Below are 72089 nucleotides of genomic sequence, written 5' to 3' on the forward strand. Positions count from 1 at the left end.
GATCCTTCACACAGCAGGTATTTTGGACACCATTGGGGTTTCATTCACTACTTTTCAACCGATCGGGGCAACCTAACAATGGTGGCAAGCTTATGAGTTGAGCAGGCTAGCCGATGCAACACCACTTACATGGCATGTGTTCTCAGTTCTTTTCTTAGAGAAGTTTGTCCCACAGACTCGTAAATAGGAGTTTCATAGGCAGTTTGAGCAACTACGCCAGGAGGGTATGATAGTGACTTAGTATGAGATAAGGTTTTCAAAGTTGGCTTATCACGCGGTATAGTTTGTTCCCACTGAGAGGGAGAGGATTAGGAGGTCTATTGATGGCTTTATCTATGGATTACATTTCATTAGGACTCAGAAGATTGCGATGGGTGCGAGGATTGGTGAGGTGGTTGATATTTCTAGACACCTAGAGGTGGTTCGTAGTCAGGAGCGTGAGCAGAGGGAAGCCAAGAGGCCTCGTAGTTCAGGTGGTTTCAACAGTGCCTCGTCTGGAGAGCAGTCCCATCACAACAGGGGTCGTCCTAATAGACCTGTTTAGGTAGCTTACGATGTTCCTCGTGGTTCTTCAGTTAGCCATAATTCCTACAATGCATACCCGGCTCAGTCATCATTCAGTGCATTGCCAGCAAAGAGTTCTTACTATGCTTCATCTACCTAGGTTTCCACAGACAGTTTTTCGGGTTATTAGGGTCAGTAGCCTGTTAGGAGGGGTGCTATAAGTGTGCAGCCTTGAGTCATCTCAAGAGAGATTGCCCCAGACAATCGAGTAGGGTTCCATAGTAGAGAATTTAGCCTTTGATTCTAGCACTAGCTGCTACACCACCCACACAGCCAGCTCGGAGTCGGGCCCAGTCAGCTCGAGGCTTTCCTATAGGGGGAGGTCGATCAAGTGGTGGTCAATCCCGTTGCTACGCATTTCTAGCCAGGCCAGATGTAGTTGCCTCTGATGGCGTGATCACATATATTATTTCAGTGTGCCAAAGAGATGCTTCCATATTATTTGACCCTGGTTCCACTTATTCCTATGTATCATCGTAGTTTCCTCGTTATTTTGATATTCCCTGTGTTTCCTTAGTTATGCATGTTCATGTATCTACGCTGGTGGGTGATTATTTGTTTGTGGGCTGTGTGTATTGGTCATATGTTGTGACTATTGGGGGATTGGAGAGGAGAGTTGATCTTTTACTTCTTAGTATGGTTGATTTTGATGTGATTCTACGCATGGACTGGTTATCACCATGTCATGCTATTCTTGATCGTCATGCTAAGACCGTGATAATGGCGACGCCGGGGTTGCCCAGGGTTGAGTGGAGGGGTTCTCTAGACTATGTTCCCAATAGAGTGATTTCATATTTGAAGGCCCAACGGATTATTGGAAAAGGATGTTTGGCATATTTGGCCTTTGTGAGGGATATTAGTGCTGATATGCTACCATTGAGTCTGTCCCAGTAGTGTGAGACATTCCAAATGTGTTTCATGCAGACCTATCGGCATGCTACCCGATAGGGACATTGATTTTGGTATTGACTTGGTGCCGGGCACTCAGCCCATCTCTATTCCAATGTATCGTATGGCACCAGTAAAGTTGAAGGAACTGAAAGAACAGCTTCAGGAGCTACTTGATAAGGGATTCATTAAGCCTAGTGTGTCGGCTTGGGATGCACCTATTATATTTGTGGAAAAAAAGGATGGTACTATGCGGATATGCATTTTTATTGGCAGTTGAATAAAATTACAATTATGAACAAGTATCCTTTACCATGCATTGATGACTTATTTTACCAGCTTCAGGGAGCTAGAGTGTTTTCAAAGATTGATTTGAGGTCTGAGCAACATTTATTCATCTGATGAATAGTGTATTCCATCCATTTTTTTGTCACAGTATTCATTGATGATATACTGGTGTACTCTTGCAGCCAGGAGGGTCATGAGGAGCATCTGAGGATTGTACTACAAACGTTGAGGGAGAAGAAGCTTTATGCTAAATTTTCCAAGTGTGTGTCTTGGCTTGACTCTATGGCGTTGTTGGGGCACATGGTGTCTAATAAGGGTATCAAGGTAGATCCAAAGAAGATTGAAGCAGTTCAGAGTTGGACCAGTCCGTCTTCAGCTACTGAGATCCGAAGTTTTCTCGGTTTGGCCAGATATTATCTCGGATTTGTGGAGGGTTTCTCGTCCATTGCTGCACCTTTGACTATATTGACCAAGAAGGGTGCTCCATTCAGGTGGTTTGACGAGTGTCAGTAGAGCTTTCAGAATCTTAAGACTGTCTTGACCATTGCTTTATTTCTAGATATACCTTCATCATCGGGTTCATATATGGTGTACTTTGATGGTTCTAGGATTGGTATTGGGTGTGTCTTGATGCAGTAGGGTAGGGTGATTGCTTATGCTTCACTCCAGTTGAATCCCCATGAGAAGAGCTACCCCATTCATGATCTAGAGCTGGTAGCCATTTTACATGCATTGAAGATTGGAGGCATTATCTTTACGACGTGTCTTGTGAGGTATTTACAGATCATCGAAGCCTACAACACTTGTTTAAGCAGAAGGATCAAAATTTGAGGTAGTGGAGATGGTTGGAGCTGTTAAAAGACTATGATATCACCAGTTTGTATCATCCCAGGAAGGCCAATGGTGGACGATGCCTTAAGTAGGAAGGCGGTGAGTATGGGTAGCCTTTCATATATTCCAGTTGGTGAGAGACCACTAGCATCAGATGTTCAGTCTTTGGCCAATCAGTTTGTGAGGATAGATGTTTTAGAGCCTAGTCGGGTTCTAGCTTGCATGGTTTCTCAGTGTTCTTTGTATGAGCGAATCCGAGAACGTCAGTATGATGACCCCCATATGCTTGTCCTTAAGGACATGGTGCAACATAGTGATTCCAAGGATGTTTCTATTGGAGATGATGGAGTGATGCGGATGCAGGGTCGGATTTGTGTGCCCAGTGTGGATGGGTTGTGTGAGTTGATTCCTGAGGAGGCCAATATTTTGCAGTATTCCATTCATCTGGGAGCCACGAAGATGTATCAAGACTTGAGGCAGCAATAGCGGTGGAGTAGAATGAAGAATGATATAGTGGAGTACGTGGCTTGGTGCTTGAACTGTCGATAGGTGATGTACGAGCATCAGAGGCCAGGTGGTTTGCTTTAGAGACTTATGATTTCTGAGTGGAAATGGGAGTGGGTTACCATGGACTTTGTTGTTGGGCTCCCTCGGATCTGAAGAAATTCGATGTTGTTTGGGTGAATGTGGACCGGTTGACTAAGTCCACATATTTCATTACGATTGTTACTGCCTCTTCTTCGGAGCGGCTGGTTGAGATCTATATCCACAAGATCGTTCGTCTTTATGGTGCACCGCTGTCAATTTTTTCTGATCAGGGCATGCAGTTACCATCGCAGTTTTGGAGAGCACTGGATCGAGAGATTGGCACCCGAGTTGAGTTGAGTACAACATTCCACCCCAAGATGGAGGGACAGTCCGAGCGCACCTTTCAGATTTTAGACGATATGCTACACATTTTTGTTATGGATTTCAGGGGTTCATCGGATCCGTTTCTACTGCTTGCTGAGTTTTCCTACAATAATAGATACCAATCGAGAGTTCAGATGGCTCCTTACGAGGCGTTTATATAGGAGGCGGTGTCATTATTCAATTTGTTGGTTTGGGCCGGGACAGCTAGGTTGTTGGGTATTGATTTGGTTTAGGATGCCTTAGAAAAGTCAAGTTGATTCAGGATCAGCTTCGTACAACACAGTCTAGACAGAAGAGCTACACTGATTGGAACGTTCATGATGTTGCCTATATGATGGGAGAGAAGGTATTGCTCAGAGTTTCACCCATGAAGGAGGTTCGGGAAGAAGGGCAAGTTGAGCCCTCGGTATATGGGCCCTTTTGAGGTACTTGAGAAGATTGTTGAGGTGGCTTGCAAGCTTGCATTGCCACCTAGTCTATCGGGTGTTCACCCCGTGATTCACGTTTCTATGCTCTGTAAGTATTATGGTGATCCATCTCATGTTTTAGACTTTAGTGCGATTCAGTTAGATGGGGACCTGACTTAGGAAATGTGAAGCCGGTGGCCATTTTGGATCGTCAGTTGTGAAAGTTAAGATCAAAGAATTAAACTTCAGTGAATGTGCAGTTAAAAGGCCAGCCAGTCGAGGAGGCTATGTGGGAGACCAAGCATGGGAAGCAAAGCAGACATCCACACCTATTTTAAACTTCGGGTATGATTCTAGACCCGTTCGAGGACGAACATTTGTTTATGATGGGGAGAATGCGACGACCCATCCGGTCGTCTTGTGTATTGTATCCCCTTTCCCCTTGTTTATTTTTTATTTTATGCTCACTTGTGGTTACGTGACTTGCTGGGGTGGCTGGATTGATTTCGAGGATGTTTTATGTTACACCCATGTTTTAATACGTGGAAGTACGCCATAAGTAAATTGATATAAGATCAGAAATGAGATGTTACATCCCGTATTTTCGTACGTTGAAGTTATCGTCGTAAGTTAATCAACGTAGGCTCGGGAATGAGATTATTTTGAGGTTATAAGCATTATGCTATTTCAAACAAGGAATGCGTAAATTCGTGAAGGTGAGAGGGTAAGCAAATCGAAGAAAATGAGTTTCGTCGAAGCTTGGCAATTTGGGATAAAATACGGTCCGAGCCATAATACCCGGTATTTATGGACTAGTGTCATACAAGGTACTACATGACCATGATCGTAAGATATAGAAGGTATGTTAAAAGTGAGTATTATTTTAAGTAATTTGAGATAATTCTTAATTATGTGGGTGGTTGGTTAATTATTAGATAATGGGATATTACCCAATTAATTAAGGAATTATGTTGGATAAGGATTAAAGGGCATAAAGTGGCAGCCCCTGGCCCCCCCCCCCCCAAATTCAAATTAAATGACTTATGATATAAAATGAAACGTGGCCATCTAAAGTGTCATACAAATGACACTTACGTAAAGACTACTAAGACATGAAAAGTTTGGTATTGTGGTCTTCACTAGGCCTTAACATAATCAAGAATCTTATAATTTCCTCCATACTACAAATGTTCAGCAACAGACGTGACCTCCATCCAACAAGTTCTCAACAAGATTTCTTGAAACAGAAAAATTCCAACGAGGTTTTAGTTGAGCATATTTAGTCTTCCAGTGTGAGGCTAGGCTGATAGGATTTAGTCTTAGACTGTTAGTGGTCAGTGCTGTGTTTACACTACTCCTCCGTTTTCATGGTGCGGGGCATTATTTACTTGTCATTATTTCTGCCTTTCATCTATTCACTGGTTCTTGTGTTACTGTTATTATTTTCATGCTGGTACTGATATATTTTCTCTTTTTGTCTTTTCGTCTTTTTGAGCTGAGGGTCTATCGGAAACAACCTCTCTACCCCATCGGGGTAGAGGTAAGGTCTGCGTACACACTACCCTCCCCAGACCCCACTTGTGAGACTATATAGGTCGTCATTGTTGTTGTTGTTGTTTCTTAGCACTTTAGCAATGTGAGATTTTGCGATTCTAAAGAAGTACGGTGCAACCTTTTCCAAGAATATCATACTGATTTTTCCCTACTCCAGGTATGTCAAGGCTATCCCTTCTTTCTTTTGGTATGATCCATACGATACAAACGAAATGAGTAAATGCACAACTTCCATAAATGACGCTATTCATAGAAATACTAGAGGTTTCTATGTTCTTGATTTCCCATGTATCATATTATTCTATCATCTGTTCATGGATCTTAGAAAATACGTAAGTTGATAAAGTTTATTTTATGATATTAATCAGAGGCATAATAGTCTTATGACGTTCCGAAAGATTTTATTAACGTACTTCTCATGCATTGCATTCATTTACATCTACATTGACCCATTACCAGATGGCATTATATATGCGTATATATATATATATATATGTATGTATGTATATGGCATATGGGAAAAGGTTACGGCGTTATATATGCACCACCACCTGATCAGCTGGTATTCGTTGATTATTTTGCCTGCAGTGGCCGAGATGATATGATGGGATGCCCTCATAGGCTTGATGATGTTATGAACACATGTACCTACGCACGACATGACATTCATACGCATATGCATGACACTATAACTATTTCATGATTTACAGAGTTTTCCAGAATTACAGGTTTAGTCATTTACTCTATATTTCTTCCATGTCTTTTATGTACTTATTTATATGCCTTACATACTCGGTAAATTATTCGTACTGATGTCCCTTTTGCCCAGGGACGCTGCATTTCATGCCCGCAGGTCCCGATAGACAGGTCGAGAGTCCTCCAAATAGGTTATCAGCTCAGCGGAAGATGTTGGTGCACTCCATTTGCTCTGGAGTTGCTTGTTTGGTCAGTATGATTTATATGCGTATTTTTTTTATGGCGGGGCCCTGTCCCGACCTTTATGTTAAGTGTGTACTCTTAGAGGCTTGTAGACAAATGTCATGTATACGAATGCTTGTATGGCCTTGCCAGCCTATGTTTCGAGCATACAAATGATCATGTTGGCCTTATAGGCTCGTATATCACATGTATAAGTTTTTATATCAGGTTTGGTCGTCCTATATTGAGTACAGAAACAAAACTATTTACCCTTGTCTACCCATAAACTAATTACATTTCCTATCCATAGTAGTTTTTGTGGGGAATTTTTTCTTTATTCTCCAATTCTTTTTTATTTCTATGCTTCTTTTCTTTCTTTTTCTTTTCTCCTTTTCTTTTTTCTCGTTTTCTCTTATTTTTTTCTTTTTTTCCTTTTCTAATTTCATTTAACTTTTTTTTTATTTTCTTTTTCTCTTCATATTCTAATTTTATTTACTGTTTTTACCATTTTTTATTATTCTTTTTTTATATATTATTACTAAAGGAAAATCAAATTGTGTACCAATTAAATGTAGCTAATACAACCAAAAAATATTAACTAACATATGATACCAGTATAGTATATAGCTATACCAACAGGGTATACAATTGTACGCAAAGAGTTTAAAATATTTTAATTTAACTATTAAACTGAAATAATATCAGTTGTCAATAAAAATTTCAAAGAATTCTAAAAGGATCTAATTGTAAGAGCTTAGATCCTCACGCTGTCAGTTGTCAATAAAAATTTCAAAGAATTCAATTTGCCCCTCACGCTGGGTAAAAGCTTAAAGAAAATTAAAAGGGAAAAGGCAAGTGAATTTACGGGTAATAAGTATACTATTATAGTATATTGTATACTATTACAACATACTGTTACAGTATATTGCATATTATTACAGTATACTAAAACAATATATTGTATACTATAATAGTATATTATTGCAGTATAACTATATACTCCTATAGTATATTATATACTATAGCGGTATACTGTTAGGTAACTGTGTTCTTCTTTGATTATTACAATATACCGTTGCAGTATATTGTAAACTATAATAGTATACTGTTGCAGTATAACTACATACTCCTACAGCATATTGTATACCGTAGCAGTATACTATTGGGTAGCTGTGTTCTTTTTCGATTTTCAGCTAAAATTTCCAACTCAATCACCTCAAATCAGCTCCAAATGCTATCAAATTTTAGTATGAACTTCCAGAAGCTATTATAAGCAATATTTAACAACACCGACTTTGAATCAAACAAGAAATCTACAAAATAAAAATTTTAAGCCAAGGCAAGAGCAAGAGCTAGGGAAAGAACAATCAAGAAAAAGTGGAGCAGAATTGAAACTAGCCAGAGGTCAACTTCTCAGATAATCAGATCTAATTTCTTTTTGAAGAAGGATATAAGGGAAATGGAAGAACAATTTTGTAAGAACAAATTACAAGTAAGTCAAGAAATAGCAAATAAGAAAATAATTCAAGGATCTGGAGTTACTAAAATTAAGACCAAGCCTTCTTTAATCTTGGGTCTTCACCAAAATTTCTCTTCTCCTATAGTGTTATCAACTACCTACTAGGGGTAACCTGAAGTTGTGCCCTCGTCCGAATTCTCAGTGTAGAAAGGTAATATAGCTTCTCATGCGGCCTTGGCTGGTGATACGAATCTCATTTGCATCAATGGGTGTTTCTACTCTTGGATTTTCCACCTTCTGGTACCGATCCATCTATTATTAATAACAACAAATCAAGTCAAAAATCCAAAGAAGAAATTACTACTAATTCAGAAGAAAGAAGACAAATTTGGATTTGTTAGGAGTGTAAAATGGAAGCTAGGGTTTGAGAGATGGGATCTGGAACCTGAAGTTGTGCCCTCTTCAAAATTCTCAATGTAGAAAGAAGAGCTACTTTAATAGAATAAATGAATAAGCGGGTAAATAGTTTGGGCTGCATGGGTAGGAGTAGTAAATAGTTTGGGCCTGGGCATTAAAGGGTAAATAGTTTGGAATTAATAGGTATAAAGTGAGATTTTCTCATGTTTATTCTGGTTAGCCCATGACGGCCCGTTTGGCCCATTTGCCAATGAAAGTACAATAAGAAAGATATGTTATGTTGGTACTCGGCTAAGTAAGGTACCGGGTGCTCGTTACGGGCCATAGGTTTGGATCGTGACAAAAGTGGTATCAGAGCAGTTCTATCATAGGGAGTCTACAAGCCGTGTCTAGTAGAGTCTTGTTTATGGGTGTGTCGTGCACCACACTTATAAGCAGAAGACTACAGGGCATTTAGGACTGTCACTCTTTCTTCTTACTCTAGATCGTGTGGTAGAGCTCAGTTGTAAGAACTCAATTTCCTAAACTCTGTCTTATTCGTAATACAACAGTGCCTACATTCAGAAAGATGGTCGGTAGGAGATATAGTTGTGGAAGATTTGAGTCAGAGGAACTCGATTTTGCATTATGCTTATGATGAGTAAATGTGAGATCTTCAGCAGACCATGCGTGTACTAAAAGGTGTAAGGTTCTTGACAAGGAGTTTTATGGCAAGAATACTTATCCACTCTTACGGTAAAAAGGAATAACAGAATCGGAAGGTAGACACAAGTATCACAAGTAAATGAAGCAAGGTGAAGAAGGGTAAGAGGTACCCAGTTAATAAAAATTATCATTATTTACCATTCAGGAAGGGAGATATAAGCATTTTGAGTTTCCTTCAACAGTGACAGATGTACGTACAAACGGCCACATCGATCTCAGTTATGCCCTATGGGAGCTAACGGATATTGTTTAGGAGAAGGACATGTTATTAGGAGCCGGTTAGGGTTAGAGTAACCCAAAATAGGGGATGGATTGGTAGAGTTAGTTGACATTTCTAAAGGATAGTGCAAACGTGGTAATGGATCTCCTTATGAGAAACCTAGATGGTGAACTCTAAAATAGTACAGCTAGATATGAGTGCTACAAAGATAGGCACTGGAAGCCTGGAATGGATAAATATTATCTTAGTATGAATCTCGTCCCTAGTTGAGAGATAATGTTAGGCCACCCGAAGAGCCAATGGATGGAGCAAAGGGGAGCTAAAAGCAAAAGAATATCTTGTTGAAGTTTTCAGAATAAAGTGAAAGACAGAAATGTTAGTAGGAAATAAGAAGAGAGCTAATGAAGCACTAAGAGTAAGATGTGATACGTGGATGACAACGGTAGGTCAAAAAGATGACAGTATTACAGAGTCTATAGTCAAGTGAAGGAAAAGACGAGATGTGACAGGCCTTGAGACAACAAAATAGTATAGGCCATAAAGTCATATCCTCACTTCGAGAAATAAGTTCGCGACTCCAACGCAACTACTGGAAGGAAAAGTTAGACCCCAAAATAATAGAAATCAGCATGGGATGGTGAACAAGATAAACTAAATGTGAATTAGGGACTGAGTGATTGGATTATAGTCGGCATCATGAGAGTTTCAGATTTTATTCCGGCGATAATAGAATGGACAACAGAAGAAGATTCATGAGAAATTCAGAGAATGGTCATTCAGGAAGACACTTCCCTAAAGCAAGCAATGTTAGCAAAGTTAAGCTTAAGGAACTATGTGTGCCAGTTACACTAAGTGCCACCCTCGCGAGTAAGGAATTTCGTTATCCTTGGTACAGAAGGATTACCGCAAGGCGAGTAAGGGTCATCGATAATGTGAGAAGACGCCAATGATGAAGAGGTAAAACATCTACTGGTAGATCGTCGTAGCGCTAAATATTAGTACATCCCAAAAGAGGGGAATGTGGAGTGAGGTTGCATTAAGTCAGAATTAAGTGGTTCTAGTAATTATGGAATGGTAAAGGAAGAATGCGATAAAATGAAAAAGGGATGAGATTGCACTTATTCAAAGCCTACAGATATGCTACGATACCAGAGCATTATGCAAATACGACGTTAAGGAGAGGAAGTAAGGGTTTCTGCTGGAGATGTTATTGATTAATAAGGAGCCAGTGCGAGAGGTAAGTTAAGACAAAGGAAATAACCCAAGAAAGATTACGCAGAATATTGATACGGGAATGGGCCAACAAGTAGTTAGTAATTGATTCAGGAAGAGCCTAGCTATGGCTAGACAAGAGGATACAGACAAATGAACAGATCGTGCAAGATAAACATAGGGTACCCCAATATGGGGAATTCATCCTCGAAATTATGACATTGTGATCCTTGAGAAATATTCGGATAGGAGTTAGGGTGGATAAATATACCATATGAGTGTTACGCAAATAAAAGAGAGTACCGGTGGGAAGTCAGTCAAAATATTAGTTTAGAATTAACCTACAAGCACAAAGGCATGGAGATAAGTAACTACGGGTAATTATAGGCGAGGAAGAACATCAAAAATTCCATCAGGCACACAATGTGATAAGCTCGCAGCCTTACAAGAGTCAAAGGATTCCCCCCCCCCCCTCCCCTAAGTACTATAATGAAAGACTACTTGAGAAAATAAGGAAAAAGGCTTCAACAAAGCACGGTGACCTGAAGAGGAAATGGTTGTGTAACAACAATCTAACTACAAAATTGTATGCACTCTAAAAGAAAGTTGCACCTACCATGGCTAATGAGCGGGGAGTAAAACCAAAAGTAATATTCGAGACCATATGAGTTGCACAAAAATATCGGCATGTGTGAGAACTTAGATAAGCTAAGTAGGCACGCAAAAAGGGGAAAAAAGACCAGGAACAGCAATTGCTTACGTTTGAAGAAATTTGAAATGGAATGAAAGGAACTATTCGATTAATGATCAGCCGTAAAAGACTCCGGTATAAGTTAAAAAAAGGAATTGGGTCCAGGTCATAGACAAAGCATTGAATCAGTAGAAGATTGTATCATGGTTTTCCATAGCGTCCATAGTAGGCTAAAGTAATAACTAAATGCCATGAGCCACATATCGGAAGATAGCTTAAGCCTACATAAAGGCTAATCAGAAGGAAGAGGAAACTAAAGAGTTACATCAACTAAGTAAATTAGGAGTCTACTTATTAGACCCAGAAAGTTATAGACATTATGATTGAGAACATTTCAGAATCACTCTTATTATCAGAGGTACAAGAGAAATAGTACAGTAGCCATATTCTATAACGGCTCTACGATAAAGCCAGTTAGAAGTGTCCCAACCTCATAAGAAGTTAGTATGAAGCTCTCACGAGATTGTGTAAAGAGGTGCATGTATTATAATAGAAGTTCAAGACATGGATGTGAATGATACCTATGTGGAGGGGAGGTCATGAAAGAGTTAGAAGATATGATGTGAGACTTTAAGGCAAGTAAGGTAAAGATGAACAACATATGAGATACTCAAAAGCAGAAGGTTGAGAATAGTCCATACTTCGGATAGAAGGCTAGAAGCGCGGTGATTCAATATCCAGGAATGATAGCGGCAGCGTCAGTGGCATATCTTCCAGCCTATGGTTTCTAGGTACCGAGAGATCTAGCCAAGATAGTAAAGAAGGTTAGAGACGATGTCATGTCTCGCTTGATTTTCTAGAATAACATAAGGGAATCAATGGTGCAAGCAAGTTGAAGGAAGGTTGTGAATAGTATAAATAGATACGTAGAGGTCGCAAGCTAAAGTATAGTAAAGCGACGAGGTTTTATGACAGGAGTAAGGATGAGAAAGGGCGAGTAAGAAGGTGATGACAATGGATAAGTTCTCGAGATTAAGACCATGAAAACAAGAGAGCCGATGGTTTCTCTAAGTTATAGAAGCCTCAGTATAGCCTGAATGAACTCAAAGCAGTCTAAGACTAGTAGCATTTAGAAAAGATGGAATGCTGCCCTGGTAGTGAAATGAAGGTGTAATTATGACAGATAAAAGATAACGTTTGGGCCTTTGACTGAATAATGATTTGAAGAAAAAAAAAAGGGAGAAGGAGAAAAGATTTCGCGGACGGCACGAGATCAGAATACCCCCATAAGGTGAATCACATCGAGATACTATGAAATACGATTACAGAAATTACTTCAAATATTCCTCGATGCAACGTAAGCCCTAGTGGCAAGGTTTTACGTAAGAAGTTTCAAATTATCAGTGATATATTGTAGATCAATATTGAGGCAAATCATAATGGATGGACAAAAGTCACAAAGTATAAGTTGAGATTAAGTCGTCATTCTTAAGATGAGCAGTAATGAGGAAGCATTAAAGGACTTAGATTTATACATATGGGATAAGCAACAAGAGTAAACTGGAATGTGGTAGCAGACCTCCGCAACGATAAATCGAAGTAAGAATTATGGTATAGTATGTCTTAAAGCTAATGACGCCCAAAGGGACATCTTGATATAATTTTGTATATATTCACAAAGTGAAGCCTAGAGATTGGCTAAAAGCTTGAGGAAAGAGAAGAGAAAAGTCGCATAGGCTCACATACAAAGTTAGAGTCGTAAAGGCTGCATGATAGAAGGTAGCAACATCTACGAGATTTGACGGACTTTGACTACCAATAGTGGTGTGAGAAAGAGGCTTAAAGGGGGGAATGCCCTGGCCTTTGGGATTCATTCACAAAACAGTCGCCTAGATGGAAAGAGGAGTACTAAAGTATTCGCAAGAGCTCTGGGTTATGAGAATGATAAGTGCATTCGTCAACATTCAAGAACGACTGTTCCAAAAGGGGGAATGATGTTACACCCCATGTTTTCATATGTAGAAGTACGTCATAAGTAAATTGATATAAGATTGGAAATGAGATGTTACGTCCCGCATTTTCGTACGTTGAAGTTTCGTCGTAAGTTAATCAACGTAAGCTCGGGAATGAGATTATTTTGTGGTTACAAGCATTATGCTATTTCAAACATGGGATAAGTAAATTCATGAAGGTGAGAGGGTAAGCATATCGAAGAAAATGAGTTTCGTCGAAGCTTGGAAATTTGGGATAAAATACGCCGGTATTTATGGACTAGTGTCATACAAGGTACTACATGACCATGATAGTAATATGTACAAGGTGTCGCGCCACCATTTTCTCGCGAAATCGGGTTTATGACATTTTGGTTGAGACAACTCGTTCCTTTTGGGAAAGGGGTTTGCATTTTGAAGAGTCGCCGCCTAACAATTTAAGGTGCGTTAGGGCACCTAGAGGGTTCATTGATAACTACGTTTGATAACCAGAGACAGGGTAAGGGCTTGAAATTATCCTAACGGGAAGGTGTTAGGCACTCCTCAGGATCCACCAGTGTGGTTCCCGGCCAAACAGATTTTGTGGATTTGTACAATTTAGCAAATAAACAAGTATGGCTCAAATAATAGGGGATTGATTTAAGTTTAAGTACACGGATGTTTGAAAAACAGTTAATGGAAAGCTAGATTTTGAAATGAATTACAATCTAAGCATATTTGTGAATGTAAAAGGGTATCCTAGGTTTGTTTATAATATGGATCACATCAATGCAATACCCGGTAAGACAGTCCTCAAAGAGGGGCTACACGTGGTATTAACACACCGGTCATCATATCCATATCTACCCTTTCCCGCCCCATGAAGGTAATTAAAGCGAGGGTTGGTTTCGACCCCTATTGCATGCTGTTACCCATCCCTTCCGATCAGTCCCGAAGGAATGTAGGACTCCTATCCTATAAAAGGGGGATTCTAGGTAGACCCTCAAGTTTAAAGGTAAAATACTAAGGCGACATATAATGAACAGATAGAACTTCAATTAAAGGGGAGCATGGAAGACAAATAAAAGGCTCGGATATACCTCCACACATAGTACACACAAACATCATGACTCATACATAATTAAGGTCTAAATTCAGATTCTAAGCATGGTAGCAGAGTCAGATTTATTACATAACTCAGAGAGGAAGTCCTAATCAGGCTTGCCTACTGATTTTAAGCTTATTAACCATTAGTCAGTAAACACATGGAACAGTTCCCAGTTTTATAGAGGTTGATTACCTAAGGCTTGCCTAGGATTAGGATAAGGCACAACAATTACAAGAATTATTAAAACAGTTTAGAAGTTATTTTTACCTAATGCATGTTATTCTAAATGTTGCAAAGATATACAGGGATTATGACCAGTTTCACTTAAACAGGATAATCAAACGTGAGACTGTTTTATGTCCTTTTCATGCATCAGTAGTTTAACTAGGTGTAACTGAGCGAGTGTGAACTAGATCCTAAAACTGGGTATTTAACATGCACATATAAAAATGCAAAATGATTTCAGGATATGCAGAATTCCTAAAGCATGATTTCTAAATGCCCAGAAAGTTACAGCATGATTTCAGGATGTGCAGGAGCAACAGTTTTATGTTAATGTTGTTATTTAGCTTAAAGCAGGATTTCTAAGTGATTAAATAATGTCAAATGAGATGCTGAAATAGTAAACCAAAGAACATGATATCTAATGCATGACATGCTTTGAATGTGTTGGTCTTAGACATGGATTCTAATGTGCATATAGGAAATGTAAACCTAAGGCATGGTTTCTGCCCATTGATGTTGATAACACATATAACTACCCTCCCCTTTTCACTAGCCAACCCCAATATTCCTTTACAACAAATTATTACAGACCAATATTGAAATGAATTACATAAGTAGAAAAAGAAAATAAGAAGTTACACTATAGAGAGCCTGAAAATGGGCCTCAGATTTCCAGAACCTCAAATGCCAAGATTGTTTCATAGCCTTTCTCATATCCGGGTGTGTCAGATTTCCCTAAGGACCTCAAGGGATCCCGGGTAGTGCTCACACCCAGATTTCATAGACAAGACAGAGTAAGTGCAGTGTGGAAAGGACAGCTTTTGTGTGTCAAAGTTCAGAGGGAGCTCAAGGGCCCCAAGGCAAGGCTCACACAAAAGGGGCAGAACTTAGTGGTCTAAGAGTAGAGTGAGAGTGCTCGACATAGTTTTGAAAAGATTTAAGCAGGAAAACAGCTTGAAAAGATACTTGTTTGAAATTGTTTTTGTAAAACAACAGGGGGAGTTATTCAATAGGACATTTTTTGAAAAGAAAGTAGAGTAACAAGCAACAGTCCAAACACAGTACCCAAAACAAGTTCGTACATAACCAAGAAACATAGGGCCAAGGCAGGTTCAACAACCACAAACAGGGGTAGTGGGATTTAGGGACACATAGGTCACATAGGTAAACAGATAGTTGCAGGAGCACTTAAGTATAGAATCAGCAATATGCTAAGGGGTTAGGGAACTTTAGAATTAACACAGAATCATGTAACTTAAGGATAGCCAACTACTTTGCACAGAGAGGTTAATGCCAGAAATCAGAGAAACATAAGTAAGGAAGGGCCACATTGGGGTATACTAGGAGGGGTATAACATTTCATAAACATGATAAGTCTAAGGGAGGGGACACATTCAGAAGCATGCCTATAAAGTGATGAAGTAAGCATATTAATTGCAAGTTGAACAACAAAACCATAAGTGAAAACATACTAGAAACAGGATGAACTGAAGCAGTAAAAGAAACATATTGTTTTTGAAACATGAATTGAAATCAGAACATACCAGTAAAGAAGATAGTAAACACAAAGAAGGGAGCAAGAGAGTAGAGTAATCAGCCTTGGCTTGCAGCCGACTGACTGAGAGAGTTTTCGAACCAATGTGTTCGTGTGTTGTGTTAATGAAAAGCAGGGTACTTATAGTTTGAAAACAGGTAGAAACTAAGGCAAGAATCAAAGTTCAGCAATAATTATGGAACTAGGTATCAATTAGTATCAAATCAGTATAGGTACTTCTTTTAATTAAGGAGTTTAAAATTCAAAGGGTAACAAGAAGTGATAAAATAAGGAAAGAGAACACATAAGACTGGAACATAGCACATAAGGAAACATTTTCTGGCATAGTAAGTATAGAACAAGTAATTAGGCTAGGTTCAGAAAATCTAATTAAGGAAAGTACTTAAGAATTGATTGATAGCATAGTCGACCAAAAATAAGGCAAGAAAATATCTTAGAGGCTGAAAATCAGTAAGCAAATCATCACAAGAAATTAGTAAAAGGTGCCAATTACAGGAAATTAGGGATTCAAACAGGGGTAGTACTGATTAAGGGAAGATTACCACAAGTCTCTATGCATACACGGAACAAACACATAATAGGCAAGAAGAGGCAAAAATCAGGATCCCTAATGAGCACAGTAGTACAAATCACCTAGAATCAGGGCTTCAACTAGAAAAAATAGCAATAATTAGAGGAATTGACAGAATAATCATAATATAAGCGGAAGAAGGAAAAATCAGAAAACCTAATGAACATAATAGGGTAAGATTACAGAAAATCAGAACGTTCATGAGAAACAAGCACACATACGAATTAAATCATCAGAGGCAGACTCGGAACCCAGGATTAGGACCAAGGGACTTAGGGTTTTAACATAATAAATCAGATAAAAAGAGGAAAAACATGAATAAACGTTTAAATATAGTAAAAATCATAGAATAATACGGAAAATCAGAAGGAAAAGCCATTTTGAAAAGGGGTTAAGAAACCCTAGTTTGAAGATGAAAAGGCGTTTTTGAAAAATCGGAGAGATTCTTAAGAAAACAGCAAAAATAACTCAAAATACACTCAGATCTATGGCGGATCTGAAGAGTCAAGAGATGAGTTAGGGTTTTAGAGAGAGATACCCCAGAGATGGAGAGATTCCGGCTTAGAGGCCATGGATCTGGCTGGAAAATAGAAAAATCTTACTCAGACGGGCCATGGGTGGCCCGAGAACGGTGAGCACAGACCCTAGGTGTGAGTCGAATGGCCATTGGTCCTTTGAGAGCCTTAGGGTAGCAATAATCCGGCATGGGGGGAGAGCCATGGAGGCGAGGGGTGGTGGTGGAAACACCATTGATACCGGTGAGCCAACGACCGGCGAGTAGAAGCTTAGGTTTTAGCAGAGAGAGCTTGAGAGAATGAGAGATGTAACGGCGGAGAGAATGAGAGGGAAAATGAGGGTTTGGGGGGGTAGTCTATTAGGTTAAATACCCAATTCAAATTAATTAAAATAATTTACAAAATAGCTAACAATTATATAAAATGAATTTCATGCACAGAAAATAATTAAAAATGATTATTTAATATTTTAAAATACAAATGATTAGTTTCTGATCAAAAAATCATATAAAATCATATGCTTGGGCTATAATTGCAAAGTTATTGCAATTGTAGCCAACCGATGCCAATTTGGCTGATTATGAAATAATTTGGTTTAAATAGGACCATAAACAATAAATTAAAATCAACAAATGCTTTTGAAATCACTTGTGTTGCAATTCTGTAATTATTTATTGGAAATAAAATGCTGGGTAAATTAATAATATATAGGAAAATTATGGAAAAATACCAATTGCTATTGATGCATGATTTTGAAGGTATATATGCAATTAAAAAATATTTTTGGGAAAAATTGGGTATCAACAGTTGCCCCTCTTTACCCGGGAAGGATGAAAGAGTTGTCGGGAAAAGATATGATGGCCAATTTTGATCGAGCGAAATGGTTGGAAGAGTTTTAGGCCGCACCCTGGTTTCTGAGTTGCCTACATATTCCTGGTTTTACAGGAATCAGCCATATATAGTTCCGGATTCATCGGCAAAGTATATCGGTGAAGTCATCTCAAGAGCGGACACAACATCTAGGGCCGGGTGAGTGAACGATTTACGGGAATGGTGAGGTTTGATATGGCTGGGAAAACTGGAGCGGGATCGCTCCTGCTGCGATAGCCGTTGCTCACCGGGTTACCTGCAAATAGAAGCAATGCAAGCGTATATTTAAACATGATGCAAATTCCTGTCGGACCATGAATGTTGTGTTTGGACGGTTAGGAATGGCGTCCTCAGACCATGATGTCCTGGGCCATGGGTTGTTTCGTGCAGGATTCGCAGGCCATGAAATGATGTTCTCGGGCTATGAGGATGGTGCCTCCGAACCATGACCCCTTTGAATAATGATATGCAAAAGATTGAAAGGGATTCTCAGGCCATGACATGGTGTTCTCGGGCCATGAAGATGGTGCCTCCGAACGATGACGCCTTTAGATGAGTTGGCGATATTTCAGCTCATGAAGGATGCAATAGTATGATGTGGACAAGACAAAGCTTAGTCTTGCGAATTGAAGGGCAGAGCTTAGCCCGTATGAAAAGCGAGATAAACAGTGCTTGAGATAGCGCTTAGTTTCGAAGAAAATTGGAGGCAGAGCTTAGCCTCGAAAGGCAGGAAAGTAGCCTTATGCAAAGGTGCGAATGCAGATGGAGGTAGAGCTTAACCTCGGAAGGCAGAATGGTAGCCCTATGCAACAATGCAGATGGAGACAGTGCTTAGTCGCGGAAGGCATAATGGTAGCCTTATGCAAGTTGGAAGGCAGAATAGTAGCCTTATGCAATGCAAATGCAGATGGAGACAGTGCTTAGTCCCGGAAGGCAGAATGGTAGCCTTATGCAAGTTGGAAGGCAGAATAGTAGCCTTATGCAATGCAAATGCAGATGGAGACAGTGCTTAGTCTCGGAAGGCATAATGGTAGCCTTATGCAAGTTGGAAGGCAGAATAGTAGCCTTATGCAATGCAAATGCAGATGGAGACAGTGCTTAGTCTCGGAAGGCAGAATGGTAGCCTTATGCAAGTTGGAAGGCAGAATAGTAGCCTTATGCAATGCAAATGCAGATGGAGACAGCGTTTAGTCTCGGAAGGCAGAATGGTAGCCTTATGCAAGTTGGAAGGCAGAATGGTAGCCTTATGCAATGCAGATGCGGATGGAGACAGCGTTTAGTCTCGGAAGGCAGAATTGTAGCCTTATGCAAGAGACAAAATAGCAAATGACAGTAGAGTTTTCTTAGCTGATAGCAGATTGCGGCATTATGATTACTGGGAGCATTGTGACTACGGAGCATTATAGTGTTTGCTGAAAGCAAATGTTGTCAAGTGCAACGGTTCTGAGAATCGTATTTTTGAACAATGTTTGTCCCTTGGGCGTACAGTATGTTTAAGGATTTTGCAATCCTAGTGCCTGTATCCAAAGAAAAATCGTGAGTTTTGTAAGGGGGAGGTTAGTTCGTATCCCTGCTGGCTTTGCTTGACTCGTTCGGCTTTGATCTGGTGATACCGTCTGTATCATTGGGGTAGCGTTGCTAAACAAAGCAGTTTCAATAATAAACATGCATGATTTTGTAAAAGTATGACATAAATGTATAATTAAAATAAGCTTTTAGATGAACCGACGACTGTGACGTAGTTCAGGACATTGCAACCTCTCCTGCTACGGAATTTTGAGGGNAAATATTTTCAGGCATAGTAAGTATAGAACAAGTAATTAGGCTAGGTTCAGAAATCTAATTAAGGAAAGTACTTAAGAATCGATTGACAGCATAGTCGACCAAAAATAAGGCAAGAAAATATCTTAGAGGCTGAAAACCAGTAAGGAAATCATCACAAGAAATCAGTGAAAGGTGCCAATTACAGGAAATTAGGGATTCAAATAGGGGTAGTACTGATTAAGGGGAGATTACCACAAGTCTCTATGCATACACGGAATAACACATAATAGGCAAGAAGAGTCAAAAATCAGGAACCCTAATGAGCACAGTAGTACAAATCACATAGAATCAGGGCTTCAACTAGAAAAAATAGCAATAATTAGAGGAATTGACAGAATAATCATAATATAAGCGGAAGAAGCAAAAATCATAAAACCTAATGAACATAATAGGGTAAAATTACAGAAACTCAGAACGTTCATGAGAAACAAGCACACATACAAATTAAATCATCAGAGACAGACTTAGAACCCAGGATTAGGACCAAGGGACTTAGGGTTTTAACATAATAAATCAGATAGAAAGAGGAAAAACATGAATAAACGTTTAAATGTAGTAAAATCATAGAATAATATGGAAAATCGGAAGGAAAATCCATTTTGAAAAGGGGTTATGAAACCCTAGTTTGAAGATGAAAAGGCGCTTTTGAAAAATCGGAGAGATTCTTAAGAAAACAGCAAAAATAACTCAAAATCCACTCAGATCTATGGCAGATCTGAAGAGTCAAGAGATGAGTTAGGGTTTCAGAGAGAGATACACCAAAGATGGAGAGATTCGGGCTTAGAGGCCATGGATCTGGCCGAAAAATAGAAAAATCTTACTCAGACGGGCCATGGGTGGCCCGAGAACGGTTAGCACAGACCCTAGGTGTGAGTCGAACGGCCATTGGTCCTTTGAGAGCCTTAGGGTAGCAATAATCTGGCATGGGGGGAGAGCCATGGAGGCGAGGGGTGGTGGTGGAACCACCATTGATACCTGTGAGCCAACGACCGGCGAGTAGAAGCTTAGGTTTTAGCAGAGAGAGCTTGAGAGAATGAGAGATGTAACGGCGGAGAGAATGAGAGGGAAAATGAGGGTTTGGGGGGGTAGTCTATTAGGTTAATTAAGGTAAGGACGGATCTGGTCCGTTGATCTAAATTGAACAACGACCAGAATTAAACAGGGATTGGGTTGGGTAGGATAGTGGATTGGGCCTTAGGTGTATTGGGCTGATTTAATCAGGTTTGGGTCTGGTTTAATTTAGGCTAGAATTGAAATGAAATTAGGCTATTTGTTAAATACCCAATTCAAATTAATTAAAATAATTTACAAAACAACTAATAATTATATAAAATTAATTTCATGCACAAAAAAAATTAAAAATAATTATTTAATATTTTAAATACAAATGATTAATTTCTGGTCAAAAAATAGTATAACATCATATGCTTGGGCTATAATTGCAAAGTTATTGCAATTGTAGCCAAACGATGCCAATTTGGCTGATTATGAAATAATTTGGTTTAAATAGGACCATAAACAATAAATTAAAATCAAGAAATGCTTTTGAAATCGCTTTTGATGCAATTCTGTAATTATTTATTGGAAATAAAATGCTGGGTAAATTTATAAAATATAGAAAAATTATTAAAAAATACCAATTGCTATTTATGCACGATTTTGAAGGTATATATGCAATTAAAAATATTTTTGGAAAAAATTAGGTATCAACACAAGGTATGATAAAAGTGAGTAGTATTTTAAGTAATTTGAGATAATTCTTAATTATGTGGGTGGTTGGTTAATTATTGGATAATGGGATAATACCCAATTAATTAAAGAATTATGTTGGATAAGGATTAAAGGGCATGAGGTGGCATCCCCCCATTCAAATTAAATGACTCATGATATAAAATGAAAGGTGGCCATCTAAAGTGTCATACAAATGACGCTTACGTAAAGGCTACTAAGACTTTAAAAGTTTGGCATTGTGGTCTTCACTTGGCCTTAACATAATCAAGAATCTTATAATTTCCTCCATACAACAAATATTCAAAAATAGACGTGACATCAATCCAACAAGATTTCTTGAAACAGAAAAATTCAAACGAGATTTCTTAGCACTTTAGCAATGTGAGATTTTGCGATTCTAAAGGAGTACGGTGCAACCTTTTCCAAGAATATCATACGGATTTTTCCCTACTCTAGATATTTCAAGGCTATCTCTTCTTTCTTTTGTCATGATCCATACGATACAAACGAAACGAGTAAATGCACAACTTTCATAAATGACTCTATTCATAGAAATACTAGAGGTTCGTATGTTCTTGATTTCCCATGTGTCATATTATTCTATCATCTGTTCATGGATCTCACAAAATACGTAAGTTGATAAAGTTTATTTCATGATATTAGTTAGAGGCATAATGGTCTTATTACGTTCCGAAAGATTTTATTACATACTTCTCATGCATTGCATTCATTTACATGTACTTTGACCTATGACCAGATGGCGTTATATACGCGTATATATGTATGTGTATATATATATATATATATATATATATATATATATATATATATATATATATATATATATATATATATATATGTATATATATATATATATATATATATATATATATATATATATATATATATATATATATATATATATATATATATGTATAACACACGCTTCGTTGTACTACTTTAACTACATATATAGCATGTTATAGTATATGTTAGTGAATTCATTATTTGTATTACAAAAGTTTNTTTGCCCACAGTGGCCGAGATGATATGATGGGATGCCCTCAAAGGCTTGATGATGTTATGAACACATGAACCTATGCACGACATGACATTCATACGCATATGCATGACACTATAAGTATTTCATGATTTACAGAGTTATCCAAACTTACAGGTTGAGTCATTTACTCTATATTTCTTCCATGTCTTTTATGTACTTATTTATGTGCCTTACATACTCGGTGCATTATTCGTACTGACGTCCCTTTTGCCTGGGGATGCTGCATTTCATGCCCACAGTCCCGATAGACAGGTCGAGAGTCCTCCGAGTAGGTTATCAGCTCAGCGGAAGATGTTGGTGCGCTCCATTTGCTTCGGAGTTGCTTGTTTGGTCAGTATGATTTAGATGCATATTGTTTGGTATGGCGGGGACCTATCCCGAACTTTATTTTAAGTGTGTACTCTTAGAGGCTTGTAAATAGATGTCATGTAAACGAATGCTTGAATGGCCTTGCCGCCTATGTTTCGAGTATACAAATGATCATGTTGACCTTATAGGCTTGTATATCACATGTATAAGTTTTTATATCAGGTCGGATCGTCCTATGTTGAGTATTCCCCTGTGTTTATTCTGGTTAGCCCATGACGGCCCGTTTGACCCATTTGCCAATGAAAGTACAATAAGAAAGATATGTTATGTTGGTACTCGGTTAAGTAAGGTACCGGGTGCTCGTTGCGGGTCTTAGGTTTGGGTCATAACATTTTAGAGTTAATTGGGACACCTAGTCCAAAGGTTAGAAGCTTACGTTTAAATAGTTGACCGAATATTGATTTTTATGTAAACGATTCTAGAATAGAGTTCTGATTGTTCTAATAGCTCTGTATGGTGATTTTGGACTTAGTCATATGTCCGGATTAGGATTTGGAGGCCTGTAGGTCGTTTTGGCTTGAATTGGCGAAAGTTGAAGGTTTGGAAGGCTGAAAAGTTTGACCGAGAGTTGACTTTGTTGATACTGATCTCGGATTGTGGTTCTGGGAGTTGGAATAAGTCTGTTGTTTCATTTATGACTTGTGTGCAAAATTTGAGGTCAATCGTTGTTTGTTTGATAGTCTTGGGCATTAGTTTTAGAAGTTGGAAGTTCATTAGTTTGAATAGGCTTGAATTGGGGGGCGATTCATGATTTCGATGTTGTTTGATATGATTTGAGGCTTCGACTAAGTTCTTCTCGTGTTTTAGGATGTGTTGGTATATTTGGTTGAGGTCCAGAGGACCTCGTTGAATTACAGATTGTTAACACATCAAAAGTTGGACTTATAGCATTGATGAAGAAATTGGGCAAGTGACTTTTAATCACTTTTGTCCATAAATATTGAATACCCATTGATAATTTCATCTATTTCTCATGAATCTAAGTTGGAATTTGGGTATTTTTGGACTAATTGGAGAGAGAAATTTGAGGATTTGAGGGGCGATTTGTGGTTGGAATTGGATGATTTTGGTATGATTGGACTCGTAATTGAATGGGTGTTGAATGGGTGTTCGGCATTTCTGAATTTTGTTGGGTTCTGAGGTGCAAGACCGGGGTTGACGTTTTGGGTTGACTTTTTGATTTTGGTTAAGATCTTATCTTTATCATTTAGAATCAATTCCTATATTTTTTATTGGTAGTATTACGTTATTTTGGCTAGATTCGGGCCTTCTAGAGGTTGATACACATGGGAAGGGCTTTTTCAGGGAGTAATTTTGTCTTCCTTGATGTAAGCATCTTATCTAAACTTGGTTGAGGCACTAGTTGCCTAATTATTTGTGATAGCTACGTGCTATGGGTTCGCACATGTGTGGGGTTTAGAGCCCGTGTGCTAACACCGGGGGTATTTATCCATTCTTAGGTTGTGCTTAGTCTATGATTTCCCTTAAATTGACTATTGAGCTTTAAGCTATGATGTTTCTTACATTTGTAACATTGTTGCGAACTATTTGAGCCATTTTTTAGGCTACATATACGTTTAATCCCTGAATGAACTTGAGAAATGCTGTTTTGTGATGAAATTTGTCGATTCAAGCTACAATAGCACACTTTGCACATGCCTACTCTAGCATGTTATTTCACCAGTCCAGGAACATGAGATTTTTTAAATATTTATCAATACATGTATTCTAGTTTATTTTCTCCTGTGAGATACAATTGAACTGTGTGCCTGTGACCACGCCAGGCGAATTGTGTTGTTGTGCCTTTGACCACACCAGACGGAATGTGTTGTTATGCATGTGATAAGGCCGAGCAGATTGTGTTGTTATGTTTGTGACCATGCCGGGCGGATTGTACTGTTATTCCTATGACCACGCCGGGCAGATTATCATATTGAGCCTGTGTTCACGCCGGTCTGGTAGCACGTTGAATTGGCCGTGCTTACGTGTGGATATGGATCCATCCCCCTTGGGTCACCCTCTCATGTTTCTCTCTTGATGGTATACATGCGGATATTGAGGAAAGCTGATCAGTGGTTTGGTGTGGATTGGAAAGGTTGAGGTAATCTGGCTAGTGGATGTTCGGATTTTGCATTTCATCGTTACTTGCAATTTTCATGGGTATTTACCTAATTTAACTGCATATCATCGCTATATGTCGACTAAGCACAGTATTTGAGAAAGTGTACACATACACACACAGATGCTTCTTCATGTGCTTTATGAGTTGATTTTATTATTTTTTTGTACTTGTTAAAATGATGAAACTGTACAGGTTATAGCTAGCATCATTTTGTAATTCCTGCTTCTTTTGCCTCGTCGAGGTTAGGTTAGCTAGTTACTTATTGAGTACATTGGGTCGATTGTACTCATACTATACTCTGCACTTTGTGTGCAGAACCGGATACATCTGGACGCGGTCATTGCTTGATTGGTGCTAGTACCTGCTCGAAGAGTTTGAGGTAGAAGTTATGATGCCCGTAGACCTTGATTCTCCTTCCTTTTATTTTCTTCAGTACTATTCTACTATTCAAACAATTGTACTAGAGTTTGTCTTATATTGAGATGTTGTAGTGCTTATGTACTCATTGACACCAGGTGCTGGGATGATGGTAGTAGAGTTTCAGTTACTTTTATCAAATATTTATGAGATTTTTCGTTGTTGAATTTAGTTATTAGGGACAAGGTAGGAGTGGCATCTGTGGAAGATAAATTGCGGGAATCGAGGCTGAGATGGTTCGGGCATGTGATGAGGAGAGAGATAGATGCTCCAGTCCGAAGGTGTTATAGGTTGTCCAGTACCGAGGATATGACCCATGATAGAAAGGTGTGGAGGTCTAGCATTAGAATCGTAGGTTGACAGATAGCAGTGTGTTCCTCCTAGTCTTACTAGTAGTACTAGGACTATTTTTATATTATCTTATTCATGGTTCTTTACTATTACATGACGTATTATTGGTGCACGTTACCATAATACCTTGTTATTACTATTGTTTGCTACTTGTTGCTTGATCTCCACTATTCCTTGAGCCGAGGGTCTATCGAAAATAGCCTCTCTATGTCACGATCCAAAATTCCCACCCTCGGGACCGTGATGGCACCTAGCATTTCATTTGCTAGGCAAGATAACACTAGAGATTCATTAAGCCAATTCTTATACATTTCAATAATTAATAGTAATTAAGCTATAACAAGTTAAAATGAAAATGGAAATTCATAACATCCTCAATATATATATTCCACTACCCGGATCTGGGGTCACAATTCACGAATATTCTAGGATTTACTACAAGTATAAGTCTGAATGAAATACAGCTATTTGAACGATAGAAGCAGTAAAACAGAAGAGATAGACGTGGACTTCAAAATCTGTGAACGCCGACAGATCTACCTTGAGTCTCCGGTGGTCCAGTCCTAACTGCTATGCCTCTCAATCAACTGGGACCAATACCAAAATCTGCACAGAAGTGCACTGTAGTATCGGTACAACCGACCCCATGTACTGGTAAGTGTCGAGCCTAACCTCGATGAAGTAGTGACGAGGCTAAGACAAGACACCCACAAATAAAACTTGTGTAGTTGAACAGTATATATACTACTAGCAGCAATAAAAGAACGAGATAAGTAATATCGGGGAGGGGACATGCTGAGGGGATCACAAGATAAAGAATCACAACAGTAAGAAGAACTTGATCAACCGATATACCTTGAACAGATAGGAACAAGTAAACACAGTATAGAAAAAATGCACGGCATCACCCTTCGTACTTTTACTCTCAACCTCACCATATGAATCAATAGAAACGGCACGGCATCACCCTTCGTGCATTACCTCCCTCATAACATGGCATGACATCACCCTTCGTGCATTAACACTCACAATATGGAACGACATCACCCTTCGTGCATTAACACTCATAAAACATGGTACGACATCACCCTTCGTGCATTAACACTCTCCCTCACCAAAACAATGAACAATAACAACAGGGAGACAGAAATAAAAAGAACCTGCCTTACCTCAACATTTGGTTTCACAATATCAACCTCAATATTGAGTCAATACTCAATCAATACAAAAATCCATAAACATGATAAGAATGATCAATGTAACGATTAACTAGTCTAAGCATGGCTCACATGATCAAGGAAAGCAACAATTACGAGAATCGGACCCACCCGATAACAACGCACAGCTACTCGTCACCTCACCTATATGTTGTACCCAACATTCAAACACGTAGCAGATAGGCATAGAAGACCTAATACCTCAAGCCAAGGTTAACCACAATACTTACCTCGCTCCAACGGCCAAACTCAAAGCTCAACTACGGCCTTTCCCTTCAAACAAGCCTCCGGACCAATAGAATCTAGCAAATTACCAACCAAACGATTCAAAAAAGGCCTTAGGAACTACCCAAATTCAATTTAGGCCATTTTTGAAAAAGTTAACAAAAGTCAGCACCCGGGCCTGCTTGGTCCAAACCCGAAATTCGGACCAAAATTCGATTATCCATTCACCTCGAGCCCGGTTACATAATTGGTTTTGGAATCCGACCTCAATTTGAGGTCTAAATCCCCAATTTATCAAATCCCTAGTTTCTGCCCAAAAATCCCCAATTCCACCATGAATACCTTAGATTTTGGGTTAAAGATTTGTGAAATGTAATGAGAGATTGAAAGAAAATGAGTTAGAATCACTTACCAATGTTTTGGGAAAGAAATGGTCTTTGGAAATCGCCTAGAGGGTTTCTTGTTTTGAATGTTTTGAAAAATGAGAAAAAATCTCATCTAAGTCAAGTTTTACCAGCTGCAGATGTCACAAATGCGAATCCCTTCACACTTCTGCTGCCTTCGCATATGCGAAGATTATTTCGCAAATGCAAACTTGAGCCTTCGCAAATGCGACTCAATGATTGCATTTGCGATCATTGCCCTCCCAAACTCACTTCGCAAATGCGAAGTATTTCTCGCAATTGTGATGACTGTATGGCCCAGCTACTCTTCGCATCTGTGATGAGTAGCTCGCAAATGTAAACCCCTCAGAGGTCGCAATTGCAATGCCTGGTCTCGCAAATGCGAGATCAGAGGCCTGCAACAATATCAGATACACTAGCAATTCCTCCAAGTCTAATTTCACTCCTTAGCCTATCTGAAACTCACCCGAAACTCGAGGCTCTAAACCAAAAGTGCACACTAGTCTAAATACATCATACAAACTTACTCGCGCGATCAAATCACCAGAATAACACCTAGAACTACGAATTTAGCACCAAATCAACTGAAATTTTCACGAACACTTTGAAGCTTCTAATTTCTCAACTCGACGTCCGAATCATGTCAAACCAACTCCGTTTCTCACCAAATTTCATAGATAAGTCATAAAAATGGTATTGGACCAATACCGGATTCCGGAACCAAAATACGGACCCGTTATCCAAAAAGTCAAACTTTGTTGAACACTTGAAAGTCATTAAGCCTTTAACACTTAAATTTCGACAAAGTCTGATATCTTGGGCTAGGGACTTCTGATTTCAATTTCGGGCATACACCCAAGTTTCAAATCACGATACGGACCCACCAGAACCGTCAAACTACGAATCTTGGCCCGTTTACCAAAAATATTGACCGAAGTCAACTCAAATAAAAATTTTTGGCAAAATTTCTTATTTTTATCAACTTTCAACATAAAAGCTTTTCGGAAACATGCTCGGACTGTGCACGCAAATTGAGGAGGGTAAAAATGAGATTTTTAAGGCTTAAAAGCGCAGAATTGAGTTCTAAAACATAAGATGGCCTTTCGGGTCATCACACTCTATCTTTATTAGGCAGGGGCAAGGTCTGCGTATACACTACCCTCCCCGGACCTCATTTATGAGAATATGCTGGGTTTGTTGTTATTTAATTGCTTGGTAATAAAGAAAATCCAATTGGAGAATAGTGACACAATGGTATTGGTAGTCAAACAGGTGCATAATAATTCAAACTCTTGACCACTAAATTATAATGGGGGCTTAACTGTAATTACAGGAGAGCTGGGAATAGTGGGAAGCCATGCCGAAATCAAGTCATGGGGAGCACTAATAACCTTTATTAACGAGTCAATAGTCTTCTTGTACCGACCATCTTCCGAAAATAAACCACCTTCCCTTAAACACGTAGTAATAGGAAAACAAAAAAAGCATCTTCAATCTGAAACAAATTTCCTCTAACAAAATTCCATGAAAATGTCCCATTTTACTACTTGATTCATTTTTCCGCTGTTGCATGCATACATTCTTCAGATCCCTTCTCTTTTGCTCCTCCATATCCGTTTAGAAAGAGCAAATGGAGAAGAATAATGACAGTGGCTGTCCAACATCAGATATTGATCCATTGAAAAATACCTTTTCTACATCTGATGAAAACTCGGAAGCCCCTGAAAATATTGAAACCTTCTCCAAAATCATAGAGTCCAGGATTGCAAAATATAATTCTGGTGAAATACCGACCAGATTGGGTAAGATGACAGAGGAAGAGTCATTTTTCCTTGAAGCTGTGATGCATTTATCCAAATTGACAAATGTCATCGACAAATCATCTACGTCAGGGTCAACGTTGCTGAATCGGACCAATTTGGTCTTGCAACGAGCCATGACTTTCATGGAAGAAGAATTCCGAACCTTATTAGAAGATTTCGGAGGTTGTTCCAATTCAAAAGTGGATAAAAATTCGGATTATCCATCGTATCCGCCCGAGGTGGTGACAAGAATGAATCGAATTGCCACTGCCATGATCTCAGCCGGGTTTGAAACAGAATGTTGTCAAGTATATTCAATTTCACGAAGAAACGCATTCTATGAGCAACTGAAAATGCTCGAATTCGAGAAGATAAATGGAGATGATGTGCAGAGAATGCCATGGGATTCTCTACAAGGAGAAATCACCGAATGGATCAATGTTGCGAAGATCTGCTCAAGCACTCTGTTCCCTGGCGAAAAGAGACTCGGGGAATCAGTTTTCTTCGATTCTCCAATGATCTCTCAAAGCTTATTTAGCAACCTGGCACGTTCGATTGTAATTCAGATTCTTGACTTCGCTGAGGCGATCTCCAGGACAAAATGCTCCGCCGAGAAACTATTCAAATTTCTAGACATATATGAAGCCATTCGCGATCTAGTTTCTGCCATAAGTGAATCTTTCTCCAATGATGGTGAGCACGAACTGAAATCAGAGATCTTAGCCACGAGAGATAGGTTCGGGGAGGTAGCCGTCAACGTATTCTGTGATCTCGAAAGTTCCATCAAGAACGATGCAGCTAGAACACCGGTCCCTGGTGGTGCAGTGCACCCGCTCACACGTTATGTCATGAACTATCTAAAATACGCCTGTGAATACAGAGACGCCCTTGAACATATTTTCCAAGAACACGCAAAGTTGGAGGCATATTCCTCCTCCACGACACTGGATGATCATGTTGAGAGCGAAAGCCCACACGATGACGTAGCTGCCACGACGCCGTTTTCATCACAGCTCATGAAAATAATGGAATTGTTGGATTCAAATCTAGAAGCTAAGTCAAACTTATATAGAGACCCTTCTTTGCGTGACATATTCTTAATGAACAACGGCAGATACATCTTACAAAAAGCCAAAGGATCCACGGATGTCCGCCAAGTGATGGGCGACACGTGGTGTCGAAGAAGATCAACGACCGTGAGGCAATACCACAAGAATTACCAAAGAGAAACATGGGGAAGAGTGTTACAAATACTAAGTCACGACGGGATGCAAGTGAATGGGAAAGTGACAAAGCCAGTAGTTAAAGAGAGGTTCAAGAATTTCAGCACAATGCTTGACGAAATCCATCGTACGCAGAGCACTTGGGTGGTGAGCGACGAGCAGCTTCGGTCGGAGCTAAGAGTTTCTATATCGGCGGTGTTGATTCCGGCGTACAGGTCCTTCTTTGGGAGATTTAGGCAGTATTTAGACAATACAAAGCATGCAGAGAAGTATATAAAGTACCAGCCTGAAGACATTGAAACGTTAATTGAGGGCCTTTTTGACGGCAATCCTACATCTATGGTACGGAGAAAGACGTAAGCCCATATTCATGCTGCACAATCACTCCTCAAATAATTATAATCACATTTATCAGATTTTTGTATGATATTTATTACTACTAATAGTTTCTTTGAATTTCGTTTCAGTTTTCTATTTCTAATCTTTCGATGCTACATTTAAATGAATCAACATCATGCAGAAATTTTTGTTGCACAATGAGTACTTGTGATTGTATTAAAATCTATAGGGGTTTCGACAATATTTGGCTGAAGACGATAGAAATGAGTATTTGAAAATGAATTTTAATTTACTTGAAGAAAAAAAGAAGTTGAAGACTTTAAATACTTATCAAAGAAAATATCCGTTAATACTGATTACCAGAATTCGAATTTTGAAGTTCATGATCAAATCATTATTTGCATATTGATGTTTTATACTTCAATGCCACACAAGAGGGGTGATTTGTATGGTGTCTAATTTTCGCGTGCACAGACTATAGAAGGACCTGGTTATTCTATGTGTTCCTTATACTACTATTGCGGGATAAATGCAGAAAGTGAAAACACAAGTATTTTTACGTGGAAAACACGCGGCTCAAAGGTGAAAAAATCACGACCTACTACTCAGTAGGATTTTCCCCAACACTTCACTAAATCACTAAGCCAAAACAACATTACCCCTAATCTCGTTGTGGCAACCAGCCTCTAACTGTTGCGACAACTTCAAGTTAACTCTAACTTGAATACTCAGAATACCTAATACAGTTGCTTCTAGATAAAGCTGAAAGGTACAATTCCACCTACTACAATGAAACTAGAATGAAAGACAAACACTTGGAACTGGTCTTCGATCTGGTTCATGTAGCTTCAGGTTTGCACACTTGCATTACACACGAATTGCTTGCAAAATGCCTTCTTATTTTGCTCTCAACTCACGTTTAAGTATAGCGTTTGTGCTTACCTGTAAATTGAGAACATCCTGAAATATATATATATTTAGTAGAATAGGAAATAACTAGAGTTCTAATGCTATACTCTTCCTTGGTGGAAGAGTTGTAGTTAACTTCAATTTCTAACTCCTTCCTTATCTTGGATAGTGTTCTCTTTGAGTAAGGAGTCCTTCTCCTTATCAATTAGGCAACCTTTTCGATCAGGAGATATGAGATATAACAAGTTAATCTTATCTCCCTCACGTGCATCCCTTATGCTTGAATTTGCCCGTGTCTGTGTACACTGTGGATGGACCTGGTTCATGTTTGAGTTCCTTTGTTAATCATCAAAATAAACTTCGCTTGGGCCAAAAAATTCTCCCTTTTTGATAATGAAAAACTCTGTGCTATTCATAGGCATAGGCCCCATTTCAACTCAGCTCAACATCAATACAAAGTTAGAACACTTTACCTTTTTAAAGTTACTAATGATCAAGGACCAGGTTCATTAGGTTATTAACATCACGGTCCAAAATAAAAGCACAATATAATTCCCCTTTTGGCATCATCGAAAAGTTGCATAATTTTGTTAGATAACCTGATTTTAATAGAAGCTACTCATGGCTACTGGGGCTGCTTCAAATGCAATCATGGATTCAATCTCCTCTTTATCAATCTAAGGATATTAGCCATCTAAGAAATATAAATAAACAATTAGACCAAAAGTAGTGAATTTTATTGATTGATAAGATCCTACCACAAAGCATAAGAAGAAATAAAAATACTAGACCATGAGCAAAAGAAAAAAAAATTCCATCTGGGTCACTGGTTGGTCTAACAAGACTTGGAGGCTTAAGGCTGGGAAAAACCAGGTTCTTGGTTTTTGGCTTGAAGCAGTTTCAACATATCCTGAAGAATGCCATCATTAATCTCCTTCTCCTTTGCCAGCTCAGCTCTGAGAGCATCTCTCTCAGTATCCACTTTTTCCAACCTCTTCTTCAGCCTTTCAATTTCAGCATTCTTATCCCTAGCCCCACTTTTCTTGCACTAAAGCTCGCACTATGCTGTTCATAGGTACCTTTTTGGATGAGTCAGGTTCTTTGGGAGTGGTTTGGACTTCATAGTCACAAGAAGTTAGAGTGTTTGCCCCGAAATGATCCTTGCTTGTACCAACTTCCCATTTCTTGAAGAGTACCTTGAAGTGTGCAAGTACAACCGTGAGAATAAAACCATAGGGTATGACATGAGTTTTAGTCCCATATAGAACCATGTCAAGAAGCTGGATGATAAATCCATGCCGATTGATTGGCCTCCCATTGTCTAAACATTCCATAAGGAACGGGTCCATGAATGTTGCAATGTGCCTCCTTTCCTGCCTAGGCAGCATAGCTTTGTTAACAAATTCAAACAGCACATTGTGGGGTGGCTTCATCTCAGTTTTGTAAATAGCATTGGGCTCAAGCTCCTCTTCACTGTCACCAAACTTCCTAGCAATGGCAAGGGCAGTAACGAGATTCTAAAGACTTGGCCTTTTGAGCTTCTTATAATCATTGTACCCTTCAGCAGGTACACCTAAGATCTCTCCTAGTTCTTTATCATCAAAACTCACTGTTATTGGTACCCAATTTTTTCCTATATATATTTAATATGCAAAACACCTTCAAAATAGCATATGTATGCATATATGAGCATGTCCAATGGTTTTATTATTTTTCCATATTTTTAAAGGGTTTTTTTAATTGATTTATTTCCTTTTTTTTATCCATAAAATCCCAATAATTATTCCCAAAATTATTATTTTTGATAATCCATCTATTGTATTTCTATATTTATGCCAAATATGGCTAAGGTAATTTTTAAAAAAATTTTACAAGTTCATTCAGTATTTTTAAAGCTAAATTGCACATAATTGCAATATTAGCCATTTTAAAGTTTAATTATATTTTAGATGCATAAAATTAGATCCTGTATTTTTAAATTGTTAATTACATGTTATAAATCACTTTAGCACTTTCAATTTATTTTTCAGAAGCCATTTACTATTTCTTATAAATTAAAAAGGGAAAACTGGCTATTTAAATAATAGCCCCCTTTGTATTTCAAATCTAGCCCAAATCAAACCCCCAATTCCCCGGCCCAATTTCTAATTAAACCCGACCCTAACCGTTTTTAACCCTACCCAGACCCGGATCCCCACCTACCCTATTTAATCTGGGCAGTTGATCATTCAGATCAACAGCTACCATTCCACCTGCCTAAAATAAACCCAAATGACCCCCTTAACCTAGTTCATTTCCACCAACCCACCGCCCTTGAATCCCCTTCCTCTCCAATTCCCTCTGCCACCTCACTCAAACCCTAACCGCTGCCGCCCAAACCAACCCTAATCCCCTTTGATTCTCACTCAATCCATGGACTCCCATGGCTGTTTGAGACGTGTACCGGTCTCCTATGTCTGCTGGTTGCTTGTTTTCGTGATTTCATGGAATGATCTCAAAGAGATCTAGTCCAGTCTTTGCTCAACTTCTATCTATGGTCTTTTCCCGGCCATCCATGGCTTTTCCGGCTAGATCGGTAACTTTTCGAAGTCTTTCTCATTTTTTCTGGGTTCTTTGAAACCCTAACTTTAAAGGCTTTCTGATTTTCTTTCAGATCTGTCTTAGATCTGTGTATGTTATGAACCTTTAAAGTGTTTTCCTTAAAGGTTTCCGATTTTTTCAAAGCGACTCTTCGTCTTCAACGATTAGGGTTTTCTTAACCTCTTTTAAAAGATCTCTTCTCCGATTTCTCAGTGTTGTTTTTTGATTTTACTATGTTTAAACGATTAGTTTATGTTTTTCTTTTACCTGGTTCATCATGTTATAACCCTAAGTATCTTTGGTTTTATCCGGGGTTCTGAAACTGTCTTTTTGTACGTATGCCTGTTTCGATTGAGTTCTTCATGGTTAAACCCTTTTCTTTGTTTGTCTTGACTGAGTCCGAGTTCTTACCGTTTTTGTTAAAACCCTAATCTCCTAAAACTTTTCTCACTTGTTACTGTGAGTTTTTAAAGACGTCCTTTACTTATTTCCGTGTGTTGGTCTGATCTCTTTTACATGTTGCTATGTGTTAGACTGGTTTCTTCATTTTGGTTCTATGTGTGAGCCATGACTGCTTGACCTTGTTGATTACCATGCTTTGAGTAGTCCTTAGCCTATTCATTTCACTTCTGTACGTTTATGTTCATCAAGTTTGCTCCTTTTTGTCAATATGTTTGACCTTGCATGTCTGATACGCCTGTTCATTCTTTTCTATTTATATGTTGAATTGCAGAATCATGATTCCTTCTTGATTGATCTTGATTTCCTCAAGTTACAATTGATTGCAAAGGTTTTCTTATAAACCCCTAATTTTACTGGTTTGATTAAGTTGATTGATTCCCATTCCTTTATTTGTTGTGATGTTTCACCCCCGCTGAATCCTTTCCCCAAATTAAATATATTATGTACTTAGACTCAATTGTATACTCTATATTCTTACCATCCCTTATATGGTCAGAAATCAATCTTCCTCAAATTGATTTTCTTTCCTTAATTATCCCTGTTAGTATCTGTTAAGGAGTAATTCCTTGATTAAAGGGAAGTACTTGTATTAATGGGATTCTGATTGTGATTATTTCCATATTTGTGTTAAAGCTTTACTTGTTACCTTATTTTCTACTCGTTTTCAAATAAAGACCCTATCCTCTCTTCTCTAGACACACGAACAACTGAGTTCAAAACACACACTTACACATTCAAACTCTCTTTCTTTCTCTACTACTTGTGCTACCGCCTTGTCTAGTCGGCTGAAAGCCAAGGCTAGACTGTGGAATTTTGATTGCTTTACTTTTCTTTTCCTGCACTTTGCTTCTTCAACTGATATGTCCCTAGTTTAAATTTTGAAACTCAAACCTATGTGTTCCCTTGTATTCAATCACTGTCTCTTTCTGCACTGACTTAATGGCTCATGATGTTGCACTTTTTGTTTACTGCTTTACTCAGCATGCTTAAAATTCTGCCCTCTTTTGTTTGAATGTAATTAGTATGTTTACTTGTTCCTGTTTATGTCCCTTAACTAGCATGTCTTCTAATGTACTTGATTCATGACTAATTATGTGTTTCTGTTTTGGGTCCTCTGTGTCCGCAACCCCTACTCCCCTGTTTGTAACTGCTGAAGCATGTACTCCTCCCTGAACTTGTTCTGTGGTTTTGCTGCTCCTATCCCTTGATCCCTTTCAAAACTCATCTGCTGATCTACAAAATTATTTCAAACATGCTGTTTTTAAAACTATTTCAAGCACTCTCACATGCACTCTTAGATCATTTGGTTTTGCCCCTCTTGTTTGAGCCTTGCTTTGGGACCCTTGAGCTGCCTCTGAACCTGGACACATAAGGGCTGGCCCTTCCACACTGCACCTACTCTTGGTTATGCAATCTGGGTGCGAGCACTACCCGGGATCCCTTGAGGTCCTTAGGGAACTCGGACACACCTAGGTATGAGGGAAAGCTATGGAACAATATTAGCATTTGAGGTGGTTTATCACATAACTCAGAGAGGAAGTCAGAATCAGACTTCCTGTAGTTGTAACTTCTTAAGTTTTAGTTCTTATGTAATTCTATCGCATGGTCTGTAATAATTTGTAAACAAGTATTGGGGTTGCTAGTGAAAAGGGATGGAAAATATGCATGCTATAGATGTCAAAGGGTAAAAAGCATGTTATTAGGTTTATATTCCTAATTGTGCAATAGAAACCATATTTAGGATTCATTATGCATTGGAAATCATGCTCTTAGGACCTTTGTTTCTTGCTTTAGCACTTCATTCATTAGTCCATGCTTTATGTCTATCACTTAGAAATCCTGCTCCTAGGGCAATAACAACATTGGTATAAAAAGCTGTTATTTCAAAAATCCTGCAACTATTATGTACACTTAGAAATCATGCCTTAGGGACTCTGCCATTTGCATGTGCATATTAGAAATCATGTCCTACGATTCTATTTGCATTTCGTTTAAAACACCTATTTGATTACTGATTCATGAAAAGGTAGTAAAGTAATAATTTTTCACATTGTGATGCTTCTAGTAAAATTGGTAACCACCTCTGTAACTAGAACAACATGTTTTAGGTAAATAGAAATAATCTCCAAATTGTCTTAATGACTTGGAACAACTGCCGCGTCTCGCTTTGCGCCTAGGAAAGCCTTAGGTAATAACTTTAATAAAACTGGAATTGCTTTTGTTTAATTATCAACTGTTAAAATCAGTAGGAAAAACTTGATTCGGACTTCTTTTCTGAGTCATGTGATAAATCTGGTTCTGTTGTTATCGCTCAAACACCTTGCTTTAAGATTTTAAATTCAGACCTTAACTGCGTATAAGTCATGCTGTCTATGTGCATTATCTGCGGAGGTATACATGAGCCTTCTACTTGCTTACATGTTTCTCCCTCTAAATGCAGTCTTATATATTTTGTATGTCGCTTTAGTATTTTTGCCTTTGAACCTGAAGGTCTGCCTAGAACCTCCATCTTATAGGAATAGGAGTCCTAAATTCCTCCGGGACTGATAGGAAGGGACGGGTAACAGCATGCAATAAGAATCGAGACCAACCCTTGCTTTAATTACCTTCACGAGGCAGGAAAGGGTAGATATGGATATGATAACCGGTGTGCTAATACCACATATATCCCCTCTTTTGAGGAGTGTCATACCGGGTATTGCATTGATGTGACCCATATTACAAACAAACCCAGGAACCCTTTACATTCATAAGCATGCTTAGATTATAACTCTTTTCAAAACCTTGCGTTTATTAATCGTTTTTCAAACGCTTGTGTATTTTAACCTAAATCCCTTGCTATGTGAGCCTTACTTATCTACATGCTAATTGCACAATCTCACAAAAACTGTCTGGCCAGGAACAACACTAGTGGATCCTGAGGGGTTCCTAATACCTTCCCCTTAGGATAATTTCAAGCCCTTACCTTATCTCTGGTTATCAAACATAGTTGTAGATAAACCCTGTAGGTGCCCTAACGCACATTAAAAATCGTTAGGTGGCGACTCTTCAAAAAATGCAATACCCAATTCCCAAAAGGAAATGAGTCATTACACCTCCATGAATGTCGAAACCCGGACTCCTCTCCGCGAAGGGAAAAAGGGGGTGCGACAGCATGGCGACTCTACTGGGGATTCTTAGGCTTTTACCATTTCATACCGTTTTTGTGAATTCGTACCCCTATGTGCAATTGCTTGTTTAATTTCTTTAAGCATTTAATTTCTTCTTCAAAAGCACAACTGACATATTTTTCTTGTTTCATTCCTTTATTGCTGCTTTAAATTATTAAAAACTGTTGGGTTTATTGCTTTCTTAACGTGCAAATACATGTCAACATGCTTTAATTATTGCATAATCATGCTCAACATCATACTCCACTCGTTCCGAACAAATACTATAGCAACGCTTGATGAGTGGTTGCACACTTCCTATATCATTACCCCCTAAATTCGGAAAGGCATATTTGCGGTAAAACTAGTCGATAGCGGTGCAGTCGACAGTTCCGTGCCTTCCCCCTTCAGTTGTCCGCTCAAGGGTACCAGTCTAAAACCCCATAGAAACCTTACTCTATTAAATTGTGCATGCATCATGGTCAAACCTAGTCGGGTCAGTTATGTTGTCCACATAATGATCCTTTAAGATAGCCTTGTCCAAAGTCCACTAGGTTTCCCTAAAACCCAAACGGACGTCATCACGTTCTGTGCATTTATTTGGAGAATTAAATGCTTCATGCCAATTGTTGATGTTAAATAGTTGAGTCTGGTGAGGGTAAGGGCCTAACCTTGTTTGCCTTGCAGAAAGATGAGGTACGAAGTCTCCAGATTCGGCATGGTAACCAACATCCACCCAAGATTGCTAAGCTGGTGGAGAGATTTACATTCTAGTGACCACACCCTCGTCAGAAAATATCTGGGCAATCTACCATCCCTCCTGGAGATTCAACCTAACAACATGATCATAGAAGCTGCTATATTGTTTTGGGATTATGAAAGGGCCGTGTTCCGCTTTGGGGACATCGAGATGACACATTTGCTAGAGGAGATAGGAGGACTGGCTGGTCTAGTATGGGAAACTCCGGGTCTGCTAATGCCTGAGAACCGCACAGGCAATGGTTTCCTTAAAATGATGGGTTTGAAGAAGAATGCAGAATTGACATGCCTAAAGGAATCATATATCCCTTTTGACTACCTGTATGAAAGGTACGGTCATAGAAAATCCTACCATACCTACCCTGACGAGTTTGCCATCACGTCCTTGGGACACATCCATCGTAGGGTTTTCGTCTTAATGTTTTGCTTCCTGGGTCTGATCGTGTTTTCGATGAAGAAAGGGAGAATTCATACCAGGCTGGCTATGGTAACAAAGACCCCAATGGAGGGGATTGGTGGGAAGCCATTCAGTATTGTACCCATGATCATCGCAGACATATACCGAGCCTTAGAGAAGTGTCAACGAGGAGCAAAACACTTCGAAGGCTACAATTTACTACTTCAACTCTAGCTCATGGAACATCTCCAAAAGGGCGAATACCGACAAGAAATTCAGCGAAGGGACTGGGATGATCACATCGCTTTCCACCATCCAAAGTGAATGAATTACATCCCCGACATGTTCGCTCAGCCTGAAAATGCCAAAGGATAGGTTGAGCTATTTGATAATCTGACCGAAGAACAGGTTCAATGGATGTTCGAGTGGTTTCCAACAGAGGAGTTCATCACCCGATCCAGAGATGCACCTTTCCTTATACTAATTGGTCTAAGAGGAACATATCCTTACGTCCCTCTTCGAGTTATGAGGCAAGCTGGTAGGAAGCAAGTCATACCCAGGGTCGACAAGATGAGCCATTTTCGAGCTGACTTCCAAAACGATGATAGTCCCTACAAGTGCCAAGCCCAACACATGTGGCATTGCAAGATCGTAATGGGGAAACACACCATCGAGCCAGACAGATATCATGCCGGTTGTACTCCTTTCTATTCAGGTTGGTTGGAAGACAATCATGATGGTCTGGGCCAGCCAGGGTTTGTTCGAGGTCATAGAATTATAGATGAAAAGGTCGAGGCACAAGTCCAGTACAACCAGCTGCGCAAAAGGATCCGTGAATGCGAGAGCGAACACCGCGAGATACAAGATTCCAACCAGAAGCTGATTGAGGAATGGAAAGACATGGCTATCAACGCCAACAAAAGGCTAGGATACTTGGAGCGAGGCATAGTAGAACTGGAAAGAAAGTTTCTCCAAAGAGTTGAAGATTGTCAAGAGGTTGAAGGGACCGAAGGTGGACATCTAGCAAGAGCATACCTATTGCTGGGACTTCGCGAGTTGGGGAAGCTGTTCGATGAAGCCAAGGATGCCGAATCTGGGGAAGGTCCTTCTGGGACCAAGTAGATGGGAGTTTATCTTTTTCGCTTTATAAATGTAATAAGGCCAATGGACATTAGTGACTTTTATTTCATGTTTATGTAGTGTCAATTTGAGATTCTTCTTATTTTTATCAATAAAATGAGGCATTTAGCATTCTAAGTTCTCCAAATCAATTTGTCGCTAGGCCTACCTCGAGCACAACGAGGTTCCCAAATTAGGACACGCTTTGCATTCCTGCACTATGTGTTTAAATATTGCAATACTTTTATGATCCTCACTGACTTGGTTACCTTTTATTTTTGTTTTTATTATTCCCCTCCCTAAAGGTTAGTTCGTGCACTGTGGCATCATCATCTTATTTCACAAGATCCAGGGCCCTCCACCCACTCATCCTCTTAGTCATGTTAAAAGCAAGAACAAAGGCAAGATGGATGATTTGAACAATGTCAGGAAGGAAAACACAGCTAAGCGGGTAGAGGCCACTGATGGCCATGGTATACGGTCCCTAACGAGAATGTGTCACAACTTGAGCAGAAGCTGTTGAAATTTCAGGAAGAGCTCGATCAGGTTCGGAATCTGGCAAGCCTGTCATTTTCCTCAGCACCCCAGATGTCAACTCCCCAACACTCAAAAACCCATACCTCCTCAAAATATTCCAAAACAACAGAAGCATATCGCTCCTCACCATCCCATTGCTCCACCAAAGAACCACCCTCTTTTCAATCTATATAAGATCCTCCATTACTTCTTCGCCAATACCTTTTAGCTTTCCTTTAGCTGCTACTTTTTCCCAGTCCACGCCCAATCAGAGTAGTCAGTGTGCCAATGCAACACCTGCCATAACCCAAGCAACACTCCACTACTCATCCCAGAACCTCAGAACTCCACAAACGACCATTTCCACACCCATACACCAGGCCACCATAACAATCCTATCTACGTGGAAACCGTGCCACACTCCACCCAACCTATCACTGCACTCCTGAGTCTAATGAAAAGGATCTGCTTAACAAGAACCTGGCTGAGGAACTTAAGAAACTGACCAGCCGGATTCAGGGCATTGAGGGAAGCAAATGAATCGAAGGGCTGAACTATGAGGATCTTTGCATACAGCCTGATGTCGAACTGCCCGAGGGGTACAAATCTCCTAACTTTGAAATATTTGATAGTACGGGTGATCCAAGGGTATATCTGAAGACATACTGCGACAAGTTGGTTGGAGTAGGAAAGGACGAGAGAATCCGCATGAAGTTGTTCGTGAGAAGTTTGAAAGGAGATGCATTATCTTGGTACATCAGCCAAGATCCCAAGAAGTGGTCAAGCTGGGTAGGCATGGAATCTGACTTTATGGACATATTCAGGTTTTATACGGAGAATGCACCAGACGTGTTCTATATACAGAATCTGAAGAAGAATCCCACAGAGACGTTTCGCGAATATGCTACTCGCTGGAGGTCCGAAGTTGCTAAGGTCAGACCTGCCTTAGAAGAGGAACAAATGAACAAGTTCTTTGTCCGGGCTCAGGACCCACAGTACTATCAACGGCTAATGATGTTTGAGAACCACAAGTTCTCCAACATTATCAAATTGGGTGAAAGAATTGAAGAAGGTATCAAAAGCAGTATGGTTACAAACTTCGAGGCCTTGCAAGCTACAAATAAGGCCTTACAGTCTGGTGGTGTGTCCAAGAAGAGGGACGTAGGGGCTGTGATAGTTGCACAAAGGACCAAGTCTCCCCTCAAATACCAAGCTTACCCAATACCTCCACTCACATACCAGCCAACCCCAAATTACCAAACACCCTCATACCAAGCTCCACCCCCAACTTATCAGTCATCTCCACTTCCTACATATCAATCTGCTTCACCCAGATACTCCCAACCCGCTCATGTCTACCAAACCTATAATGCTCAACCATCCCATTATCAGTCACACCCTGCACGCCAAAACAGTATACAGCCATCGCCGAACCCATTGACCAGCTGTATGAGAGACTTAAAGCTGCTGGTTATGTCACCCCATCCCTGCTGCAACCCCTGAGAATCCTTCTCAGTCGGTTAACCCAAACAAATCCTGCGCATACCACTCCGGCATGAAAGGGCACACCGTCGATGAATGTCGTTCCTTGAAAGACAAGATACAGTCTTTGATTGATAGCAAGATCGTTGTAGAAAAAGAACCCTCTCCAAACGTCCGCAACAACCCTCTGCCAGACCATAAGGGTGGAGGTATCCACATGATTGAAATAGAAGATGACTGGGATCCCGAGGGATCCATCGGGTTGATCGCAGAAGGTGATGACCCAACGAAACCAACAATTACTCTCAATCCAATCATAGTCCAGATTCAACCGTCTGAGGACGCCGAGGTGAATATGTCTGTACCACTTGAGTTTGAAGCAACATCATCCGCAAAGACACCAGCACCAATTGAGGTTGAATTCGTGTCTCCGGCAAATTCACCCGCACCATTTGAGGTTGCAGTCTTGCCACCCAAGGCACATGTTCCGTTCGGAGTGAGGATGGCCACGCCGATCCCAGTGGCGATGGCAACCATGACACCATTATATACAAATGCTGTACCCTGTGATTATACAGCCGAGGCAAGAAGGAAAGGCAAGGTCAGAATGGAAGAAACTGTTGCAGCACAGGGTATGACAAGAACTGGTAGAGTCTATACCCCTGAACACCTAGCTGAATCAAGCAAGCAGGCCTCCAATCGGTTGCCCCTCATTGAGACAGGTCCGGATGACCTTTGGAGGAAGATACAGGCCAAGGAATATTCGGTCATCGACCAATTAAACAAGACGCCAGCACAAATATCCATTCTCTCTTTGCTGCAGAATTTTGAGGCGCACAAGAATGCTCTGTTAAAGGTGTTAGTAAAGCATACGTACCAAGTAACATCACTGGCAAGGAAATGGCTAATATTGTAGGGCAAGTTCTGGAAAGCCGCAAGATCACCTTTCATGAGGACGAGCTGCCACCTGAAGGGCTGGGGCACAACAAGGCACTGCACATCACCGTGCAATGCGAAGATTATTTTATCACCAGAATCCTGATCGATGGAGGTTCCAGTCTTAACATCTGTCCGCTGGTAACACTCAAGAAATTGGGTAAAGGGCTGTATGAGATAAAAAATGGAGCTATCAATGTAAAAGCCTTCGATGGTTCTCAAAGGTCCACCATTGGTGAGATTATTCTATGCTTACAGATGGGACCAACCTGGTTCGATGTCGATTTCCAGGTAATAGATGTACCAGCATCTTACAACTTGCTGCTGGGACGGCCATGGATTCATGCTGCTGGGGCCGTAGCATCAACGCTGCATCAGGCGGTAATGTTCGAATGGAATCACCAGGAAGTGATCATTCACGGCGACGGCAGCAACCCTATATATAGTCGCCAGACCATTCCAGCGGTCGGGGGAAGAAGGAAGCTGGGTGGAGAAACGTACCACCACATCGAGTGGGTCAATGCTGTCGACAAAGACAAATGGTGAGATAACAAAATAGAGAGTATACTGAATTGGAGTGGGTACGAACCTGGCAAAGGGCTCGGCAAGAACCTCCAAGGGATCTCTAAACCTATAAAACTTAAGAAATATGGCACTACCTTCGGTTTGGGATATGATTACACCTGGGAAGAATTCAGTAATTGGTCGCCACCATGGCGCGGTCCTTACTGTCCACTGGAACAGCCAATACCGCATCTGGAGCAGACTTTCCAACAGGATGACGTTATTTATGGGTCAGATGAAGAAGAAGCGCTTGCAGCAGTGAAGAACTTGTTCATAGAAGACAGTGATATGGACTGTTGTGTCATTCTCGAGGAGGAGGGGGAGGAAGGCCCTTCCATACAGGCTTTGTGCAGAGGGGCATATATCAAGAATTGGACCATCAGAACAACCGGAGCCCGACGAGCATCGGGGTAGCAAGGCTAAAACAAGCATCATTCACTATTTTATTTACTAAATGATTTTCTTTTCGCATTTTCAATTCACGCAATAAGATCTTCGATGTTCAAAACATTTATTTAATTTATCAAAAGCATGTTTGATTTTTCCTATGATTTAATATTTATTGCTATCTCTCCTTACTTTACCAATACAACATTACTATTACCTATCTTGATGAACCAATGACTGTGACATACAATGAGACAACGCAACAAATGGACTTTGATTCAGAGGAAGATGACATACCTGACGAGATTGTCAAAGAAGTTGAGAACTTTGAAAACAGACCTAAGTCCAACCTGGACGAGACCAAAATTGTTAGCCTGGGAGATGCAGAGAACGTCAAGGAAACATAAATCAGCATTCACCTATTGCAATCGGAGAAGAAAGAATACACAGAATTTCGAAAGGAGTATAAGGACATATTTTCCTGGTCGTATGATGACATGACTGGTCTGAGTACGTCTATTGTGGCTTACAAACTGCCAATCGATCTAATGTGTCCACCGGTAAAGCAAAAGCTCCAAAAAGTTCAAGCCTGATATGAGTTTGAAAATCAAGGAAGAAGTCGACAAGCATATCAAAGCTAAGGTTCTTAGGGTAGTGGAATACCCGAGATGGTTAGCCAACATTGTGCCAGTACCAAAGAAGGATGGGAAGGTCAGAGTCTGTGTCGACTACCGAGATCTCAACCGGACCAGTCCAAAAAATGACTTCCCTTTGCCAAATATACACATCGTGATCTATAATTGCACCAAGCATGAGTTACAGTCATTCGTAGATTGCTTCGCTTGTTATCATCATATCTGGATGGATGAGGAAGATGCTGAGAAAACAGCTTTCATTACGCCGTGAGGAGTGTACTGTTACAAGATGATGCCATTCGGCCTGAAAAATGCAGGGGCCACCTACATGAGGTCCATGACTACCATTTTACATGATATGATACACAAGGAGATAGAGGTATATATGGACGATGTTATTATCAAATCCAAGAAGACCACTAACCACATGGAAGATCTGAGGAAGTTTTTCAATAGATTGCGGAAGTACAACCTGAAGCTAAACCCCGCAAAGTGTGCATTTGGGGTTCCTGCTAGGAAGTTGCTTGGGTTTATTGTGAGCCTACGAGGTATAGAACTGGATCCATCAAAAGTCAGAGCCATTCATGAACTACCACCGGCAAGGAACAAGAAAGATGTGATGAGTTTCTTAGGAAGGCTTAACTACATCAGCCGATTCATAGCACAGTCTACAGTTATCTGTGAGCCAATATTTAAAATGTTAAAGAAGGACGCCACTACCAAATGGACCGATGACTGCCAGAAGGCCTTCGACAAAATGAAGGAGTACCTATCAACACCACCAGTCTTAGTCCCGCCTGAGCCAGGTAGACCCTTATTACTCTACCTTGCAGTGTTGGATGGAGCTTTCAGCTGCGTTCTGGGGTAGCATGATGAAACGGGGAGGAAGAAACAAGCCATTTATTATCTCAGCAAGAAGTTCACCCCGTACGAGGCCCGGTATTCTCCATTTGAATGCACCTGTTGTTCTTTGACTTGGGTAGCTCAGAAGCTGAGACATTACTTCTGTGCCTATACTGCATATCTCATATCGAGAATGGATCCCTTGAAATACATCTTTCAGAAGCCCAGCCCACTAGCAAGCTAGCCAAGTGGCAAATCCTGTTGAGTGAGTTCGACATTGTTTACATGACTGAAAAAGCGGTCAAGGGACAGGCACTGGCGGACCACTTTGCTGAAAACCCCGTGGATGGAGGATACGAACCCCTAAAAATGTATTTTCCAGATGAAGAGGTATCATTCATAGGAGAAGACATTGCCAAACCCTATGACGGTTGGAGAATGTTCTTCGATGGAGCAGCAAACTTCAAAGGAGTTGGCATAGGAGCAGTCCTAATATCAGAAACCGGTCAGCATTATCTAGTGTCCACCAAAGTCAGGTTCCCCTGCACCAACAATATGGCCGAGTATGAAGCCTGCATCTTAGGGCTCAAAATGGCCATTGACATGAACGTGCAAGAGCTGCTAGTGATTGGAGATTCAGATTTACTTATACATCATACTTGGCAACCAAGAACTCCAAGATACTCCCGTATCTGCATCACGTACAGGAATTGAGAATGAGGTTCATAAAGACGGAATTCCAGCATGTTCCTAGAATCCAGATTGAGTTCGCCGATGCATTGGCTACCCTATCATCTATGATACAGTATCCTGACAAGAATTTCATTGATCCCATTCCAGTGAAGATCCATGATCAGCCAGCTTACTATGCCCATGTTAAAGAGGAAGCAGACAAAAATCCTTGGTTTTATGATATCTAGGAATATTTGGCAAAAGGAGAGTACCCAGAGCTTGCTAATCCTATTCAGAAACGCACACTTCGGAGATTGTCCAACAACTTCTTTCACAGCGGGGAAATCCTGTATAGGAGGACTCCTGATTTGGGACTATTAAGATGTGTTGACCCAAAGGAAGCATCCAAGCTGCTAGAGGAAATTCATGCTGGGACTTGCGGTTCACATATGAACGGTTTGTCTTAGCAAACAAGATACTCCGGGCTGGTTACTTTTGGATGACTATGGAAACAGACTGCATCCAGTATGTCCAGAAATGCCATTGCTGTCAGATACATGCAGATATGATAAATGTACCTCCGAGCGAGCTCAACACAACAAGCTCACCGTGGCCGTTTAGCGCATGCGGGATGGATGTTATTGGACCAATCGAGCCTGCTACTTCCAACGGACACATGTTTATCCTGGTAGCCATAGACTATTTCACCAAATAGGTCAAAGCAGCATCCCACAGAGCAGTAACTAAGAAAGTCGTGGCAGATTTTGTCCGCGACCGCATTGTTTGTCGGTTCGGGATTCCAGAGTCAATCATTACTGATAACGGCTCCAACCTCAACAACGACTTGATGAAAGCTATGTGTGAAACTTTCAAGATCAGACACAAGAATTCCACATCCTACAGGCCTCAAATGAATGGAGCCGTAGAAGCCGCCAACAAGAATGTCAAGAAGATATTGAGGAAAATGATAGAAAAGCATAAACAGTGGCACGAGAAGTTATCATTTGCTCTATTGGGATATCGCACCACAGTCCACACATCAACCGGGGCACCCCCTATATGCTGGTTTATGGTACAGAGGCTGTCATTCCCGCTGAAGTAGAAATTCCTTCCCTAAGGATCATACAGGAAGCTGAGCTCGACGACGCAGAATGGGTGAAGAGTCGTTATGAGCAACTAGCTCTTATAGACGTAAAGAGAATGAATGCAGTTTGCCATGGTCGACTCTATTAGAACAGAATGTCCAGAGCCTTCAACAAAAGTGTCAAGCCAAGACAGTTCACACCGGGGCAATTGGTGTTAAAGAAAATTCTTCCGCATCAAGACGAATCCAAAGGGAAGTTCTCTCCCAACTAGCAGGGCCCATACATGGTTCATCGGGTTCTGACAGGAGGATCCCTCTTACTTGCAGAAATGGACGGAGAAGTCTGGCCAAAGCCGATCAATTCAGATGCAGTCAAGCGTTACTATGTGTATTTTTATGCTTTCCTCATATGATGTAAATTGAACTACGCCTGACCTAATTCCCGTTTTAGAGGGGATACTTAGGCAGCCCTATGGGTTTGGTCACAATTCAATAAAATTTTCATTTCTCCCTGATATTGGAAACTGGGGCAAAATTTTGAGGAGGACCCTCAAAATTTTGAAGTAATTTCAGCCTATCATCGCACGAGCAACGGTCAGAAGTGTCAACCCATCAAACTGGGGAAGAATTTTGAGGAGGACCCTCAAAATTCCGTAGCAAGAAAGGTTGCAATGTTTCGAATCGCGTCACAGTCATCGGTTCATCTAAAAACTATTTTTTTATTTTTTATTATACATTTATGTCATACTTTTACAAAATCATGCATGAAACTGCTTCATTTAGCAACGCTACCCCAATAATACAAAAGGTATCACCAGATCAAAGCCGAACGAGTCAAGCAAAGCTAGCGGGGATGCGAACTAACCTTCCCCCTTTACAAAACTCACAATTTTTCTTTGGATGCAGGCACTAGGACTATGAAATCATTAAACATACTGTATGCCCATGGAACAAACATTGTTCAAGAATACGATTCTCAGAACCGTTGCACTTGCCAACATTTACTATTAGCACACACCCGTAATGCTCTGTATGTCATAATGCTCCCAGTAGTCACAACGCCGCAATCTGCTATCAGCTAAGAAAACTCTACTGTCATTTGCTATTTTATTTCTTGCATGAGGCTACCATTCTACCTTCCGAGGTTAAGCTCTACCTCCAACTGCATCTGCATTGTATAAGGCTACTATTCTGCCTTCCAATCTGCATAAGGCTACCATTCTGCCTTCCGAGGTTAAGCTCTACCTCCAAATACATCTGCATTGCATAAGGCTACTATTCTGCTTTCCAATCTGCATAGGGCTACCATTCTGCCTTCCGAGGTTAAGCTCTACCTCCATCTGCATTCGCATCTTTGCATAAGGCTACTATTCTGCCTTCCAATTTGTATAAGGCTACTATTTTGCCTTCCAATCTGCATATGGCTACCATTCTGCCTTCCGAGACTAAACGCTGTCTCCATCTGCATCTGCATGGCTGTAAGATCGCCACATACTGCATCTGCATGGCTGAAAGATCGCCTCATACTACATCTGCACGGCTAAAAGATCGCCATGTACTGCATCTGCATGGCTGGAAGATCGCCACACACTGCATCTCACGGCTGAAAGATCACCTCATACTACATTGCACGACTGAAAGATCGCCTCATACTACATTGCACGGCTGAAAGATCGCAACATGCTACTGCATCCTTCATGGGCTGAAATATCGCCAACTCATCCAAAGGCGTCATCGTTCGGAGGCACTATCTTCATAGCTCGAGAACACCATGTCATGGCCTGAGGATCTCTTTCAAACTTTTGCATATCATTATTCAAAGGCGTCATGCTTCGGAGGCACCATCCTCATAGCCCGAGAACATCATTTCATGGCCTACGAATCCTTTATCATACGCTTCATGGCCCAGGACATCATGGTCTGAGGACGCCATTCCTAATCGTCCAAAGACAGCATTCATGGTCCAACGGGAATTTGCATCATGTTTAAATTTGCGCACAATATATGCTTGTATTGCTTATTTGTAGGTAAACCGGCGAGCAACGGCCATTCCGGCAGGAGCAATTCCGCTCTAGTGCCCGCAGCCATATCAGACTTAACCATTCCCGTAAACCTATCACTCACCCGGCTCTAGATATTGCGTCCGTCCTTGAAAAGTCTCTATCGGCATACTTCGCCGACGGATCCTGAACAACATTCGACCTGATTCCTGTAAAACCAAGGATATGTAGGCAGCTCAGAAGCTAGGGTGCGGCCTAAATCTTCTTCAAACCGTTTCGCTCGGTCAAAATTGGCCATCATTTCTTTACCAGGAAACTCTTTCATTCTTCCTGGGTAAATAGGGGCAGCTGTTGATACCAAATTTTTACCTATATATATTTAATAGGCAAAACACCTTCAAAATAGCATATTTATGCATATATGAGCATGTCCAAGGGTTTTATTATTTTTCCATATTTTTAAAGGTTTTTTAAATTGATTTATTCCCCTTTTTATCCATAAATCCCAATAATATTCCCAAATTATANCTACAAATTTTTTACAATTTTATTCAGTATTTTTAAAGCTAAATTGCACATAATTGCAATATTAGCCATTTTAAAGTTTAATTATGTTTTAGACGTATAAAATTAGATCCTGTATTTTTAAATTGTTAATTATATGTTATAAATCACTTTAGCACTTTCAATTTATTTTTCAGAAGCCATTTACTATTTCTTATAATTTAAAAAGGAAAACTGGCTATTTAAATAATAGCCCCCTTTGTATTTCAAATCTAGCCCAAATCAAACCCCAGTTCCCCGGCCCAATTTCTTATTAAACCCGACCCTAACCGTTTTAAACCCTACCCAGACCCGGATCCCCACCTACCCCATTTAATCCGGACCGTTGATCATTCAGATCAACAGCCACCATTCCACCTGCCTAAAATAAACCCAAACGACCCCCTTAACCTAGTTCATTTCCACAAACCCGCCGCCCTTGAATCCCCTTCCTCTCCAATTCCCTCTACAACCTCACTCAAACCCTAATCGCCGCCACCCAAACCAACCCTAATCCCCTTCGATTCTCACTCAATCCATGGACTCCCATGGCTGTTTGAGACGTGTACCGGTATCCTATGTCTCCTGGTTGCCTGTTTTCGTGATTTCATGGAAAGATCTCAAAGAGATCTAGTCCAGTCTTTGCTCAACTTCTATCTATGGTCTTTCCCCGGCCATCCATGGCTTTTCCGGCTAGATCGGTAACTTTTCGAAGTCTTTCTCATTTATTCTGGGTTCTCCGAAACCGTAACTTTAATGGATTCCCGATTTTCTTTCAGGTTAGTCTTAGATCTATGTATGTTATGAACCTCTTAAGTGTTTTCCTTAAAGGTTTTCAGATTTTTTCAAAGCGACTCTCCGTCTTCAACGATTAGGGTTTTCTTAACCTCTTTTAAAAGATCTCTTGTCCGATTTTTTGGTGTTGTGTTATTATTTTACTATGTTTAAATGATTTGTTTATGTTTTTCTTCTACCTGGTTCATCGTGTTAAAACCCTAAGTATCTTTGGTTTTATCCGGGGTTCTGAAACTGTCTTTTTGTACGTATGCCTGTTTCGATTGAGTTCGTCATGGTTAAACCCTTTCCTTTGTTTGTCTTGACTGAGTCTGAGTTCTTACCGTTTTTGTTAAAACCCTAATATCCTAAAACTTTTCTCACTTGTTACTGTGAGTTTTTAAAGACTTCCTTTACTTATTTCCATGTGTTGGTCTGATCTCTTTTACCTGTTGTTATGTGTTAGACTGGTTTCTTCATTTTGGTTCTATGTGTGAGCCATGACTGCTTGACCTTGTTGATTACCATGCTTTGAGTAGTCCTTAGCCTATTCGTGTCACTTCTGTACGTTTATGTTCGTCTAGTTTGCTCCTTTTTGTCAAAATGTTTGACCCTGCATGTCTGATACGCCTGTTCATTCTTTTCTATTTATATGTTGAATTGCAGAATCATGATTCCTTCTTGATTGATCTTGATTTCCTCAAGTTACAATTGATTGCAAAGGTTTTCTTATAAACCCCTAATTTTACTCGCTTGATTAAGTTGATTGATTCCCATTCCTTTATTTGCTGCGATGTTTCACCCCCGCTGAATCCTTTCCCCAAATTAAATATATTATGTACTTAGATTCAATTGTGTACTCTATATTCTTACTATCCCTTATATATTCAGAAATCAATCTTTCTCAAATTGATTTTCTTTCCTTAATTATCCCTGTTAGTATCCGTTAAGTAGTAATTCCTTGATTAAAGGGAAGTACTTGTGTTAATGGGATTCTGATTGTGATTATTTCTATATTTGTGCTAAAGCTTTACTTGTTACCTTATTTTCTACTCGTTTTCAAAGCTATAAAGAACCTACCCTCTCTTCTCTAAACACACAAACAACTGAGTTCAAAACACACACATACACATTCAAACTCTCTTTCTTTCTCTACTACTTGTGCTACCGCCTTGTCTAGTCGGCTGAAAGCCAAGGCTAGACTGTGGAATTCTGATTGCTTTACTTTTCTTTTCCTGCACTTTGCTTCTTCAACAGGTATATCCCTAGTTCTAATTCTGAAACTCAAACCTATGTGTTCCCTTGTTGTCAATCATTGTCTCTTTCTGCACTGACTTAATGGCTCATGCTGTTGCACTTTTTGTTTACTGCTTTACTCAGCATGCTTAAAATTCTGCCCTCTTTTGTTCGAATGCAATTAGTATGTTTACTTGTTCCTGTTTATGTCCCTTAACTAGCATGTCTTCTAATGTACTTGATTCATGACTTATTGTGTGTTTCTGTTTTGGGTCCTCTATGTCCCCAACCCCTACACCCCTGTTTGTAACTGCTGAAGCATGTACTCCCCCCTGAACTTGTTCTGTGGTTTTGCTGCTCCTATCACTTGCTCCCTTTCAAAAATCTTCTGCTGATCTACAAACTTATTTCAAACATGCCGTTTTTAAAACTATTTCTAGCACTCTCACATGCACTCTTAGATCATTAGGTTCTGCCCCTCTTGTGTGAGCCTTGCTTTGGGACCCTTGAGCTCCCTCTGAACCTTGACACATAAGGGCTGGCCCTTCCACACTGCACCTACTCTTGGTTATGCAATCTGGATGCGAGCGCTGCCCGGGATCCCTTGAGGTCCTTAGGGAACTCTAACACACCTAGGTATGATGGAAAGCTATGGAAAAATATTAGCATTTGAGGTGGTTTATTACATAACTCAGAGAGGAAGTCAGAATCAGGCTTCCTATAGTTGTAACTTCTTATTTCTCAGTACTTATGTAATTCTATCGCATGGTCTGTAATAATTTGTAAACGAGTATTGGGGTCGCTAGTGAAAAGGGATGGAAAATATGTATGCTATAGTTGTTAAAGGGTAGAAAGCATGTTATTAGGTTTATATTCCTAATTGTGCAATAGAAACCATGTTTAGGATTCATTATGCATTAGAAATCATGCTCTTAGGACCTTTGTTTCTTCCTTCAGCACTTCGTTCATTAGTCCATGCTTTATGTCTATCACTCCTGCTCCTAGGGCAATAACAACATTGGTATAAAAAGCTGTTATTTGAAAAATCCTGCAACTATTATGTACACTTAGAAATCATGCCTTAGGGACTCTGCCATTTGCATGTGCATATTAGATATCATGTCCTACGATTCTATTTGCATTTCGTTTAAAACGCCTTAGTTGATTACCGATTCATGAAAAGGTAGTAAAGTAATAATTTTTCACATTGTGATGCTTCTGAATAAAATTGGTAACCACCTCTGCAACTAGAACAACATGTTTTAGGTAAATAGAAATAATCTTCAAATTGTCTTAATGACTTGGGACAACTGTCGCATCTCGCTTTGCGCCTAGACAAGCCTTAGGTAACAACTTTAATAAAACTGGAACTACTTTTGTTTAATTATCAACTGTTAAAATCAGTAGGCAAAACTTGATTCAGACTTCTTTTCTGAGTCATGTGATAAATCTGGTTCTGATGTTATCGCTCAAACACCTTGCTTTATGATTTTAAATTCAGACCTTAACTGCGTATAAGTCATGCTGTCTATGTGCATTATCTGCGGAGGTATACATGAGGCTTCTACTTGCTTACATGTTTCCCCCTCTAAATGCAGTCGTATATGTTTTTTCATACCTTCTTCGCTTCAATATCGACTGAAAGATCGAAGCCGTGAGCGTGTATCTCCTCGAGAGTCATCCTCCAGGATTGTCGCCTACCATGGTCCAAGGTACTTGTTAACTTAGCCTACGCCGTAGAAGAATCTCCCTTGCCCGGGCATTAGCAGCTTCTGCATCAGCTCGATAAGAGGCCATAACGGCCGCAACATCAGATTTGGCCTTGGACAATTCAGCAGCAGATCTAGTTTTGAGCTTCTCGATTTCAAGGCCGCGAGCTAGGCTCTCCTCCTTCGCGCCTCAAAGCTGGTGTTTGAGCGAAGCAAGCTGCTCTTTTAGAGTTTCCTTCTCAGAAGTGAGATCGTCCATACCTTGCCTTAGCCCTAGGGCATCGGCTTCTTTAATCATAAGCTCCTCCCTAAGCTGCGCCTCCACATCGGTTTTCTGACTGAACTGCAAAATTAACGATGTCACCCACTAAAATAAAACAAGTGCGTAACAAACTCTCGGGAATTATCTTACCTTCTCAACATACTCGGCTCGATCTTGGCACACCTGCATCAACTCACCTCGAAGATTATGAATCTCTAACGCTTTCTTTGCATATAAGGCTTTTATGGCATCCATCTCCTCTAAAGTTTTCTTAAGCTCGGCCTCACACTGAGCAAGATCGTCTCGGGACATGGAAAATTCACTCTTTTAGAGCACCATAGCCTTCATGTAAAAGAAGGAAAGTTAGATCTGGAACAGCTAAAACAAAGGCTCAATAGACAGAAAACTCGCTTACTCAAAGAGTGTACGTACTTCATTATAAATGAAAAAAGCATCAGGATCGGGACCGTCATCAAGCCCTACAAGACATTTTCGAAAGATGTCGTGCCCCTCATGGTTTACTCCCATTCCAGAGGATCTCATGTTCGCAGCTTCCCAGATCAGCCCCTCGGAGAACTCGGGGCCAGGGGGAGAATCATCCACGTTGATCACCCCGAGCGATCCGCTCGGGGCATTTTCATTTATCTGAAAAGGCTCGGGGTCAGGATGTTCGGCCTCGCCCTCAAATGATCTCCTAAACGAGGCGCCTTCTTTCTAGATGATGGTTGGGGGACCTTGTTCGAACTCCCTTGAGAGATTTCTTCAGCTCTAGAATGGGCCTCATTAGCCGTCGCTGGTTCGGCGGGCTTCGATGTGTCAACATTTTTTCTTTAATGATTTACCAACAGGAAATCATCATCTTCTTCTTCCTCCTGTTCCCGAAGGCGTTGAGCTGTTTCTAGAGATAAGGCCGCCGCGTCGGCCTTAGGCCTTCGAGCCACGCTCTTCTTTGGCTTCGGGGGATTTTCATATGTCTCCTTTCTTCTTTTTCTTTCTTTTGGAGGTTTCGAAGCCTCCACTTCACTAGTCGGAGCCGGCCTCAATTTAACAGCCTCCCCAAGACCTGCAAAACACCAAGATCAGTGCCCCATAACAGAAACACTAGAAAACAAATGAAGAACTCACCATGGTTTTTGCCTCCTATCGACCCTTGGCCAAGTCTCGCCAGCAATGCTCCAAGTAAGGGGAGGCGGAAGCCAGCTCCGGACCCAGCCCTCGAGGTCCGGGACCCCACCAGGAAACCAAGCAGCGGCTACACCATCGTAAGAAGTTTAGATCAAAGGAAGATATAAAGTCGAGAAAAGACCCCACCAGGGTCTATAGGACCCTGGGTCAGAATTACAGGGCCCAGTGTAAACGGGTAAGTGTATACACTCAAGTACTCCGCTTTATATGTGGTGATATCGTCCTTAGAGGAGGGAATCACTACTTCCTTATTGTCCCAATGGGAATCCTCCTTTACTTGCTTGAGCTCGGCCTTGGTCACCAAACAAACATATTGGGACATGGGCTTGCATCGGCCTACTGTCGAAATAGGTTTTTCGATTTTGAAATCGGATGTTATCTCACATGGCAGGGGGATGCATTCCTCGATACGAGGTGGCACTATCAGTTTGTTCTTGGTCGATCGGGAAGATGAAGGGGCTTTTTCCTTTTGAAGAACAGATTTTGAAGTTTTAGACATCACTATGCGGTAGATCCAAGAAGATAAAAAAAATGTTGTTAGTAAAGAAAAAGGAGAGTTCAAGGAAATTGAAAAAGGCTAAGTGAGACTTTGGAAGCACTGAGGGTATAAAGTTTGAAAGGTTATGGGATTTGTCTGTTTGTAAAGATCGTTTAAACGTGCTAAGGAAGCCAAAAGGCCGACTGTTAGCCACCTACAATTAATTGTTTGGGAATCGTACAAAAAGCAACCCATACGTAACTTCAATCGCTTATGTCATGGTGTTGACATCAAGACCTAGGCATCAGGATTTACTATGTCAGAAATCATTAAGGACAGTCTGCAAGTTGAGTTCGAGTGAACACTCACTCGACTATTAAGCCCAAGGGCTACCCGAGTTTGAGCAAATTCTCACTCGGTGACTATCTATAAAGCCGAAGGGCTGCCTTTGTTTTGAGTTCGAGCAAACACTCACTCGACTATTAAGCCTAAGGGCTACCCTAGTTCGAGCAAATTCTCACTTGGGGGCTATCTATAAAGCCTAAGGGCTATCTTTATTTCGAGTTCGAGCAAGCACTCACTCGACTACTAAGCCCAGCGGAGCCCAAAAGAACTAACCCTATTTCAAATTCGAGACCTTGCTCTCACCCAACTCGGACTCAAGAGTCCCAGCGTCTCGAGCTCGCATCAAATCAATCTAAGCTTAGTTCATGGATTAACAAAATGTAAGGCCCCGAAAAAATTTCCCAAAGTAAATTAGGCTTTCGTGGTGCCATGTAGGCTAATTATAATGTTTTATGTGCTATCGACGTGATGGGCATCATTTGGATTTGGTAAATAAGTGTATAAGTCTTATAATAAGTAATGTGGGGTCTAATGGTAGGCCTAAGTCTAAGTCACGTTAGAAAATTTCATAATGCGCTAAAATTCCAAATGAGTTTGCACAAGTCCACACTTTGAACGAGCATATCTAAATATGTGTAAGGTTTTATGTGATGAACAACCTATCATATGAAAGTTCTTTGACTCTAGTTTCCAACGCATTGAACAGTTCGTCATTTGGACATTCCTACACAAAGTTATGATCAAATTACCAAAGGCTGGAAAAATGCGATCCTGTCTCAGTTCTGCGATCGCAAAAACCATTATGCGGTCCGCATAATTGATCTGCGATCGAAAATCTGGTCGCAAACTGGACCAGCGTAGCCCAGTTTTGGGCATCGGAATTTGCGACGCGTCTGCGGCCAGCATACCCATTCTGCGGTCCATTATGCGACCGCAGACCCGAATTCGGAAGGTTAATCTTCCTATTTTCATAACCCGACCCCATTTTAATATATAGGCTTTGAGGTTTCATTTGGGGCGATATTCTGATGATTTTAGAGAGAGTTAAGAGAATTTTAGAGAGAGAAGGAGGGAGCCTAACATTCTAACCATTCAATCATCCATCAATCTTCAAGAATCAAGGAAACCAATCACATGTTCTTCGTCTAAGAGGTAAGGTTCTATACATTAGACTTTAATTTCGAGTTTGGGGCATAAGGTGGGTTATTGAGGTATGATTCTTGGGTGTAATAGCATTATGTATTTATTCATGTACAAATTAGGTTTGTGGGAAGATTGTTGAACATAAATATGTAAAGATTGGGTAGGGGAATGAAGGAAACCTTGTAGAAGAGATTTGAAATCAAGATGCTCAACTAGTATTTGACAAAAAGCTCGATTGAGCTCAAACCATGAATACCTTTCTAATTTGTGTTCAATTTGGTTATGTCTCAAAGTAGATTGGGATTGCTAGAATTTCCGTAACGTCGTAGTAACTTAAGGAAAGCTTAAACAAGGTACGTACGGCTAAAACCTCATCTTTTAGAAATTGAGCTTCATCGGTGTTTGTGTGAATATGGTAAGATTAAAGTTGAATTGTTTCATCGATTGTTATTATACATGAATTGGTGTTGTAACCTTATATGCGTGAAAGATGTGTCTCAACATGATCAACGTGCTATCTTGATAACTTGAAACGGGCAAAATATATGAATTATGTATTGAAATGCTTAGACCTTGAATTTAGATTGAAGTTGCATTGTTGTGCCATCTACGTGAAGTCTTATCTATGCTTACAATTTAAATTGCTCTTGTCTGCTCCTACTATCCTAAATGGCAAAGCTAATATTGAAATTGGGAACGATGTAAAATGCGGCCTAGTGCCAAGAATGATCTGATAAGTTGTGGCCTTAAGTGCCTATGAAATGATATATGTGAAACGAATTGATTAATGAGAAGGGAACAATGCCTTGGTAAGGCGGCCTAGCGGATCGGGCCGAGATCGGACTCCACTCAAGATAGCGGCGGTATTGTGAATGAATTCCGGAAAAAGGGAAAATGAGATTGTCATTGAAGTATATGTCTCAAATGAGGCAACCTAGCCGATCGGGTCGAGATCGGACTCCGCTCAAGATAGAGGTGGTATTGTCAACCATGATGAATACTGTGAAATGCCCCAAACTAAAGGCTATGGAAACATGATGTGAAAATTGTATGATTCTTTATTATTGATAATGTTGTGATCATTTAAAGCTTTTGAGTTATACATGTGATTTGCTTATTTTTGTATGAAAGTTCTTTCTAACTAGATGGTGTTTAGTTATACATACTAGTGCTATACGATGGCACTAACGTCCCTTTTGCCGGGGGTGCTACGTCTTTAAATGGATGTAGGTGTTTCTATAGCAGGCAGTGTTGGTCGCAGCTAGTGCCGCATCATCCTTTCAGCTGACTTGGTGAGCCCCACTTCGTTTCGGGGTCCTGTTTCATCTGTTATCATGTACTTTGTATTTGAGGTATAGCCGGAGCCTTGTTACCGGCATTTCCAAATTACATTAGTCTTCAGTTGTGTTTAGAGACTCCGTAGACAGGTTGTGGGTAGTGTCGGGTATTGGAATTAAAGTAGAAATATTGATGTTTGGCAAAGATTTATAAAACTTGTAACATTTTGATAATTATGATTTAAGCTGCTAATGGAAATAAAATGGAAGTTGTTAATGAAATACTTACTAAGTGTGGTAAATGGAGTCCATCTCCTATTTATTCATGAATTAGTTTGGGTAGAATGAAACCTAACCGGCTTGCTCAGTCGGGTTTACTCGGTTGAGCGCCGGTCGTGCTCCTCTGTTTTTGGGGCGTGCCAAACTTGGTATCAGAGCCTATGGTTTTAAAGTGTCCTAGGATGTCTCGGAGTCGTGTCTAGTGGAGTCCTTCTTATCGGTGTTTTGTCAACCACATCTATAAGTTGGAGGCTATTCGGATATTTCGGAATTTCACCCTTCTTTGATACTCCAGATCGTGCGGTAGAACCCAAGATAGGGAGCTAATTTCCTAGCTATGTCTTATTCTCCAGATGAGTAATGTCGATACCATAATCCACGAGTTTGAAGCACTATGGAGGGAATAACCCCACCATTGAATCTGAGGGAGATTGCCCATGCGTTTGCTAGGAGAATGTATCGAGCCATGGAGGGATTTGTAGAACTTGTTGCTAAGGGGAGTACCCTTGTTCCTATTAATGTCAATGCACCACCAGATAATGTAGTATATTAGTATGTTACCAACGTGCGTTAGGGATGTGGAGTCGAGGGGTATTGGTTAAGCTATTGCCCTGTCAACCTAAAGTCACTAGGTAAGTCACTCCTTAGTACATCAATATAAACAACACAAAATTTCTACTTGTTGTATATCTACCTCCACATTGAAGAGTCCTCGTAAACATGGTCTTAATAAGATGTGGGTCACAAAAACTTGTGTGTACCTACTCTTTGAAGGAGACGTATTATTCGTGAATCCACTCTATCAAAAATTCTCTTATTTACATCCTCTTGGGGAATTAAGTTCTATAAATACGTCCTTGAATGGAGTTATAACTCTAGGATTAATACTTCCCACTTTCTTTACTAAATATTCAACAGGGGACTACATCCCATGAATCTCTTACAAAATCTTTTTTATAGACAACGTTTGCTCATTTGTGCCTATGCATGTACCGTCGTAAAGTTTATCTATGTGGTGTCAAGTTCCATGTAAAGCATCCCAGTGTTGCGATCCTTCTCGAGTCACTCTTTTACTCACTTGTGTATATGGCTTATATGGTTTGAACAATCACTCTACTCTCTTGCGAAGTATCATCATGAAAGCTTCTCAATACCTAGTAACATAAGAGCATAACTTAACACCTATTACATGAGTGCATGTCAATTTAAATGGTCATCGTGTGCATAAAGTCTCTCCGAAAATTGAGATCCTCACATCCCCGTCATAGGAAGATCTAGTGACGCCATCTTAGTATAACTTTCGTGTCCCCTTGGGACATTCCGCAGTAAGTAGCTCACTTTGTTCCTAGTATCGTGGTTGCCTGTGGCGTGGTCGTGTATTGCAGTTGAGAGTTAATATAGCAGAAGCATGTCCAGCTCCTAACAAATGTTTATATTCTCTTTACACCTCCACAACATGTGATAATTGTGTTCCTTAGTTAGTGGATTCATTGTGCTAGTTTCCCCACACTTTCTTGATAACCATGAAAGAACATATCCTTCTATGAGTCATTGTAACACTTCCTTTCTCGTGAGGACCCTTACTAGGCTCTCCGTCAAGACCAAGCGTACCTTTGGAGGTTATCGTAGCACAATGCTTGTTTCTCCTATTTTCTGTCTTTCATTAGTATCTGGGTACTTCTCAAGTCAAAATCCACGGAGAACTCATTATGAACATCTGCAAACCTACCATGATTGTTTTATATTATCTCATTGGGTTCCCATCTTACTTCAAGTTCATCAAAGGTTGATAGCATGCCGCAATTGCTGAGATTGAATGATCTCCTTTCGATATTGGATTATCTACACATGTGCTAGTCCAACGATCTTCTTATTAGTCTAACTCTTGTCTTTTGTTTTTTTCTGGTTGACCAAGGAGCAATACACCTAGTAACACATTCGTATGCCAAAGCTTCTCTCTCAGTCAAGTCTTATAGTGTCTGCCGATTTCGCTAGTAATAGTTGGTTGTGTAGAAGGGTGCTGCAGTGCTTCCTTGTGAAGTGTAGTTGCTAAACATAATTGGATTTTTGAATTCTGGAGCTATACATCACGTGACTACATACAGAGATCTTTTAAAAAAATGTAGCTTCTCGTAATCGCTTTATATTACCACCATTCCTAGTGGTTACAATGTAAAGGTTACTTCCATAAGGCTCTCTCACTTTCTTTTCATTTTTCTTGCATCGTGTGTTGTTTACCCGTAATCTTCAATGCGATATTATCTCAATATCTCGACTAGTTATCCAACCATATGATCTGATTTAATTAACCTCACTTTTATGTACTCTACAAGCGCCCTAAGAGTGGGTAAATTTCCCCTTTTCTATAGACTTCTAATGTCTTCAACTCTATTTAAGCTTGTCGATTCCAAGCGGTGCTCTTAGTTCTGCTGCCTTACTATCTATTTTCATCTTGTAACTCTCCTCGTGAATCTAATTTTATGCCTTATGGCGTCAAGGGTCGGGGTATGTCCCTTTTGTTAAAATAAAAAGATATTGCTCGCACTCCTTATGAGATGTTTTCCTAAACAATCATCTACCTGCTCTACTTGTCCATGTGACTAGATAACCTAGGTTACTTTTCCCCGATAAATGCATTAAGACATCTCATTCTTTCAAACTTATCCATGTAGGCACTTTGAGGCCTTGTTTTATACCAACTCGTAATGGTTTAAAGTACTTTATTGCCATTATTGATGATTTTCTAGGACTACGAGGGCTTGTCTCATGGGTTTCAAAAGTAATGATTTTACTTAAAGTTCAAGCTTAAATTGCCATGATTTCAAGCCAAAGTGTGTCCCCTTTTCAAAAGTCTTAAATGGGTTGGATTGGATTGGTTATGTGGCCTTTCTGCTCAATCGGCTTCTAGGATAATTGACTATGTCATTGTCATGTGAGGGGAGTTTTGCTACCCCCTGGCATTCCACCTCCTTAAGGAGGATAGGAGTTTTAATTGTCTTTCTTCCCGGAGCGTTATGTCAACTATTAGAACCCCTCTAACTGATACATGAGCTCATCCCAATATTAAGATGTCATAGCTATGTGGTTTCACTCGTGAAAGGTTGAGATTAGATGCTTTCGGATTTTTTCACATATCATGAGTATATCAATTTGGAAGACAAGTTTCTATATCTTTAGTTATCTCATATGGGGACAATTATCGGGAAAGGTTAAGCTATTTGAAATATGATAATCTCATAAGTGTCCAACTTCTTTTCATCCTCATGGGCTTGTGGCATAGATTCCTTGTGTCAGTTAACGTTAGGAGTGTAATTCAACTTCATGTATTTGGCAACCCATATCGCATTCAAGGTGCCAGAGCATTCTCATTCGTGATAAAGGGATTTTCCCTACACTCCAGGAAATGACTGGGTCACGTACTTGAATATTTCTCCTTAATGATTCATATTGCCAATGTACTAGTTACCCCTATGCCTCAGTTGTCTAATAATTGATGTCATAACAATGATTAACCATGCCAGTATTGTTAGTAGTAATCTTCGTGCCTCTTAGCATATAACCTCATGAAATACTCTGCTCAGCACATTAATAAATTTCTGAATGATTCCAGCCTGATCTTGATCTCCGTTGCTCCTCATTATATTAAATCTATTGGGTATTGAAGGTTAAAGCATGTCTAAGAGGGAGCATCCCCGTGTGATTACATATATTCGATAGGTAATTCTATGGTCAGTTTATGATAGCACATTTAGAGTAATTGTTGAAGGTCATCAAAGGTTTAGTGTAAGTGTTTGCCTAGAGATTTAGAGTTTAGGAGGGTGAATAGTTTATTCTCAAAATTTTCCCCTGAAGATGTTATGTGAGTTGATAACGAAGGTTGCATAGGTGTATTTCACATTAGGCTGCACTACAAGTATGATGTTCCCCATCGTTGTTCCCCCTGTATTATCTGTTTTCATATGTCTATGTCTAAAAAGGTAGTTGGAAAACCTTCGTGCATCATTCTGGTGGATATTATTGAAGGAGAAGTTAATGGATAGTTGGCCTATTAAGGGTATTTATTTGTCATCCTTGTTAGATAAGTTTGGGGGTGGAGATTGTTTCCGCGAATGTGTTATGGCGAAGTCAGTAAGTATAAGAGGCCACATTGAAGGCCGGAAGTGTTTTGGAAATAAAGTATTTTCTCTCGATTGTATAACAATTGATTTTTGTTTGAAAGGTACCTTATAGGTGTTGTGATTTAAAAATGTGCAGTTGATGATAGGCTATAATTACGTATTTTAGTCGATTATTACACTCAAATTTACTGCACTTTGATTGAGTTTGAGCTTTAATCGCTAGTGTCTTGCACTAACTGTGTTTTATGCCTTGTAGGAGTGATTCCGAGCTATATAGATGTTATGGAATGAATGCAAGTGATTTGGAGCTTTGAAGTCTGAGTAAAAGCTTAGGGAATTAAGCCGGAATCGTGTTTGGCGGTCAACGGATGATAGTTAGAGCGAACGAAGAATCGAGTAGGCATATTGCGCACTATATAGTAAAATGGATATAACTCTTCTCTCAGAACTCCATTTGGTCTCCACAATATATGGTTGGAAAGCTAACTCAAAGGGCTACAACTTTCATGTTTGAGACAAAACGAACGAAACCGGGAAAACGGGCCAGTTGGGCGCCACAGCCAGCGCCTGGCGCCACCTGTGGCGCCGAAAACAGTGTGCACAAATAATGGGGCGCCGTGGAGGGCGCCTGGATCCGGTGACGTGAAATGTGTCCTATTTCGCCCGGGACAAGGTTATTTCGGCCCTAGACCTATCCAACACGTATAAAAGCAAGACTAAACCTATTTTTGAAGGAGGGAGATGCCACTTTGGAGTAAAAACACACACGGGATCCTGAGGAAGCGGAGAATTCTCAGTTTTCTTCATCTTTTTCTAGAATTTTCAATTGATTCAACAATTATGCAATTCTTCGATTACATTATGAGTGGCTAAACACCCATTGTCCTGGGGTTGTGATTTAGCCATGAATATTGTTGTTTGATATTAGCTTGACCTTGATTATAATTCACCAATATATGGTTGTTTCTTCAATTCTGTGTTTAATTGCTTAATTGTCTGGCCATCAGTTAGGTTCTATTTACTATCTATGCTATGCTTGGGAAAGCCGTGTTTAGATTAAAGAAGAATTGAAGAGAGCATGATCTTAACCCTTAGGGGGAGCGGATTTGTGGTTAGGATAGGAATATACCTAGTCACCGTGCTTAATTAAATATCGTAATCTTAATGCGTTCTTAATAGATTGAATTAATAGGAATATAGGAGTTAATCTATTGAGAATAGGTGAGTAGTACTTCGGGAGAAGGCTATGAGAGCATTTATCGATTAATTAGCAACCATGAGTGAATTATATGAAGGGGAGAGTTAATTAGAACACAATACGAATGGTGAATCGATCACAACCCTGGAATACTTGTCTCTACTGAATACACAACAATCAATTCGTTACTCGATAATTTAGTTATTATTTAGAATCGTAGTATAGTATAATCATATTATTGGACCTTGCTTTTAGCTAGATTGAATAACAACTTTAGTGATTTAGTTAGTAGTTTACACAAGTCTCTGTGGGTTCGACACTCAACTTATCATTATATTACTTGTCGACCACGTATACTTACGTGTGCGTTTGGGAGCAACAAGTTTTTGGCCCCGTTGCCGGGGAATTGAACATTAACTACTCTCTAGTTTTTGCTTATTTGTTTATTTCGTCTAGTTCTAACGTTACTGATTGTTGCTCTAATCTCAGAAACTTTGATTTAATGCGTAGGGTCAGAAGCTAGACAGACTCACGGCTTTAACCCCGAACCTGAGAAACAAATTTCACAGGAGGTTGAGGGAAGCAAGGGATACGAAACAATATCAAGCACCATTCAATTTCCTGTGAACATGGCAGAGGAGCAACATATGGCTGTTCAGGAGGTAGCAATGCCCAGTATTGCTAAAAGTTACCTCCACGTATCGTGAAGACCCACGAATACACTGGGCGACTTTGTAGCTGAAACAAGAGCATGATCTAGCTACTTCATGCAAACGGGACGAGTTTATGGGTCGTTTCGTCACGAGGATCCACAACACCATATTCTGAACTTCTTGGAGATTAGTGACACTTATATCACTAACGGGGTCGACTCCAGATTATGTGAGGCTCACACTTTTTCCATTATCTTTGTTGGGCGAAGCTAAGCGATGGCTAAAGGCAAAACCAGCTAATTCCATTACATCATGGAACGATTTGGCAAGAAAATTTCTGGCAAGGTTCTTTCCATCAGGCAAAACTGCAAAGATCAGAAGTGAGATAGTTGCCTTCAAACAGAAAGCAGGAGAATCTTTATACTCAGCTTGGGAAAAGGTTCAAGGGGCTACTCAGAGATTGTCCTCATCACAATCGACGATGAAGTGTTAGTTTCACACTTTCATAGAAGGGCTTTCCATCCCCAAACAAAAATTAGTATAGATGCTGCAGCTGAGAGGATAAGTATTGGAGAAAAGCTCTTGATGAAATCTATGCATTATTGAACCAAATTCTCCCAAAAGCAATCCGGAATTGGCAAGGAGAGGATGGGAAGAAACATTTGTTACAAAAAAAATCACCAGGGGTTCTCGAATTAGATGTTGTTCTCGAGCATTGTCAGCATAGGTCTCTTCGCTGACCAACAAGTCAATCAGATGACAATGATCTTAAAAGCACAAGCCCAGCCAGATGCAACAAGTTCAAATGTTTATGAAGTATGTGGGAGCGGTCACATGAGCATCGATGCCCAGCAAATCCAGAGTCTGTTATTTTGTGGTTAATGCAACATCGGGACAACAAATCCAGTATTGGGACACTACAACCCCAACTGGAGGATCACCCAAACTTCTCCTGGGTGGAATCAAGGCAATCAGAATCAATCGGCCTCAAGCACTCAACAACAATCCAAGACCACCCTCAGGATTGACACAACAAGCTAGCCTTGAGGGAGAGTATCAAAAAAAATTGATAGCAGATAGGCAAGCCTTTCAATCAAAAATTAAATAGCAGTTACAACAAAACTTTCAATCAGAAAAAAATAACGGCTGATCAGCAGGACTCAAAGCCACAGCATGAGAATTTTGGAGCACCACGTGGCCAACTTGCTAGAGCCCAAAATTACCAGACCAGCATGGGCTCTTTCCCTAGTGATATAGAGCCCAATTCCTAAGCTCAAGTCAATCGCGGTTACTCGCAGAAAGGGTAAGGAGCATTAGAGGTTCCAATGAAAAAAGAAGGATACAGTCCATCCTTAAGGAGAATTAGTTTCCAAGCCAGTTGAGGGAGAATGAGAAAAAGATGAATAAAGGAACCCGAGCCAGTAATTGAGACTAGGGCCACCACCTCTGTACTTTTCACAAAGGCTTGCAGGAACAAAAAGATGATGCTAAGTACAAGAAACATTCCTCTAGATATTTGAGCAACGTGAGTTGTGATTTGCCTTTGGTGGAATTTTTGCAGAAGTGCTAAGTTGCAAGGCTATCTCAGAGAATATTGTGGTACAACAAAAACGAAGACTGCCAAAGTTTCGAAACAGTTGCACTTTACTGAAGAGTGCCAGTGCCATGGTTTCAGAGTAAACTTCCTCCTAAGTTGAAAGGATCCCTGGGAGTTTCACAATTCCTTTGTCTCTTGGAAATAAACGAAGTTGGTAGAGCCCTATGTGATTTTAGGGGCTAGTATAAAATGTGATGCCATACTTCTTTGTTCAGCAACTTGGATTGGGGGCCGCTTCAGAACCTACTAGCAATCATTTACAAACTAGTAATAAGGTCCACTAGTCATGCCTGAAGAATTCATTGAGATGTGTTATTCGAGTGGGAAAGTTCTCATTCTTCCTGCTGATTTTTTTTTCTTTGATTACGAGGCAAGATTTAAGGAAAAGTGCCATTATTTTCTGGGCGACCATTCTTGGCCTTATGGCATGGCAAGCAAATTATTTGATGTAACGGGCAGGCGATGTTAAAAAATGAGAGTTGACCGATGAGGAGGTCACTTTTGATGTGTACAAGGTACTTAAGCTCCCTACAGCATTATGGGACTTGTGCATGATTACTGTTGGTAGGAACTCGGAAGTGGCTAGAGCGAGTCCTTATGTGAATTCGTAGTGATCCACGCTGGGACAACTGAAGTTAGAGAGAGGTAGCTGTCTGCAAGCTGAGTGTGTAAAGACGATTTGCGAAAAGACCAGAGATGAAAGAGGAGACCTTCCGAGAGTTGTGCCAGAAAGTCTAGACATTTATGGGAGGACAGAAGAAGAGAAAAGCGCCCAGCCTGAGCAGCAGTCAGCAGAAATCTGTGCCGCGACTATAAATAAGGCACTTGTTGGGGCAACCCGACATGTATATCTTTTAGTTATTGATTTTTTAGTTAAGTTTTGTTGTCTTCATTTTGCAGAAAGAGTGGGGGAAAGTCTGAGTACCCAAAGTTAGAAGCTAGAGGAGGCATGTTTGAGGCTTAAGCTGTGGGGGTGTCGCCGGACCCTTAATATTGAGGATCATGTCCGCAGCTAGGCCCGGAGTGGTCTGCAGGGAGTATTTTCTCACCCTTGTTTTACATATTTCTCTATGATCATGCATCGAGGGAGGATATGCATTAATATAAGTGTGGCGTGAGGAAACTACTTTCTGAACGTGTAATTGATATAAAAACTCATTTTTTTAGTTTTTCTTTTAGGAACTCGTAGTAGAAATAGTCTAGTAAAAAAACGAAAATTTAAAAAAAAAAATGTAAACAAAAGTTATGACTTTTCCTGACGATGGATCTTTTGGACAATTTCCTTGAAGGGATAAAGTCCGATTAAAAAATACCAAAAAGATTTTTGTTAGAATAGTTAGGTAGTACCCTTTGGTTTTGCTATGGGCGCCGATTACTTTTCAAGGGTGTAGCTCGGAACCGGGATTACTTATTTCTATTATTTTTTAGGAGTAAGTTTAGGAAGAACAGAGTCGCTCTGAGATACTCATTGACATGTTGATAGCTGGCCACATATAGGGGGCTATATGACATACCATTTCTGATTTTCCGCCTGCTATTTGGTTTGAATTGTGACAAGGCCTAAGTAAAGTAAATAACCTATATTTGTCGACGCCTTTTTCTCAGTTGTTTGGACTCGTATGCCACAATAGTGCCCAATATTCTTTAAAATTTTCAATTATGTGTGGCTTGCTTGACTTGAGAGTTGAACAGAAACGTCTTGACTTGAGTCATGTGCATCGTGGTGTGTGAGGATTTGTTTTTTCTAATGTCATCCTATAGTAGTCTATAACTTGATCCCGTGTGTTAAATTTGAAGCGAAATTTGCAAGTGTGACTAATATAGGAGATGACGTTAGGCATTTTCCTGCTTGGATCATGGATGTGCTTGTCACATAAAAATAAACATTTTCCGTGCTAGCCCCCTTTGAGCCTAATAGACCTTATCTTATTAGGCACCCACATTACAAGCCATACCCCATATTTTGTTCTTAATTTTGATTATTGATCGAACCTTTTACCTCCTACGACACTTAGGCGCTAAAAGAAGTAAGGTGAGATATTGCGGGAGTAGTTTTCAAGTGGAACCATGAAGGCCCGATGGCTGCACTAAAGCTTGAAATTCAAATTGTCACTACGCGATGAAAACTTTATTGTATGGAATGTTTTGTAAAAACAGAAAAAAATTAGAGAAAGAAAATTTTAAAGAAAAAAAAAATGATGTGAAAGTATGTTAGAACATTAAAACACGTCCAATTTCATTATTGATTTTGCGCTAGTGAATGTAGAGGAAGGGACTTACATTAAAAGAGGGCCCTGTGTGTATGCAAGTGATTTGGTTGAAGAAGAATATGTGTTTGAAATGTGATGTAGTGTATTTAAAGTCTTAGGAGGGAGCCCACTATTTCTAATTGTATTATACACTGTCCTATAGCCTACATTACAACCTAAAATTCCTAAATTTGATCCTAGATTTTGGCTAGCTTAATTTTAGTCAGAGATATCACACTACGGTCAAGCTTTATGGTTACGACCACGGGATGCATCATGAAACTCTTTGTAGAGAGTGTGAGCGAATTTTGTTCAAACTTGTGAGATGTCCTTTAATCTATATTCAAAGTATGTTGTTGAACTGTGTGGTCTATCTATATTCACTCTTTTGTTTGTTGGTAAGAGCACATGATCTCTATGAATGATTGGTGATGTTGTAAACTTTCTTGATTTGGGTAAGTGCATGGTTTGAGGAGTGCTTACACAGTGCGTTGAGTCGGCTCTTGAGGTGGGTCGGTGACAATAGGTTGTATGGAATTTGATTGAAGTTGAAATATTATACCTTGGGGATAATTTAGACGGGAAGAATGTCGAATTTTTTGTGTGTTTCATGCTGATTGCTGCCGGTATTGATCGATCAGTCTAGGGTATAGTGTGTTAGGTAAAAGTTAAAGTACTCCTCCATTAATTGATACTTGTTTACAGTAGTTGGGGAGATTTATTAGATAGGTCCCCATGCATCGAGGGACGGCAACGTTTAAGTGTGGGGTTGTTGATGATGAGGCTTATAATTACGTATTTAGTCGATTATTACACTCAAATTTACTGCACTTTGAATTGAGTTTGAGCTTAATCGCGTAAGTGTCTTGCACTAACTTGTGTTTTATGCCTTGTAGGAGTGATTCCGAGCTAATATAGATGTCTATGGAAATGATTCAAGTGATTTGGTAGCTTTGAAGTCTAAGTAAAAAGCTCTAGGGAATTAAGCCGGAATAGTGTTTGTGGCGGTTCAACGGATGATAGTACGGCGAACGAAGAATCGAGTAGCATATTGCGCACTAATCAGTAATGGAATATTAAATTATCTGCTCAGAACTCCATTTGGTCTCCACCAATATATGGTTCGGAAAGCTACTCAAAGGGCTACACTTTATGTTTACATTCAAATTATAAGGCCCGCAGACAGCAAACAGAACGAAACGAGGAAAAACGGGCAGATTGGGCGCCACAGCCAGTCGCCTGGCGCCACTGTGGATTGCCGCGAAAAAGTGTGCACAATAATGGCGCGTGGAGGGCGCTGCCGGGTGGGGGCGCGGATGACGTGAAATAGTGTCCTTATTTCGCCCGGGACAAGGTTATTTCGCTGCCTAGACTACCAACACGTATAAAAGCCAAGACTAAACCTATTTTTGAAGGAGCGGAGGAAGCACATTTGGAGTAAAAACACCACGGGATCCTTGAGGAGTGAAATTCTCAGTTTTTTCATCTTTTTCTAGTATTTATCAATTGATTCAACAAAATTTTATGGGCAAAAGTTCTTGTTACATTATGAGTGGCTAAACCCATTGTTCCTGGGGTATGTGATTTAGCATGAATATTGTTGTTTGTATTAGCTTGGACCTTGATTATAATTCACCATATTATGGTTGTTTCTTCAATTTGTGTTTAATTTCTTAATTGTTGGCCAACAGTTAGGTTCTATTATAACTCTATCTATGCTTTGGGAAAGCGTGTGTTTACGATTAAAAGAAGAATTGAAGAGAGCATGATCTTAAACCCTTAGGGGGAAGCGGATTTGTGGTTTAGGATGGAATATACCTCGTCACGATGGCTTAATTAAATTCGTTTAATCTTTAATGGTTATTAATAGATTGCCATATTATATAAAGGAATATAGGAAGTTTAATCTATTGAGAATAGGTGAGTAGTAAACTTCGGGAGAAGGCTCATGAGAGCATTTATGGATTAATTAGCAACCATGAGTGAATTAATATGAAGGGGAGAGATTAATTAGAAACAATACGAATGGTGAATCGTCAACACACTCCTGGAATACTTGTCCTCTACTGATACACAACAATTCGACTTCGTTATTGATAATTAGTTATTATTTTAGAATCTTCAGTATAGTATATCAATATTATTGGACCTTGCTTTTTAGCTAGAATTGAATAACAATAACTTTAGTGATTTACGTAGTAGGTTTACACAAGTTCTGTGGGTTCGACACTCAACTTATCATTTATTTTACTTGTTGACACATATTACTCTGCGTCTGTTGCGTTCTGGCGAGCAACAATTTTTATTCCTTATGATATGTAGTGCTTTGTTAATGATGAAGATTAGCTATTGTTGATATTCACAATCGGTGCGTGCTTTGTCTCGTTAGGTTGGATGTGTGTATTAGGATGGTTTTGTTAATTCATTGGCAGGTGGAGTAGGCCAATTTACCACAAGCGAGATTGCTTGTCGAAATTGCTGAAAAATTTAGGAGTTAGTCAAAATTTAGGGCTTGACGGTTAGCGTTAGAAAAGGATATGTTATGCTAGTGTTTGGGGCAGGCTCTACTTTCTCATTCGAGGATGAATGAATCACTAAGAGGGGAGAATCTAAGCCCGGAAAAAATTTCGTCTAAGTAAATCTAGGATTTCGATGGTCCATGTAGGCTAATATATACGTTTTATGTGCTATCACATGATTGGGCATCATTTGTATTCTGGTAAATAAGTGTATAAGGTCTTATAATAATTAATGTGGAGCGTCAATGGGAGGCCTAAGTCTAAGTCATGGTTAGAAAATTTCATAATGGGCTAAAATTCCAAATGAGTTTGCCACAAGGTCCACACTTTGAACCAGCATATATTAAATATGTGTTAAGGTTTTATGTACTTGGAACAACCTATCATATGAAACGGTCTTCGCACTAGTTCTCTTCTAAACGCTTCGAAACGTTTCGTCATCTTGGGAATTCCTACAAAAGTTATTGATCAAATTACCAAAAGGGCTGAAAAATGGCGATCCTGCCTCAGTTCCTGCGATCGCCATAATAACCCATTATGCGGTCCGCATAATTTGATCTGCGAATCGCAAATCTGCGTCAAAACATTTAGACCAGTGTAGCCCAGTTTGGGGCACCGGGTTTTGGACGCATCTGCAGCCAGCATACCCATTTCTGCAGTCCATTATGCGAGATCGCAGACCCAAATTCGGAGCCGTTAATCTTCCCTATTTCATGACCCGGCCCCATTTTAATATATGGCTTGGGGTTTCATTATGGGGCGATATTCTTGATGATTTTAGAAGAAAAAAGTTAAGAGAATTTCTAGAAGAGAGAAGGAGGGATCCTAACATTCTATACCATTCAATCTTCATTCACATCATTTACAAGAATCAGGAAAAACAAATCACATGTTCTTTCATCTAAGAGTAAGTTCTATACAATTAGACTTTTAATTTTCGAGTCTTGGGGGCATAAGATGGGTCAATTGAGTATGATTCTTATTGGTGTAATAAGCATTATGTTATTATACCATGATACAAAACTTTAGGTTTGTGGGTAAGATTGTTGACAATAAATAAGTA

General features: G+C 40.0%; 1 protein-coding gene across 1 annotated transcript; it reads left to right on the forward strand.

Annotated features, from left to right (window-relative positions):
- On the forward strand, window positions 29022-31162 carry LOC109235473 (exocyst complex component EXO70B1-like). Its single transcript, XM_019401592.1, has one exon. It carries the CDS (start codon window positions 29234-29236, stop codon window positions 30986-30988), a length of 1755 nt encoding a protein of 584 aa, XP_019257137.1. The 5' UTR covers window positions 29022-29233; the 3' UTR covers window positions 30989-31162.

This window comes from Nicotiana attenuata, chromosome 12, assembly GCF_001879085.1.
Source record: "Nicotiana attenuata strain UT chromosome 12, NIATTr2, whole genome shotgun sequence".
Lineage (NCBI taxonomy): Eukaryota > Viridiplantae > Streptophyta > Magnoliopsida > Solanales > Solanaceae > Nicotiana > Nicotiana attenuata.

What these genes read in the sequence shown, in the direction of transcription:
- LOC109235473 (XM_019401592.1), top strand. Translation starts at nt 29,234, where the DNA reads ATGGAGAAGAATAATGACAGTGGCTGTCCAACATCAGATATTGATCCA.